Here is a 72,089-nt window from a genome sequence, read left to right as displayed (position 1 = left end):
AACCAGGGGTGTTGAATCTCTTTTAGGCCTAGGACTGCATTCAATTTCAGTAAAGGTCTCAGGGACAACATTCAAGTGGTGCGTGGGGCAGAAAGCAAAAGGGGTCAGGGTCAAAGGCAAATGGGGTGGAGTCCAAATACTAAAAGATAGTTGCATGTTTTAAAGTTTTTACTCCTAGTATCTAAGCCTTAGGAAATACATTTAGATGTTTTAGAATTCAGGGGTGCGGTGGAGGGAAAAACCATGCAAAAATTGGGAAGCCACCAAATGTTGGATAATTGGGGGGAAGGGGGCAGGGGCAGAGGAAGGGATGTAGTCATCTGGGGAACCCAGAAGGGCCAGATTGGGACCCCAGGTGTTGAACCTCAGGTCTGGCCCACAGACCTGAAGTTCAACCCCCCTGCTCTAAACTAAACAGCCAGAGTAGGAACCTCTTCTGTGAGTAAAGGTGTTGCCAGTTTATCCCTCTCCTCAAAATCAAACAGCTTTCTATTCCATTGTCCACGGGAGAATCCGTTTAAGCCATCTCCAAAGACCTCTGAAGAAATGTACACATTACTGTTCCACACAAATACCCACTTTCCCAGAAATCTATCTCTGGGTGACAAAGGTAATTGTTAGACTTGTAAAAATGTCATCACCTTTGCCAATCTCTCTCCACAATCCGGGAGAAGGACAAGGGCATCCCACCCCATTCCACATCCAGCAACTGACCAGACTGTCAGTTGAATCTTGCTTCGACACTGGTGATGGGATGGAGTCCTCTACCACACCTGAAGGCAGCAGGCTAACTTAGGGGGTGCAGGGCAGGCTGCCTGGACACACCCTTACCACTGCTCCCCACCCCTCATCTGCTGTCCTTACGGTAGCTGCCTCAATCTGCCTAATAGTAGGGCTGGCTGTGTGAGTCAGAGCATGCAAAATTCTGCCCTTGCCCACTTTATAAACGGTTTAAAAGAAACATTTTTCTGTCCAGACGATTCCGCCTCAAGTAGCTGTGCCATCTGCACTGTGCTAGTTCAATCCTAGCCCCAAGGCATCTGCTCTTGCTTAAAAACACGCTAATTCAAACGTGCTATTTTGTTGAAGCAGGGAGGCGGGAGATAAAACGTGGGCCGAGCTTCCTTAGGAGAGTTCATTACTTTGCTTTTTTGTGGTATGGAAACTTTTGCTTCAGCTAGCCCTTGTGACTGGAAAAAGAAGCCAGTTAATCACAGCAGAACAAGCAGAGCTTTTAAAAAGGCATTTTACAAGGACAGCTGGAGGGAGTGTCTCTGGACATTGGCACTTGTGAAATCTTTCTTCTTCTTCTCCTTCTCCTTCTCCTTCTTCTTTTAAAACAAGGTCTGAGACCATTGTGAAGATGGGGCTTTGGGTGGAATTTCTATTAGTCAGGGACTACATAAAAGAACTGTGCGTGAGAGAGGGGGAGGGAGAGGGAGAGAAAGGAATACAGATGAAATTCAAGTCTGTCAGAGTTGGAGACAGCTCCACAGACATGTGCAAGCAGTGAAGAGGCAAGGGAAAGGTCTTTCTGCTTAAGGTCATCTTCTTCGTAAAGGTCTGATTGAAGCCTATTTTCTAGCAAAACAAAAACAAAAAAACAGACATTTCTTGCAATGGCGGGGATGTTTCCATCTAACGGTCACCAGTGCATGAGAAACAAGAGCCTGCCATTTCAAAACAGCACATCTAGAGGGTGGAATAGATATCTATATTTCAATCCATGTTGAAGAAAAGTTAGAACAATTTCCTGCGGTTTTCAGCAGGAAAGTGGTACAGGGAAAAGTCTTGCTATACCATTCAGACACCGATTCCTGCCTTCCTCTATCTGCCTCCCCTCGATGGCACTGTCAGAAGCAGGTTGCTCCCCCCAGGTGCTTGGCAGAGCTGGCCTCACCCCTGACAGCCACAGTACAGACCCTTCTGTACTGACCCTATGTGCACACAAGCTGTACACACATAGGATTTCTCCACTTGACGTGTAACCAGGGCTGGCATCAACACCTGGCATCCTGGGGCAATTGCCATGGCCCAAGTTCCTGGACAGGGCTCACTGCCTACCCTAGGCCCCCTTAAAAAAAAGACCCCACCCCAGGTCTCTGAGCTGGCAGCTGGATCCAGCCACCATTTCAATTTCTCAGAATGCACAAGAAGACAAGGGCATTGTGGGAAATTTAAATGGCAGCTAGACCAAGGGCCCTGGTACTGCTCAGTGCATTACTGCCCACTAGGTAGGGTCACCAGGGCCCATTAGTGAGGAGGATGGTCACCAAAGGCATTTTGCTCAGGGCCCCCTGAAACCTTGAGTCTGTCCTATACCAGCCCTACCAAAATACACCATGTGCACATGAAGCTCTGCACCAAATCAATTTGTGGAGCTTGGGGGCAGGATCAGCAAGTGCATTCCCACCCCACCCCACCTGTCATACCCCCTATGGAGGACTCCTCTTTGGAGGATGACCTGGAGTCCCCCGAGCTGAACTTCTCAGAGGAGCTGCCTGTGGCGGGGACCTTGAGGCAGATCTGGGCAATCCTGGGCCTTGGGGCGAGATGGCCATTCCACCTTCCCAAGAAGGCCTACTTAGTCCCTCAGACTTGGAGGCAGATGACGAGCAGCCACCTAGGCCCAGGGAGTGCAGGTGCCTAAAGTTGCAGGCTCATTTGGCTACCAGATGCAGGAGTGCCCACTTCAGGAATAAGTAAAGCCCTCATGAGTAAAGGTTTCCTTGTGAGCAGGGCTCCCGAGTTGATAATTCATCAGCTGGCACTGCTGGCCTGCAGCTGTGCTCTGGGTGGGTTCTGAAGGCTCAGGCTTAAAAGCCTTCAGTTCTCCACACAGAGTGCTAGAATAATGTTTGTGCATCGGCTTCTGCCTTGTTTGGTGTCCGTTAACCTTACCCTTCCCTGTGTGTGGACTTTGGGCTGTCTACTGACCTGGCTAAACCTCTGGAGTTCTGCCCTGTGCCACTGTAAGCAGGACACTGCCCCTACTTTGAATCCCCCCTGATTTGATCAATTAAACAGAGCTATCAATGCATGCTAGTCTCATGGGTCCCAAACAATGAGCAGTTTTCTGTTGTCTTCCATGTGAATAGATGAATGTAATGCCAGAAACACACAGGGATATGCCTTGTTGGCTTTCAGTCTGACTTGCTTGATGTCCAAAGCAAGTCAGACTGTTTGCTTCTAGCCACTGGAATACTTTTCCTCTTAATTTTTTGATGGAGGACTCAGTTTAGAAAACTAGGCAATGGACACACCATGGATTTCAAGCTCATAATTTTGTCTGGACAGGGATGACTACACTTCATCTAGTCGTTTATTCTATCCCAGAAATTCAGCCTTTAAACATTCGGCTGTTTGGTGAGCTTGGAAAGGAGGTGCCTATAAATTATGTAACGCATTTTGTTTCGCCCGATTTTCTGTACCTATGACGCTGGGACTGCCCACACCCTAATGCATGATATAATTTGTGATCAGCCTCAAATGTTTTTAGTAGTGAGCTTAAGAACTTACCTGCAGAGAAACTGCATGAATTTGGTTCTTCTGACTCAGTGATGTTAGGCTTGTGGGATCTCCTTCATTTTTGTTTTTCTTTTACTAGAATCCCAGGATCCATCAAGTGGAATGTGGTGCGAAGGACCTAGGCTAGATCTACATTACTGCTTTATAGCAGTATTGAAGTACATTAATAACTGTTGGGGCACATTACACATTACATCTATATACCGCTATCATAGTGTTATTTCCTGCTTTTTATTCCACATTATCCAAAATACCACAACAAATGTCATTGTGTGTCCTATGAGGTATAAATGCACAAGAGGGATATAGCGTTACCATGATGGGATCATAATGATATGACACAAGGTGTAGATCATAGACTCATAGGGTTGGGCCTACAAGATCATCAAGTCCAACCCCCTGCTCAATGCAGGAAGCCTGATTCTGAGGCGGTCTCCCATCCAAGTACTAACCAGGGCTGACCCTGCTTAGCATCCATGATCAGATGAGATCAGGTGCATAGATCTGGCCCTACTCTTTGAATTACACAATGATGAGCTCAGGAATTTGTCCTGAGTACCAGAACTGAACAGAGCTCATCATCCTTCTACGCAAAAATCCAGTTATTCCAAGCTTTTTTCATTTCAGCAGTATAATTTAGCCTGTGGAGAGGGAGGGAGTCATTTGATAATGCTTTTGTTAAATAACTGGGAGTCAGAAATCCTTTCTGATCTACTGCAAATCACCCAGAGATTTACCAGTAGACCGAGATCTAGCTTCTGCTCACCCTGCTGGTGCATCCTCCCTCCCAGTCCTTCAAACAAAGCTTTAAAAACAAAATGTATGTGTGGGCCTTAAAGGTCACTGTGCCCCCCCCCCCACAGAGCCCCAGCTGTGAGAGTAAATGTGTATATCATTCAAAGGCCTTTGTCTGCATGTAAATCCACTAATGCTATTCATGGACAAAGGCCTTTTGCATTCACAAACAGTGCCCCCACAGGCTCTGTTTTTTAAAGTTCCATTGTTGCACTTGGGAGGTTGAAAATAAGACAGGGCAGGCTGTGTATGCCCCTGCTTTAAAGTTATCCTTCCAGCCTGAATGAAAAGAAGACTTGCAAAGAAGGCTTGCTCAAGACCAAACAACTAGCAGCTTTTGAAAGCAGACCTATTTTTTTCAAGCCTGGGTGCAAAATCCTAACTGCAAGGCAAGCATCCCTGAAGATATTCTGACTGTTTTCAGATGGAGCATGGAGCATTTCCCCTTCTCAGAGGACTTGCTTGATCTCATGCAAGATAGGAGTGCCATTCTTCTTGAGGAGACTTTGTAGAAACTCCTCTCACATCTTTGGATGCTTGCAGCACTTTTTGCATTGAAAATGCCTTTTGGCATTTCTGCTTGTGGTCTACCTTTGTCAGTATGAAAAGCACAGAAAGGGCACCCCCTTGGAAGGGCTGGCTTACAATGTTTTCCTGAGGCAAAGGACAAGATGGCATGGCACCCCCCGCCCTGACTGGCAGTTGAATCTTAATTCACTGCTGACTGCCTCTCTTGGACCTGAGGTCAGCAGGGTAGCTTAGGGAGTGCAGGGTAGTCTGCATGGGACACATACCGCTCTGTCCTCCGACTCATTGCTACCACTCTCCGCCCAGCAGGATCTACTGTATGAGGTGTTCATTCACTCTACCTAATGGTAGGACTGGCCCTGCAATCTGAAAGCACTAAGGAGCCCTCGTTCTGATATCTCAGGACTTGCACCATCATTTGAGGGTAGGGTGGCTACTTGTAAATTGCCAAAAAAGAGGACACTGACTTGCATAAAATTTGCATAGGCTAATTTATATGGATAGATACAAGTATAGAAATAATTATGATAATTTAAACAGAAATACAGTACATCTCAGCATAGTGTGGAAAACTGTGACCAGGTGACGTCTCAGCAAAGGGCTTGATGTGCCTGATCTCATCTGATCTTGGGAGCTATGCAGGGTCAGCCCGGGTTAGTACTTGGATGGGAGACCGCCTGGGAATCAGGCTTCCTGCACTGAGCAGGGGGTTGGACTCGATGGTCTTGTAGGCCCCTTCCAACCCAATGATTCTATGATCTGTGTGCCTGCCTATTCAGTCTGGTTTCCAGGTGCTATTAATGGGCAACTTCAAAGGCCCAGCTCTTCTTTCTGATGGTTCTTTATCTTTAAACTGGACTTGGATTGGACAGTCTTTCAAACAGAGGATGCCTTGAAAATAGAAGACAGTCCCCTGGCAGCCCTTCAAGTAGAGGATTGTCCTCTGAAAAAGGGGACATATGGCCACCCTGTTTGGGGACAATGGAAACATCTTCCCCACCAGCGCTACGGTGGTGCTAGTGTGGTCCTACAAACTATAGTGGTGTTAGTGTACAAATATAGTGCTTGTACAGGAGCAGCCATCTAGTAAATAAAAGGCCAGTTCATCTATTTGAAAGCAAAGCAAAACAAACAATAAGAGATGTACATTCTTCCGCTGGAGGGCAGGTGGGAAGAGCATCCCTTTCAAAAGGCAAAAAGAATAAACAAAGACAAGCTTCTTTAAACAGTGGGTCACCGCTGCAGAGGAAGGTAGACGTTTGCACTTTCAAAAGGCTTTAAAAAGCACTACATAAGCTCTCATCATGTAAAGTGGGTAAGCACCACCTTTAACTAAATCAAATTATGGATAAATGCATTGAAGAACATTCTCAAAGCTGCAGAGCCCTGGAGGACTTGTATCTCCTCCTCAGTGATGTCACAGGCACTTTGCAATAGATACATAGGACCGGGTGAGAAAACGTGTCCCTCTAGTCCAGTATGGCCTCCACTAATGAGCAGTGGCTCTTCAGGGTCCCAGAGGCAGAAGCCTTTCCCAGCATCTGCTACCTGATCCTTAAAAACCACACAACCAGCCTGTAGATACCAGGCATTGAACTGGGCATCTGCTGCATGGAAAGCACATATTTTACTGCTGAACTGTATCGTCTCACACCAGTTGCACAAAACAGCTCCATTGCAGGAGGGCTCGCTGCACTTCTCAGGGGAGGTTTCAGATTTTAGCATGGACCTCCCGAAGTGCCATGACCCCCTCCCGTCCCCCCTAAAACCTGGTTTACTGGTGATGGAAGTACAACCGGAAAGCAGATCTATACAAGTGCACATCACTACCTCTGAATATGCATTGTCTACATGTGCAAGCCCCAGGAAATATTTGTGCTCCTCAGCAGCTGTTTATTTCTGCCTTGAGTTTCCACTTTCTCCCTCTGTTCTCCTCATAGTGCGTCTGCATTCATGTGTCAGCAGTTTCCTTCTGCACAGCCAGCCGCTGCTACTGCCCCCAGACCCAACTTGTACAGAATATGGAAATGCTCATGGATGGTGAATGCTGCAGGCGCAAGCTGTTATACAGGAGCCCTGGAGGATGGTGGCGACAACTGACATCTTTGCGTCAGGCATGACAAGACAGAATGGGCTCAGCTCCCACCTAAAAGCCCCACCCAGAGCAGCAAAATGCCCCAGCTTTCTGAATGTCATGTCATAAATCCACAGCTTCTGCTCAGAGAGCAAATGAAGAACAGGGAGTTCACTTGATTTCACAGAGTACAATGCCTCACCCTTTTAATTAGTGGATAAATTAGGTGGGGGGCTTTGCTGGGTTCAATTATTTGGCCATAAACATCCTCCTGAAGAACACAAAAAGGCTTACACTGCAATCTTGCATGTTCACTTGGCTTAAGCCCATTCAAGTCAATGGAATTAAACATGCATAACTGTGCAGCATTGGAGCCTTACTGAAACAAGGACAACCTAGGTCAGAGGTAAGCAATGTGGTTCCCATGGGCACCGATGCACCTCTGGACACCTTTCTTGGCACCCACCAAGGTGCTCTACCCTTCACACTTAAAAAAAACAAACACATTTTCTTACTGGCAGCTGGAAATGCTGTGTTTCTGGCTGCTAGTGCTGAAAACTGGCTTCAAGATTGTTTAATGTGTTGGGACTCAGCCCCCACTTCTGCCTTGTACTCACTGTTTTGAGCAGTTTACTTCTCCTTTGCCACACCTCCCATGGCAGCCATTTTGTGGTGGTGCCCAGTACAGTTTCACAAATTGCCAAATGTGCCCACAGCCCCCAAAAGGTTGCTTGCCCCTGGCCTAGGTCGCATTACAATCTCAGTGTCTGGCTGAAGGTGGCCTTTTGACGGCATCCTCTCTTTTTATCACATGTGAATCGTGAATGCATGTTGAAAGTAGGGAGGGGAACTTTAATGTGAACTTACCGAATTGTGCACTTTTGAACCACTATGCAAACAGAAACTCAATTATCTTTCAAAATCCACACTTTTCTGAGTTTTGTAATATTTATTTTTGATTTGTATCCTGCCTTTCTACCAAAAAATGGCACTCCATAGAGTTCTCCAGTTTAAAAAATGCATACGAAAATGCATATCTTAGGGAAAATAACATTTAAAAATGCAATGTTAGGAAAAATGCTTGCAAAAAATGTGTATATTAGGCAATAATGCATACGAAAATGCATGTATTAGGAGAAAAGTGCACAAAAACGCTTACAAATTTCATGCAAACGTTTTTTTTTAAATCTCAGAGTTCAGGAGAAACTGAACATAAGACTGGAGGAATTCTCAAAATGAACTGAATTTAAGCGAGCATCATAGAGAAACCAAAATTAACAGATTTGTCCATCCATAGTAGAGAGATGTTTGCAGTAGCTACTACTCCCATCTCCCTTCTCTTTGAGGTTTGCTAGAATCTAAGCTTGACCATATTGCAGAGGACAAGTAAGACCCTGGGCATTTAGGCTGAATTCAGACAAATGTTTAAAACTTCAGTCTTTTCTGTTGTTGTTTTTCTTACCTGTGGTGCCTGACATCAGCACAGACAAGAAAAAATGTTATTTCCATCATGTGCATCACAATACAACTCTCCGCAAAAGCTCTGAGGCTGTTTTTTAGGATCCATATATGCATGTTAAGGAGCGAGGAGACCATAAAAAAGACACAGACATGACCACATACAGCAAAGAATGCACATTTTGTATGTTAACACTATTTGGTACAGATCCACCCTTAGAGGCTGGGAACAAGGAGGATAATGGGATGTTTTTAACCGATTCCAACACTGTACGATGGGTTCCTTTTGTGTGGCCTTCAGCATTTCTGCTTCCCTTTATTTGTATCTCAGCTCCCCATCTGAAAAAAATGACCACATCTGTCCTGTGCTTTGTGAAGTTAAATAGTTTTAAAATGTGACACAGGAAGAGGACTTGTATATTACAGCCCTTAGAGAAACAGCAGCAGTATACACCCCCACTCCACTTTTATCCAGAGCAGGCCTAGAATCGGGCAATTAAATATGTCATGACAATTGAGTGGTTGCTTTTTTTAACAGATCAATTCACTGAGGAAATTTCCATAAATGCACTTCCTGGGAGAGTTCAGTGTGACTGTACTGAGAGAGAGGACCAAGCAGTCTCTGGTAACGCTATTCCTAGATTTGCAGAGCAATCCTACACATCTACTAAAACGTAAGATCATTAAGTTTAGCGGGGCTTACTCACAGGTAAATCGGTGTAACACTGCAGCCTGCAGAACCTAGTTCTGCTTACGTTACTGGGCACCCTGCTATTCTAGTTGCATGATGTCAGCAGGCTTGGAAGGGATCCAGTGCAACCATTTCTTCAAGTATACATACAGAGCAATTTTGAACCTGTGTTTATAAGGGCATCGCCCTATGCGAACCTTCCCCAACCTGGTGCCCTCCAGTTGGTTTGAACTTCAACTCCCATCAGCCCCAGAAAGCATGGGCAATGATCAGGAATGCTGGGAGTTGTAGGGCACCTGGTTGGGAAGGCTGTCCTAGGCTATGGCATCATGGTTAGCATGGGAAGAAAATTGCAAAATGCGACACTGCAGCTAGCATGGAAATCCCTCCCCCATATATGCACAGCACATTTGTACTAGACAGGGAGGTACATGCAGGTATATAGGATGATATGCTGTGGAATGGTATCTATGCATTAAAAAAACTATACATTCTTTACATCCCATCGCACGCCATCATGACCATGGCACAGGATGGAGATAGGAAGAGGAAGGGGGGTCTATGCCAATAGAAACAGACCGTTCTCTGTGGTTGGGGTCACAAAGGGATAGTGACCAGGTTTAGTCCATACTTCACTTGTGTCCCCAAGTCTGTCCTTTACTTTCTCCCATAGAAGTGAATGGTTGCCATTCATTCCTATGTCTGGAATAAAAAACTGCATTTCAGGGACCCTGTTGTGGGACAGCAAAATGGGCCTTCCACCCCAACAGTGGCCCGCAGTGGACAAGGATCCTTCAGGCGCTGCAAGCTGTTTCTATACGCAGAGCACACAGAGATGCACTGCTTCTTCCAAGGATCCTTGCTGTACACAAACTCTCCCTTTGCAGGCACACATAGCCCATCGTAAGGGAAGGAAGGCATTTTGCTAGTAGCATGTAAGGAGGACTATATCATGCCAAGTTTGTGGCAGGTGGAACCAAGGGGCGGGGTCTGAAATCAGGCTATTTCACCCCCATTGTATGGCTTGGGGTGGCCATACATCCTACTTTACAGAGAATGCTCCTTTATGTGAAGACATCCTCCATGTGAAGCACTGTTTGGTTTAAAGGTATGGCACCATCGGAAGGGAGAGCAGGGCCCCCGACGCTGACCATCCACAGCTAGCACCTGGACAGCAGACCAAGCAGGCTGACCGGCCGCCTGGTCACGGTCCTCTCCACAGTAGTGTGCTGCACTATGTTTCTGTTGGAATTACACTAATTGTCTCTAACTTTGCACCTATGCATATAAATTAGCATCTGCAAACTTTATGAGCATCTGTGCCCTCTTTTGTCAGCGATGCATCAGAGGCCACCCTGGTATGGCTGCTGCCAACCCTGTCAGTGGAGCACAAAGGGTAATGTTGTCACAGCTGGATCTGACTGGGAAAGAGAACAACAGGCAGCAGAAGCTTCATGGAAGCAAAAGTGCAAGAGAGGCTTCTTGGTCCTTAGCCAGGTCTCATAGGAACAGAGTGATGCATTCACTGTTTGCATCACATTGGTGCGTGAAGCTAATAATATTGCCCTCCCAGCCCCACACATTTAACCCCGCTCCCCTTGAGGTCAGACCATAAGAAGCTCAACAGGCTCAGCAAACCTAGCAATTTTACTGCCAACAGAAAAACTGAAGTGAGCCCAATGGACTGGCTCTGAACACAACAATTAGACAAAGCATCAACTGTATTGGAGGCTCTGCTGGATATAGGCCAAGCAGTGAGATAACATGAACACCACTGATTTTGCCCACGTTGGAAACAACCCCGAGAAAAAGACTTGTAGGCGGATTTCTAAACATCAGAGAATGAAACCTCACCTCTCTCTCTCAGCAATTTAGTTCCTCTGATCTTGGCCCCGCCCTCAGCAGATTCATCTCCCAAGCATGCAGATTTAATGAAGAATGTGCTTTTGCGAGGAGTTGGCTGCATTCAAGCAAGAAACGATCTTGAAAGAGAGAAAGTGGGGATTCGACCACTTCTGTTCTGGCCGCTGCAGCTCTGCCTGCGATCTAGGCCTTCATCACACAGAGCTTTTATCCTGCAATTGAGATTGGATAAAGATATAAATATAAATATAAATAAATAAATCCTCCTTCACAGAAGTTTGCAGGCTCTTTACATGATGCGTTGACCCTGCCGTGACCCTCCTGCACTAAATGCCCTTTGTTCCATTTTTAAATAGATCGCAGATAATAAGCTATCAAATTACCCCGTTGTGTTCTGCTTCAGTTTCCTCCATGAAAAGAGTTAAAGCGGCAAGAAGAGGAGCGAGATCAATGACAGATAATGGAAGACTCAGATACCGGGAGAAGGAGGGGGGAAAGGGTGGGGGGAAAGGAAGCAGGTGAAAAAGGGAGTCAGTTGTGATCCTGCAGTCAAGAAGCAGAAAGCCCCATTTTAAATGCAGGGTTTTAGGTTGGTGTAGAAATGCCCTTACTCTGTAGCCTTGGGAAAGTCACATGTTGATACGTTTTCTAAAAGTGGTCACAGCAAGGAATCAGTGCCCAAGTACCATTTTCTCGAGCTCTGCAAACTTGTGACAGTCACAGCCCCCTTCACACACACACACACACACACACAATCCCTTGTCAGTTATGAAAATGTGAAGGACTGATTGGAGTCTTGTAGCTTCTTTTACAGTGCAATCTGATGCAGGCCAATCACAAATATGCCCCACTGAATTCAGTGAGACTTACTTCCAAGTACACATGTATAGGATTGCAGCATTAGTTCCCTTTCTGCTCCTTGCATTTGTACACCAACCACAAGATTTGGTTCAGATCCTGCTCTGGTGATTGGGGAAAGAACCCAGTTTAGCTTGGACAACTGGAGAGGTTGACTCGGAACTGGAATCTCACTTTGGGAAATTCAAAGCTTCATGATTCCCCCACTGACAATCACTGGGAAAGCAACAAATGGCCAAAATTAATAACCTCTGTGTCTTTTGACAGAATTGGATGAAATGTGCAGGCATAGTAGCCCCTCTCAAGGGGATGAATCTTGACAAATTTTGGACATGTAGGTGCAGGTAGCCTTTAAATTTAGATTTTTTTTTTCCAGACAAGCGAACTGCCAATATCTTTTAAAACTTTCTTGGCAGAATTGGATGAAATTTTCAGGCAGAGTGCTCCTGCAAAGGGGACAAAGCCTCCCCAATTTGTCAGACAGGGGCTGTGTACCAGCATTAAACCCTAGCCATCCCATGCACGTCTGGGGTGAGGAGTTTTCCAGGTGAGAAGAAGCAATTTCCATGCAGGCTTGAGCCCTGGCTCCTCTGTCGTTCATAATTGACTCTTGCACTCAAGCAATGTGAGCAGGTGAATAATTCATTCAGGGCCTGCATCAAAGGTAGGCAAGGCTGGGCACCTGCCAAGGACCCACATCCAAGCAAGGGCCCACTGACAAGAGCCCCCTGGAGTTGCTCCTCCTCTTCACTGGTGCAACCTGCTTGCTCACCTGCCTCTCGCTCTGCCCCAGAGAGAGGTGGTGGTAGGGGGAGGAGCATAGATGCCACGGCCTGCTTGCTCACTGGCTCTCTGCCTGTCAAGCAAGCAAGTGGTGGCAATGAGGAGGAGGAGGAGGAAGAGCAGCTGGTGATAATGGCTGTGAGAAGGTGGAGTCACCGAGGGAGGGGGCGCAATGGGGGTGTCTTGCCCAAGGGCCCTCAAACACCTGGCTCTGTCTCTGCATTTATTCCAGGGGTGCAGAACTTCTTTCAGCCCAAGGACCAGATGCCATTTTGGAGACGCGCTTGGGGAATGCATTCCAGTGGCGAGTGGGGCCAAGGCAGTGGGACAAATTCCCCCAATACCAGCACATTTTAGTTTAAGGCTCTTACTGCCAGGAATGAAGCCATAAGAGCGGCATCTCAGCCTTTCTGAATGAGGAAAAACTGCACAAGAGCTGGGAAACCACCAAATGATTGGCGGTTGGGGGGAAAGGGGAAGGAGGTCTGGCCCCCTGGGCACCCACGGGAGGCCATATTTGGCCCCTGGGACTGAAGTTCTGCGATTTATCCCTACGGTCCTGCTGTGCTGGCTCACAGCCTGTGTAGTCCCTCCTAACTTTACCAGCTCGATTCCTTTTGTCAGAATCAGGCCCAGGCCACCGTACAATGATGTGATCTGTATGCAAGCCCTGTTACAGCAGCAGTCATACTCTTGCAAGGAATAGCATTACCTCCATAGCATCTTTGCTGCCGGTTTTCAGAAAGGTGTGCTTTGTGTGTATACATCTGCTTGCACGCCAGCTTGCCCTTGTGTCCTTCAGGAACGGGTGTTGCAATGAGGAAACTGGTTGCTGATGTGGTTGCAGATGTCTCTAGCTCCCAGAGCAAGGGAGGGGGTAATGTTTCTCTCAGGGATGTCATTAATCACAGGTTCTCCATCCCTGCTCTCCCTGGTGATTGCCAGCAGATGGTGACAGTCATTTTGGGCAAAATTCTTTTCCCTTGCAATCACACAAGACAGAGTAAGTGCAGCCTCCTTGTTCGTTTACAGCAACGTTACCCAACCTGGTGCCTTCTGGATGTGGGGATGGTGGAAACTGTAGTCCAACACAGCCAGAGGGCTCCAGGTTGGGGATGTCTGATTTATCACCTGCCTTCTCCGATTTCCTCTCTTTGCTTCCCATCGTTGCATCTGATAGGATTAGATAAAAGATTCCACAGTCCCTGCTCTGCACGGTAAAAATCTCCATTAGCTGTTCCAGGAAAGCCCAGGGACCAAGCCCACCAGAGTTGGACTGCAGAACCTGTTATCATAGCCCAGGCTTCTGATTGCTCTTGGTCAGAGGCAGAGGTGGATGAATCTGTTAGTTTCATTTTCTCTCACATTATTTTTTACATGTATAAAAATTCAAGTTCCTGAGCCCCAGTGTGGCATAGTGGTGAGAGTGTTGGACTGGGAGTTGGGAGATCTGGGTTCTAGTCCCCACTTGGCCATGGAAGATCACTGGGTGACTTTGGGCTGGTCACAGACTCTCATCCCAACCTACCTCACAGGGTTGTTGTTGTGGATAAAATGGAGAGGAGGATTATGTACTCCTCCTTGGGTTCCTTCAGGAGGAAAAAAGCGGGATATAAAAGTAATAAATAAATAAATAAATAAGTTCCTTCCATCTTATCTATGAAGAAATCCACAGTGGTTTAAATGTGCTTATCAAAAATGAACCAACATTCTCACCCATCTGCACTGGCCAGATTCAAGAATTACATCTATGGTTCCTGTGCTGTAGCCCTTGAAGATGAGGAGCCTGTCAAAAAAAGAGAGGCGGCAACCCTACTTCAGGGCCATGAACATGGTTGAATATACAGGGATTAAATCTGGAGTTTTAAGGGCTAAGCACATAAAGCTGTCTCCCTGGATGAATGAAACTGGTCCATTTTGCTTTTTTGCACATCCGGATTTGTAAAATCTTGAGTTCTTTCTGCCCTATTTATGAATACATTTGCAAATTTTGGCAAGTCCTTATTAAGAAACTGAACTAAACAAAATACTCACCCATCCCTACTCAGAGGAAAGATCCAAAGACTCCAAAGGTGGAGACAATTGGGTCCCTGAAGCTTCCCAGGAAGCAGTCTCCAAAACAGTGACCCCCAGCAGAGGCTTCAGTGGAGGAACAGCCCCAGCAGACAGTAAAGCCTCCATCCCTGACACCAAAGGAGGTAGATGTGTCTCTCCTACATGGATTCAGGTGACTCCTCCCCTGAACTATGTACCTCCATCCCCAGAGGACTTTCCTCCTTCACCCCACCATACCCAGGAGCCACAGAAAGCATTTCAACCTCCCCAGGCAAACACCTGCATATTAGGGTGTTTGAATTAGGGATGGATTTATTTATTGGCCACCTTCACACATTGTTTTTTTTTTAGCAGGATTGCTCTTCTTCCATCACTGTTTTTTTTGTGGGAGCTTTAAACGCCGCCGCCGCCGCTGCTCTCCTGCTATCTCACAACTTCCCCTCCCACTTTCCGTGTTATCTGAGAATGGGGAAAACCTGGCATTTTCTGTGCTTCTGATTGAAATCACCATTCCCCCGCTGTGTATTTCCCCTTTAGTGCTTTGTCCTGCTTTGTGTGGGCATGTGCTAGGGGGTGTTGCTGGGTTTTGTTGAATAACATTCTCATGACAACAAATCAGTGGGAGGGTGGGGGCAGGCTTCTAGTGACCATTTCTGCCTCTCTCCCATTCTACTACCGGTGTTTGAACCAGAAAGTGGTTAACCATCTCAAATGCTTCTCCAAGATTCCCCTGAACACAGCAATGCTTACTGCTGGGTAAACTCATTGGCTGTAAGGCTTTCCTTTCCTGGGAGTAAGTGTCATTGAAATCTGTGTGGTTTACTTCTGAGTAGGCATGAATAGGAGTGCACTGTAAGTCTACTTAGAGAAGCAGTCTTAAGGTCTTCCATCCCCTTCAATGCATTTACTTGGAACTTCCCCCTCCCAGTGACTTCCCTGACTGTTTCTTCTCCCGTTTGCTCACCAGTTTGATGGGCTTTTTTCATACAGCTATTGAATGGACTTGCACTCATGCTTCTGAAATCATCCATCTGATTGGGAAGCCAGCCAGCCACTATCTCTTATTCTAGCCCACCTTACAGGGTCGTTGGGAAACCAGAATAAGGAGGGGAAAGCAACAACAGCGTGGAGGGTGGGGAGAAAGCCAGCCACTGTCTCTTCTCCTAGCCCAACTTACAGGGATGTTGGGAAGCCAGAATAAGGGGGAAGAGCAACAATAGTGCGGGGGGGGGGGAGCAAGCCAGGTCTAATGAAGAAGGTGTCCCCTGTGAAGTGGTCACCTGGGGGGTGGGGCTGCTAGGGATGGCTTGGTGCATTGACTGTATACAAGTCTGTTTGTGGATTTCTTACTTCTGTAGCTGGGAAGGGGAACCCGGAAATCGGTATACCCTTCAAACTCAGTAGTGCACGCAATATACTGCATTTCATTCCATCACACACTGACGTATTTAGTAGAGAAGGACTAGCAGCACCAGCAACCTCGGGGTAAGCCACCGAGAAGACCCTCTCTCTCCTACCACAAAGTTGGAGAAAGAAGGGGGCAGGGGACCAGCTCCCATAGCCCACTATCCCGGACACTAGAAGGGCTTCTGACTTCCTTCCTGTTGTGGAGGAGTGGAGGGATGGGTGGAGCCATCAATCATATTACAGAAACCAATGCTCCGGGGAGGGGAGGGGGCAAGGGGCTAGCAGCCCCCTTCTGTCCTGATTTTTCCATGCAGCTCCGCCCAGCCATGAAAAGGTATAGAGTGAAGGGAAGTGCTATGAGAGATGTCTGTATACAGGGCCAGTCTAAATCCTGAAAAGGATCTGGAATCAAAAGGACCAGTTTGTAGAGGGATAAAATGCCTGGTGTGAAGACAGCCTTTTAAACATGTATATCCTGCTTTTTTTTCTCTTACAAGGAACTCAAGGCAACTCACATGGTCTTCCTCCCCTCCATCTTATCCTCACAACAACCCTGTGAGGTAGGTTAGGCTGAGAGAAAGTGACTGGTCCAAAGTCACCCAGTGAGCTTCAGGCCAAAGGGGACTAGAAGCCAGATCTCCTGAGTCCCAATCCAACACCCTAAACACTATACCACAATGGATGAGCCTGTCAGTTTTAGTTTCTTCTTTTTCCAGTTGGTCAATTTCAGTTCATCTCAATTTCTCCTTTTCCCCCACCCCTTTTTCGAATCTTAAGTTTAGTTCATCTCAAATTTTCAGAATTTCTCCAGTCTTATGTTTGTTTCATCCCACACTTTAAGATTTTTTCTTTTTTTAAAGGTGACACAAAAATCCAAAGGACTATCGTGCACATTTCTCTTACTACACACATTTTTGTATGTGTATTGCCGGATATACACATTTTTGGCAAGCTGCTTTCCTAATATAATAAGTGTTGAAGGTTATTTCCCCTATTATATGCATTTTGTATGCATTTTTTGATTGGAGGACTTCATTACAAAATTCGGAGAAGTGCAAGTTTCAAAAGATAGCTGAGTATTGATTCTCAAAGTGGTTTGAAAATGCAAAATTAGGAATGCTCACATTAAAACATAATGAGGATGCAGCCACTCTAATTACACAGCTGGCTCTCTTCAGGAGGTGGGTCTGTACCCATGGCTTTCTTTTCAGGACTATATAAAACTTCAGTTATCTCTCTTGGCTCCCCACCGTCTAGTATCCAGTCTAATCCTAAATCTTGCTCCACCAGAAGCTCTTTCCCAGTTTGGACCCTCAGCTATCTGACATGCACCTTGCCATGCTTTCCTTGAACCCCCCCCCCCCCCGGGGCAGCCCAAGGTATGTTGCTGCCTGAAGTGAATGACAAGATGGTGCCCTCTCTCAATCCATGTACAAAAGCCAACTGGAAGGCAGTTGAATCTTCCTTCCACATTGGGGATGAGACAGCATCTTCCACTCCACCTGAAGGGAGCTGGCTAATTTAGGAAGCACAAAGCAGGTCTCATGGCACACAGGTCTTTCCTCTAACATCTTGCTGCCACCTTTCAGAATCTGCTGCCTGAGGCAACTGCTTCACTCTGCCTAAGGATAGGGCCAGTCCTGCCCCCACAGATCCCAGAGAGGAACAAGAAGAAAAAAACATGATTTCCCAGTACTAGAATGAGACGTGGCAAACCTCAGGCTTGCATGCCCCTCCCTGCCCTCTCCTCCCCTTTCATGCCTATAGGAAGGAGATCAAAATCTTCTGCTTCTGGTTTCACACTAGCTTCAGTTTCCTGTGACATCCAAACTTGGGGAACTGTTACTGTTTTTGAAACTACAGGTAGTGAGAATAAGCAACAATCAAACCATGATTTCAGATCCTGGCTTATTCTTAAACCATAGTTTAAACAAGGGTTAGGCAACCTGGTGCCCTCCAGAAGTATTGGACTACATCTCCCACAACCCCTGACCATTGGCCATGCTGGATGAGGCTGATGTGAGTTGTACTACAAGACATCTGGGGGCTGCCAGTTTGCCTAGCCCAGGGTTAACAGAGAATTTCCTGAGTTTAAAATCAGAAGTGAAACCTTTCAATCCCTGTGTGGGCAAAAAAAAAATGTGGAGGAATGGGGAAGGGAAAGGAGTGGGTAAGCCTGAGGTTTGTTTTCTTGGAAGGAAACTATCATTTCCTTCTTCTGGCTGGCAGCAGCATTCAAGCACATCGTAGTTGCAACGGAAGGAACCTTTGGCTCCAACAAAGATAGAAAAATGCCTTCCCCCCAACTTCTCATTGTTTTCCTTGAGAAATCTAGGGAACCTCCTTTGTGAGGTTACATTTTCCATCCAAATAAAAAATGCTGGCCTGTTGCACTCCTGGGAATCCTCGTAACTGGGTTTCATTGCTTGCCCAGTGGCATTTCTTGCATAAAGACAGAGTGACTTTTGGACTCAGTAAAATGCTCTATTGAGCCTCTTAATTAAAATGTTAATGAGTGATACGTTCACCTATGCAAATGTTGAGAGCTTGCCAGAGTGTCAGATAATCCAAAGACGTATGGGTGAACTCTTAGGAAATGAGGGACAGTGGTCTTTTACTTAAGAGGCAGCTTCCATTGTTCCCAGTGGATTCACATTCAGTTCTTTGTCTAGATTTCCAATGTCGGAAAGTGTTTAAAGCACTATTTCACCTATCCAGTATTGGAGCTTCTTTTTTCAAGCTTGAATGGGCAGATGGGTCATGTGAATCAGCCAATATTCTCCTGGCACATTGCAACTGGCATATGTGCAACGTTCTGTGTGTAGATTCACACATGCAGCTCACGCAGCTCTATTTGTTTCTTACGTAGCGGTCTGCTGTTCCCCACATCACGTGAGAAACTGCTTTTGAACTGAAGGGACTTTAAAAAGCGGTTTACAATATTTCATAGATGTTCAAAGTTTTTAAACTTTCCACTGGGTATGCCTAACCTAAAAGTAATTATTTAGATCCTACAAGTTTCAGAGTCCAGTCAAGGTGCTGGTTTTAACCTACAAAGCTTTACGTGGCTCAGAACCACAGTACCTGATGGAATATCTCTCCCAGTATGAAGTACACATACTCTGTGATCATCTCAGGCTCTCCTCTGAGTGCATCTTCCAGAGGAGGTTTAGAGGATGACAGCAAGGGACAGAGCCTTTTCAGTGATCCCCACCACCCAATTATGGAATGCTGTCCCTGGTGAGGTCCACCTGACATTGTCATCCTTGAGATGTTAATCTTTGTAAACTGCCGGAGAGTTTGAGCTATTGGGCAGTATAGAAATGTAATAAATAAAATGAAATATTTTCAATTATTTAAGTAACACTATCTTAACATCTAAGTGATACTTGATTCCTGATTTTATCAGCACTCCAGGTGTTCAGCATGAACAGGGTAGGCCAAATGTATGAGCAGGACATGGGGCTGTGCATACAGGCCTCATCCCTATGTCAGACCTTGCCGTGTTGAGCAGCAAGGTCTGAATGGGAGTTCTACTCATATTTGCTTGAACACTAGTAGACCTCTCCACTCAGTTGGTGACCCTGATAAAGCAAGGGATCCTGATAGACTACCAGATGATGTGGGGGAAGCAGGATGCTGTTTATGAAACAAAAGCCCAAAACTTCCTCGGACATGTAGAAATAGTTGCAAAATCCTTTAATCCTGCCTGTAGTTGTTATAAAGAATGTGAGCGTCACTGCATATCATATACCTATACTGAAAAACTCCCAAGATACCTAGCACAGATGAGAAAATGCAAATGTTGCAGCACATTGTGTCTTTGAAGATGACATTTTCTCATGCTGTAGGGGAGGAATGTGAAATAAAGTTGAATGCGATGTTATATGAACTGCTAGAATCAAGATTGTAAAAACATCACTATACTCTATCAGGTATTTTCAGTTCTTTAGATATAAGGTGAAGACAGATGAAACGTTTTAATGCGGGGGGGGGGGGACTGCTGTAGAAGCACTGTCACTATGTTCAGTCCAAATATACTTTTCTTCTCCAGGTAGAGCTCGGGTGGGGGGGATGGGAGAAGGTACTGTAACTTTGAAGCAGAGGCGGGCTGTTTGTGGTGCTGATTAGCTGGCTATTTGTGACATCACCAAGAAACCTCCTCCGCCATCCCTGGAGCAGATTGCATGGATGCTTTATTTGAATATGGTGATATTATAAATATTTATTTATATATATTAAATAGATAAATGCATCAGTGCTCATGCCGCACTCTTAAAAATAGAAAGGGAAGCAATCCTGCTTGAAGCAAGACTGATAGCTGAGCCAGAGTTCAACTTGCTGAGCCAGAGTTCAACTTGCTGAACCAGAGTTCAACTTGCTAGCATGCACATCTGTCACTTTCAGTTGCAAAGCTAGGAACAAGCTAGGCTTACACTATAGCTGAAGGGCCATACTAAACTGTGTGTGTGTGTGTGTGTGTGTATATATATATATCTTCATCTTTAGTTAATAAAGTGTTACAAATATATGTATATCCATCTTTAAAGTTTAAATATCTACATAGCATTGTCTATTTATAACTCAGCCTCTGACTAAGCCTAAGAGTGTCCAGCTGAAATGACCATGTATTGTTTCCCTATTGACCCTTGCTCCCACTTCTGTCCTACTCCTGTGTTGTATACCTTTGTTTGAATTTTAGACTGTGAAAGTCTCAGGGCAGGGACCTGTTCTCTTCTACTCTTAAAGCAGCCTTCCCCAACCTGACATTCTACAGAGGTGTTGGACTACAACTTCTGTCATCCCCAGCCAGAAGATCCACTGGGTGTGTTATCTGGGGATGATAAGAGTTGTAGTCCAACACCTCTGGAGAATGCCAGGTTTGGAATGGCTGATGTAAAGCCTCATTAATACTGATGGCCCTATATAAATTCATATTATTATTGTTGTTGTTGTTATTTTCTAGGATTCCTTCCCCACCGTTCTATAAAATAACCCTGGCAGCATGTCTGTGTACTCTTGTAGACTTGAATAGTACAGGAGTGATGTAATCATTCATAAATATCATGAACAAAAATACTACATCTATTTTACCTTTGTTTGCTTAATTGCATCCCTAATCCCCTAGGAGTTCTAGATTATCCCTTAGTTTCTTGTGCTTCTTGGTTGACATTATAATTACCATTCACTAGCATTCACAAATAATGCACCTAATATGCTTCACAGTAATTTTCCCCTCACCTGCATGCGGTAACAGTTTTAAAGGTTAGATGATTAAATACATCCTATCAAGAGTTCATATTCTTATGGAAATCAAGAATATCTGAATTGTAATGCGAACAGAGGCTTAAAATATCTAATTGAAAGACAGCAAAGTCACTTAAATTGCAGTCTTCAAAAGGCTTACTCCAGAGCAGTAAACATCAGTGGAATGAGTTGAGGCAGCCCAATCGACCAGTGAAAGTGGAGATACTGGTTCTAAGCCAATTTAGCTCCAGTGTGGATGAAAAGGCTGAGCTCAGGGTTGTAAATAGTTTTGAAAGACTTTATTATGAGTGCATTGCAGTCTACAACCATTAAAATCAATGAGGGATTTTCCAGTTGTGGATGACACACTAAGACTTTACAGCCTGATCTTAAAAATGTTTACTAGGATGTAAAGGGGGAGTCACCCAACCACTGGGCCTGTGGTGGCCAACTGAAAACACTTCTCATACTGGTTCTTTGCCCTTGGGCAACTGATGGTGTTCAATTGTTATCCTGAGGATGTTGTAGATGTTGTTTTTCAAACATTTGCAGCACAAATGCAGTCTTGCTTATTGGCTATACATGACCAACTGGCCATGGACAGGCAGCTCATACCTGCCCACCAGCAAATGGATATGTGAATTCACCTTTCCTTCAAGCAGTGGATTTTACACGTGGATCAGGATTGTACTTTAAACTGTACCTGGAAAATAGCAACCTGGAGAACTGGACTTTGCTATCCAGTGTGGATTCATAAATATGCCTAAAGCAGGGTTGTCATGTCATGACCGGGAGAATCAGGCTTTGACTTTAACAATGCAGTGAGAGGCTGCATGGCCACTGTGCCTTGGATGTAGTCCTTCCCTGGTCTGCCTACTCACTCACTCTCCTTCCTTGTGTGCTTAGCAGGTGGGACTTTAATACTGCCTGCTAGCAGATGACAGAGGAAGGTAAGGGAGACATGGAAAAGGAACAGGCGGGAAGAAGTATGGCTCTTGCACAGGCCCCTCCTGTGGTGTTAAAGGCAAAGCCGAGTTCTTCAGATTTCAACCTGGCAACACTGGTTTACACTCCTTTGACCATATATATCAGGTAAGGGCACCTGGTGCCCTCCAGATGTTTTAGATGACAACTCCCATAATCCTGGACCATTGGCCATGATGGCTGGGGCGTATGGGAGTTGTGGTCCAACACATCTGTAGGATACCAGGTTGCCATCTTTGATAGGCAAGCTTCTTCCGTATTCCCATAACTTTCAAGAATTTTTTGCACTGGTAACTTCATTGAGATTTTAAAAATTCAACTGATTTTGTTTCCTTTTTACGCAATGCATTCTCTCCGTCTCTCTCTTTTTCTTTTTTCTTTTTTACCCTTTAGTTGTGATGCTACCCATACAGAGAAGATCTGTTCAGAGGAGATGTTTTGGCGTCCTTTGGCCAAACAAAAATTAAAGGTGATCCTCAAGAATTGGACTTGACGCAGAATTCAAAGGCTACTCCATTTCTATTTGTACTTTAACGTTCAGTGACTGAAAGAGGAGATGGCCATTTGCAGGAAAAGTGTGGGTGAAATGGCACTTTGGTGTTCTTGGATCATACCCAAGTGATAGGTTGCTGAAAGTGTGTTTTTTTTTTAAAGCTTTGTTGTCTTGTCTGACATGAGAGGATGGACTATGGGGTGAATTGAAAGGTATATGTTAAAGACTGAAGAAAGAACTTGATGAAGGAGGAGTCAGTGCTTCCCCTGAGGTGTGTTTTCACATGTGGAGATCCCTTTTGCTACCTGGAAGTAGTGCCTCTGCTCCCTCTACTGGACTGCTATAATGCTGCATGCTGCTTTGGAATGCTTAACTCTTAAAAGCTGCTGACTTCACTTGCTCAAGAAACATAGGAAGCTCCCTTATCCCAGACAGGCCAAGTTCCTTGCTTGTCCAGTATTGTCCCCTGGCAACAGCTGGGGTCTGAGGCAGAGGTCTTTCCCACTGCCTGCAACTCAGCGTTGTAGCGGGGCCAGGGCTTGCAGGGTTGAAGTGCTGGGATTATTTTATCAGCAGGGATGGTGATATCATCTGCCACCCCCCCCTCGGATATCCCTGTGACACTTTCATATCCACATTCCATCCAGGAAACATGACGCTGAATATACTGTCTGATTGTATTTTCCCAAGTACAAAACATCATGGAACACAGGAACCCGCCTTATACTATGTCCGGCCATTGGTCCATCTAGCCCAGCATTGTCAACACCGTCTGGTTGTGGCTGTCCAGGGTTTCAGTCAGGGTCCTTTCCTTGCCCTACCTGGAGATGCCAGGGGTTGAACCTGGGACCTTCTTTATGCAAAGTGGGTGTTCTATTGCACTGGGCTATGGCCCCTCCTTAGAAAAGGAGGAGCCATGGTTTGAGTGCATGGGAAGAGGGTTTCCATCCTTTCCCCTTTTCAAAAATGGTCCAGGCTTCTATAACCTTTTACAGTATAAAGACAGTGTTATGGGTGTGCATAGCAGCTACATCCTGGCATTCAGGAATTTAGGAAGGGAATCCTTTCCCTTTCCCACAACTTATCTTCATGCCAGGAGAAGCTACATGTAGAGAAATTCTGCTAAATGTTTGAGTGTCAGAAGTACAGGGTCTGCAACGGTATGGAAGCAGGGTCTGCAAAGAAAGACAGCCTATTCAGAACATGCCATCTCCCTTCTAACAAAGTCCAGCCTTCCAGTAAAATGTGTGGGCTATGTGCTATAAACATGGAACACGTGCGCTTACTGTACAATTAACTGATTGTGCAGATAGACATCCTAGGTCAGGGGTGGGCAACTTGTGGCCCTGCAGATGTTTTGGCCCACAACTCCCATGAGCCCTAGCTAGCATAGCCAAAGATGAGGGACAATGGGAGTTGTAAGCCAAAACATGTGGAGGGCCAGAAGTTTCCCACCCCTGTCCCAGGTGAATGTCTGACAAGCTAATGAACAATCTGATTAATTGTGCACCATATATTCTATTCTCTATTGAACCTGTGACTCTGCAGATGTTGCTGGACTTCAGCTCCCATGATCATGGATGATGGGAGTTGTAGACCAGCAACATCTGCAGGACCACAGGTTCCCCGCCCTTGCTCCAGTTTGTTATGAATTAACAGTGCAATCCTATACATGTCTACTCAGAAGTAAGTGCCTTTGAATTCAGTGGCACTCACAGGGAAGTGTGTATAGGATTATACCTGAAGGCTGGAATCTTATGCACACTTACTTGGCAGCAGTGGCGGCTGGTGCACATTGGGGCTGGTGGGGCGGAGGGCTGGGTAGATACTCAATATTCTACTGAGATTGTCACAGGAGAAGATCATGCGTGGCAATCGGCAGCTGCATGCTGTACATTGGAGCAAGCGTACCTGGTTGTGGGGGGATTTCTCTGCCATAGTGGGTGAGTGAGAGGCAGAGGGTCACTGCCCCATTCACCCCAAACATAAAGCTGCCTCTGCTTGAGAGTAAATCCTGCTGAATTCAGTGGCACTAACTTCTAAGTAAAGGTACATTAGACTGGGCTGTAGCTTAAGTTCTTTCACATGGCAGCTTGTTACAGCAGCCTTCCACTTAGAAGAGCTGACAAGCTGGCTTTGATACATATTTATGAGATGCCCAGACTGGAAAGCCCCAGAGAATTTATAGAGCCTTAAGTGGCTCAGGCTTCTCCCTCCCTCCCTCCCTCCCTCCCTCCCTCATCTCTCTATCTTAAGCATTTGGGCACATACAAGGGCACTGAAGCATTTAATTACAGAATCATTCAGGATTTACAACAATATAAAGAAAATTGGGGCATTTTGGCCTCCTACCAATCCTGCACCACCTCTTTAGGTTAAGTACGTTGAGTCATCAGTATCACTGCTAAAGGGAATCTATCCCTTTTGACATGTTCACAATTTGACTTACCAATTTTAGTTCTTCTGACTTTGAAATCAAAGTACGTTCTTTTTTAGAGAGGGGTGTGTAGGTATGTGTATGTCCAGACAGAAGGCTCCTAGCACTACCAATCAAAGAGCATTGTGCACCTATTCCATCTTTGCCTCCTTAACAGCTTTTTCCTGGTAAGAAAAAAAGGTGAAAGAATGAATGGGAAAAGATGGGACGTTTACAGATGGAAGACATCATCATCTGAACCGTTTGTAGCGTTCTGTGTTTGAGGCAGGGCGACTGCAGAATAAAAGCCTTATCTGGAAGCACCTAGGGAACGGAGTTTTAGACCGAAGGTTAATTTCAGTAGAGGGTTTTCAAGGGAAATTGTACTTGTTCTGACCTGGATCAAGACCCCGTTATTATCAGTAGCTCTTTGGACCTGGACATCTCACCCCCAGATAATCGTTCCTCTTCATTTGTCCCAGAATACTAGATTGCACTTGTCACTGAGTACAATCCAGCTACATTTCTGTCCACTGATTTCAGTGATGGACATGATCCAGCCATAGTTAAGCACATTTAAGTCCCATTGAATTCAGTAGGAAGTCTTAAGCACATGGTTAAGTATCTTCTAAGCACACACTTATATCTTCCACTGAAATCAGTGTGACTTAAAAGTGCTTACCTATGGCTGGATCATGCCCGTCATTCCCAGTGGCTCTGGTCCCAGTGGCTCTGGAATTGGCTTCCATCACCAGGGCCCTTCTTTGCAGGTCTTCAAGGCTCTGAACATCCCCCTGTTTTCTCTGGCCCTTCCATAGTCCGTGGGCTGCAGGTTTTATTGGTATTATCTAAGGTGGCCATTTATGAATCACCCCCAAAGAGGAAATCTATCATAAAAAATAGGATAAAAGAGGACAGTGATTTGCATAACATTTGCATGTGCTGATTTTGATGTATAAATGCATATTTAGAAGTAATTATTATAATTTCAATAGAAACACAGTACATCTCACCATACCATGGGAGACTGTGCCCAGGTGACCTGTGTGACTGCTGTCCAGGTGCTGTTGATGGGCAACTGTTCTTATGGTTCAGCTGGAAGTGGGCAGGACAGCCCTTCAAATAGAGCAAGGGGCCCAGCCTTTTGGGACCCACGGGCAAATTTGGAGATTTGAGAAACTGCTGTAGACGCCACCACAAAACAGCTCCCATGGAGGATGTGGCAAGTCACATAATGGCGCCAATGTGCCCTCGGACACCTTCTTTGGCACCCACCAACATGCACATTACATTTCTATATCGCCCCATAGCCGGAGCTCTCTGGGCGGTTCACAGAAATTTAAACCACAAAGTACAGCATAAAAACAATATAAAATATAAAAGCTTAAACCTACAGTATAAAAATACAACCAGAATACTACCTAGCAGCGATGCAGAGATTTAAAATACAGTAACAGATTTAAAACAGCAAACCTAAAAGTCTATCTATCATCTATCTATTGATTGATCTGTCTATCTATCTATCTATCTATCTTCATCATCATCATCATCATCATCATCATCTATCTTTCTATTTTTATTACATTTCTATACTGCCCCAAAGCTGAAGCTCTCTAGGATGCTAGAGACTAGGATGCTAAAATGCTGAGAAAACAAAAAGATCTTTACCTGGGTGAAAGAGCACGCTGTAGTCACCGGGCGAACCTCTCTAGGGAGCTCATTCCACAGCCAGGGTGCCACAGGAGAAAAGGCCCTCTTCCTGGTGGCTGCCTGCCTTGCTTCCTTTAGACTACTTCAAAAACAAAAACAAACACATTTTCTTACCAGCAGCTGAGATGACTGCAAAACATATTTCTGTTGGTACGGAGAACTATGGGATGTTTAGTATGTTGGGGGTCAGATCCCACCTCTGCCTTGTGCTCAGTCTTTCGGGCAGGGTACCTGTCCTTTTCCACACCTCCCATGCCAGCCATTTTGTGGTGGTGCCCAAGACTGTTTCTGAAATTGCAAAATGTATCCACGAGCCCAAAAAGGTTGCCTACCCCTATTTTATTACATTTTAAATTGAATATTTATTGATTGATTTTCAATTCTATTTGTTTTGCATGCTTTAGTATTGTTTGCATCTTGTACGCTGCCTTGAGAAGGTTCCACTTTAAAGGCAGCCTAAAAATAATTTTAAATTAAATAAATAAATTCTAACTATGGCTGGATCATGTCCATCATATCTAGTGGCTCTGCTTTAATGGCTGGAGGAGGACTGAGAGCTGATTACTCCCTCTGGTTGTTGCTCTGAACTTCAGTGGCTAGTGGGCACTGCCTCTGATGCTGCTATTTATTTATTTATTTATTTATTTATTTATTTCATTTATATCCCACCTTTTTTCCTCCTAAGGAACCCAAGGAGGCATACATAATCCTCCACCTCTCCATTTTATCCTCACAACAAGAACCCTGTGAGGTAGGTTGGACTGAGAGTCTGTGACTGGCCCAAAGTCACCCAGTGAGGTTCCATGGCCGAGTGGGGACTAGAACCCGGATCTCCTGATTCCCAGTCCAACACTCTAGCCACTACCCCACACTGGCTCTCTATTTAGTATGGTGGGGGCGTGGGGCCCTCTCTATTTGTGGGAAGAAGCAGTTAAAAAAGACCTGCTAGGGAGGGACCTCACACTAGTCTTTTTTCTACACAAGTAAGTTAAGCAGCAGCCCCCCGCCCCCCCACCAAGCATTAAAGAAACTTAAAAGGCTCGGTAGGCCTATGCCTGTGTTGTATTCATTTATTTCCAGAAAGTGGTGGCTTTGGCTTGTAGGGGAAGTTGGAACACTGGTGGGTTGTTTGAGTCAGATGTTCTAAGGTTTTGCCACAGCGAGCTCTTGGAGGCAAGAAAACAAGTCTTTCAGACTTCTCAAGTGTAGCTGAGACAGAACATAAGACAGATGGGTTGCCTGGCAGTGCCCACTCTTGTCCTCAAGCTGGGGACAAATGGATGAACGGAAAAGCGAGGGGATTCAGGCACGTGGGCAACAGCATGTTTTAAGATTTCAGTGAGAGTGTCATGTGATATAGTGATTAGAGCAGCCTTCCCCACCAGGCACCCTCCAGATGTGTTAGATTGCAACTCCCATAATTCCCAGCTCAAATCTTCACTCAACCATAGAGCTCACTGGGTGGCTTTTAGCTAGTCACTGTCTCTCAGCCTGACCTACCTCACAGGGCTGTTGTGAGGGCAAAATGTGGAGTGGGAGAACCATGTTGCTGCCCTGAGCTCATTGAAGGAAGGGCAGGCTAAAAATACATAATAATAATTTGAAATGTTTATATACTACCTTTAAGGGCCATACAGCCACAACAGTATAGTTATATTAAAATAATATAAACATATCATTATATAATATAAAAGCATTATTAAAACCACAATGTTATCTAAAACAAACAGTAAAACAAGCAGCAACAATTTTAAGATAATCATTTAAAAACCTGAGCCAGTTTCAAATTAATCTGTCAAAGCATGTTATTATGTAGCATGTTATTATGTAAGCAATAAATAAAATGGAAGGGAACAAAAAAGCTGCTGCTTCCTCTTCCTCAAAATGATTTACTTGTTGGTATCCCTTGCTCAGACAAGAGGCAACCCCATCTTCTGACTTTTACTTCTCTTTGTCTCTTCTTTTCCATCCTTTCCCTTCTCTTTGTGTCTCACCGCTATTACAAATTAGATTGTACGCTCCTGAGTGCAGGGACCTGTCTTTTGCTTATGTTATGTCACTCTGTAAAGTGCATTGATAATAACCACAGCCACAACAACCAATGAGGTGTCTTGGTATTACATTGACTGGAACTGGGGTCATTTTCTGGCTCTTCGCCAGGGAGTCTCACCTCCTACTTTGTGAACTCCTGATCTGAGGTTCCAAAAGGTGAGGGAAAGCAAAGGTCTGTGGAGTGTTCCCCCCCCCATGTCTACTGCTGCATAGCTCGCCTAAAATGGATCTTCAGCTCCTGACAGATGTGGAAATAGACATTTATTATGAAGAAGATGGAGCTGCCCTTCAGGAAATGCATAGGCAATTTCTGTGTGCATTTTTTTTCTTTCTTTCCCTAGGTTAGTGCTCAATTTGGAGCTTCCATGAAGTGCTTTCTATAAACAACTGGGGGCATTCCTTGGAGAAGTTGTATATCCCAAATCAATGCCTCCATGTCAAGTCATATTTCTCCATTTCAGCACCCAGGCTGTCACATAGGGTTTTGTGAGATGGTGTTTTGTGAGATGGTGCTTTTTAACTTCCTTAGAGCTCATTTTGGAATTGTTACTCTTGGCTCTCTATTGATTTCAGGGAGGGGGTGGGGAGAGAAAGTCGATTTGATAGAATCCAGAGAAAGAAAAGGCAGAGATGATCAGAAGAAAACAAACTCCACTTGCTTCTCCCTGTTGCAGTGTCTCTTCAAAAGCCCTGAGGGGTGCCTCTCAGCATTTGAAAATGCACATGGTAGATCAATGCTATTCAGTATGATCTAGAGCAGCTTTGCCTAAATCGGCACTTTCCAGATAGGTTAAACTATAGTTCACATCATCCCCAGCCACCATGGCTGGGGATAGTGAGAGAGAGAGCTGCAGCCCAACCCATCTGGAAGGTGCTGGGTTGAGGAAGCCTGGTCCAAAGGTTCCTTCCTGCCTCTTATCATGCTTAACCCAATGTTGAAAACAGGGACAACTATAAAACTAGCTCAGATAATTAAACACTTGCATTCAAAATCAAGACATATTCCTGAATTAGTATTTTTAAAAAAACAAAAACCAAGCACAGTGCCCAATTTTTTGATCTAGTCATTTTCAACCATTTGTTGTGAGGAGAGGTAGAAAGAAATTGCCCCTGAAAATTGTGGGAAGGGGTGAAGAAATCTGGAGAAATTCTTCAGGGCACAGGGCTTCCGTGCTTACCTTACTGCAGGGAGGTGGCTGAGGGCTTTGCGTGCACTTTCTTTTACAGTGTTTTCCTGTTCTGTGTCCTTGCAGCCTCCCTGGCTGCTGGGTGAGGCATGTTTGGTTTGGTTGTTGTTAAGAGTCCTTTTAACAAGAAGGAGAAGGAGAACTCACTCAGCTTTCAGGAGCTCAGGAAGCAGCAGCACTGGAACGCCTCAAAGGAGGAAGCCCAACTGAAGTCCTCCAAGGGTGCAATCCTATGGCGGCTAGACTCGGCTCCCAGAGAACCGCCTCCCCAACCCCTCCCCCACCGCCTCGTAGGCAGTGTGGATCGTCCCCTCACTCCACGCTCAGAAGAGCAGCATGGGGCGGGGGAAAGGGGGCGTTCCTGGGGGCGGGGCAGGGAGTGTGGAAGTGCCAGTACGACACTTCCTATGTGTCATCCGGCCTCCCCAGCCTGCGCTCCAAGGTCCCGTGGCAGCTGAAATCGGCTGTCTAGCTGTGAATACAGGGCAGCTGGGGGGCAGAGGAGATGATCCCCTCTGCGCTCCTCCCAGCCTGCATTGGATAGGCAGTTGCCTCTGAATTCAGAGGCGGCCGTCTATCCCCCTAGGATTGCTCCCTAAGGGGCTTTTCAGAAAGCTCAAGCAGCTGGAGAGGCTGCAAGGATGGAACAGGATAAAGATGGTAGAATAAAGAGCGTACACGCCACCATCTACCCTCAACCCTCAGCCACCTCCTTATAGTAAGCACTGGAGTTCTGCACTCTGAGAAACCTTTGCCTCTTTCTCCGGGAAATGAAGAGGTTGCAAAAGGGCAGGTGGGGTTTCGGCACAGCACTAACTCCTCCTCCCCTCAAAACCACTAAAAGCTTCAGACCTTATAGATTCTCTTGTGCCAGGGTTGCCATTTGAATAACAATATTTCTGTCCTTGTAATTATTAAGTCTGCAGTCCTATACTGACTTACCTGGGAGTGAGCCCAACTGAACTCAATGAGATTGATTCCTAAGTAGGCATGTGTAGGATTGTGCTATAAAATAGTACTAACTTGAAAAGGAACACTACATTTGAATACTAAATAAGGAACCATACGTTAAAAGAAGAATCAGGTGGCAAGCCTACTTGGGTGTGAGTCGCTGGGAAGTTCTCCTGTGCAAACCCATTTGAAATGAACGGAGTTATATGCAAGAAGTAATTGTTACTGTCTAAACTGCACCAGTCAGACTGCATCTGGAGTACTGTGGCTAATTCCAGGAACCACATTTTAAGACACTGAAAAATTGGAGCATGTCCAGAAGAGGGTGATCAGGATGGTAAGTCAAATATGGACTTGAGCACACTCCGGGAGAGAGCGCAAGACAGGAAGGCCTGGCATGCTATGGTCCATGGGGTCACGAAGAGTCGGACACGACTGAACGACTGAACAACAACATCATTCCCCACTTACAGTTGTTTACAGGTTCTTTAGATGATGTCGTGACCCTCCAGTTTTGCTGGAGTTTTTTTAGAGCAGGGAAAATTTGGCATTATTTATCGAAAGTGGAAGAAAACGCTATTTCAATTTGTATTATTCTGCTATACCACAGTGCCACCTGGAGGTTATGTAGCAGAAAAGCAGGAAAGGAAATGCTCTTCATGTAGTGCTCGGATCTTAATTCTGCAATGAAACTGAAAGTACATACAGCAGATTAACAGATTTTCTCTTGAAGAAAAGCTCTTCATCTGATTCAAATATAAAGAAAGGGAGCAGATTTGTTCTCTATTGCTAAAGAGGGCAGGACTTGAATGAATGGGGGGAATGGTAAGGAAACAGAAATCAGCAAAATATTAGGAGAAAAATTCTGATGATAAGAGCTGTTCGACAGTGGAAGGTGGTGGGAGTTGGAGTCGTTTAAGCAGAGACTGGATGACCATCTTTCATGGATGCTGTAGTTGTATTGTAGATCTTGAATTGAGCAGGGGGTTGGACTAGATGACCTCTAAGCTCTCTTCAAAATTACAGATGGGTCAATGGGGGCTGGTGGCTCCAATTTTGGTGGGGCTGTGATCCGCTCTGGGTTTTAGTCAGAAGCAGCCAGAACTCTAAAGCAACTATCCAAGGTGCTGAAATCCATCCCCCAAATCAGTCCAGCACCTTGGATAGCTCCTTGAGAGTTCTGGCTGGTCCTCTCTGAAACCCAGAATGAATTCACAGCCCTACTGGGATAGGTGGACGACCGATGTTCAAGATTGCCAGGATACTCTGAATATTGTCTCGCTGCTCATCTCTTGCCTGATTCCTATCCTCCTTTGCGACCGCTGCTTGATCTACGTGAATGAGAAACATGCACAGATAGAGCAATGCAAATTTGCCCAGATTTGCACAAATGTCCTCCATAGATTAAAGTGGAGCTGATTCAGTCTATGGAGCAAATTGGCACAAATTAGGGGATTTGCTCAAATCAAACTGGGAATTGGGAATGAGACGAACATGAGCATGTGTTCAACAGTTTATGAATATTTTTGGTGGACACATACTCGTGTTCAGGGCTTCGTATGGGGCATGTGTCCAGGTCTGGTGAGCAAAAACGAAATTCTCATACATCCCTATACAAAATACCATGATTCTATGCATAGGTGGTGCCAGAGGGATAGAGGTGGGGGAGTGTAGTACCAGTGAAGATAAGTAACTTGCCCCCCACCCCAAATGCTAAACCCCTGCAGTTACTTGAAGGAAAGTACGTGCTTTGCCCCTTCTGTGTGACCTCCCCAATATTTCCTTCTGGTGCTGTCACTGGAGATATGCAAGAGAACAACAGCCTTGTGCAGCTCCCATTCCTTTCAATGAAGCTTGCACAGGAGAATTCCCCACTGGAATATACACTCTTTAGCTGAAGTGACACAAACCATGGTTTCCCCACAGAGATTGCAAAGAACAGCTCCCTGAAATGCGGACATTTTGCAGGTTAAGATTCTTCTACAACTTGTCATCATGCCAAGGATTGTTCCCATGTATTGGCCTGCTGCAAGGGGCATAAGAGCCAGTCAAAAGGTGGCAGCAACCCTCATTGCAACACAAATCACTGTTGTGGAGGAAGGGAATATTTCCATTTCCTTTCACATCATAGAATCATATCATAGAATAGTAGGGTTGGAAGGGGCCTACAAGGCCATCGAGTCCAACCCCCTGCTCAATGCAGGAATCCAAGTCAGAGCATCCCTGACAGATGGCTGTCCAGCCTTGTCTTGAATGCCTGCAGTGTGGGAGAGCCCACCACCTCCCTAGGTAATTGTTTCCATTGTCATATTGCTCTAACAGTCAGGAAGTTTTTCCTGATGTTCAGCCAGAATCTGACTTCCTGTAACTTGAGCCCATTATTCCGTGTCCTGCACTCTGGGAGGATCAAGAAGAGATCCTGGCCTTCTTCTCTGTGACAACCTTTCAAGTACTTGAAGAGTGCTATCATACCTCCCCTCAGTCTTCTCTTCTCAAGGCTAAACATGCCCAGTTCTTTCAGTCTCTCTTCACAGGACTTTGTTTCCAGTGCCCTGATAATCTTTGTTGCCCTCCTTTGAACCCTCTCCAGTTTGTCTGCATCCTTCTTAAAGTGTGGTGCCCAGAACTGGACACAGTACTCCAGATGAGGCCTAACCAGTGCTGAGTAGAGGGGAACTAGTACTTCCCGGGATTTGGAAGCTATGCTTCTATTAATGCAGCCCAAAAGAGCATTTGCCTTTTTTGCAGCCACATCACATTGTTGGCTCATATTCAGCTTGTGATCGACAACAATTCCAAGATCTTTCTTGCTTGTAGTGTTGTTGAGCCATGTATCCCCCATCTTGTAACTGTGCATTTGGTTTCTTTTTCCTAGGTGCAGAACTTGGCATTTATCCCTATTAAATGTCATCTGTTGTTTTCTGCCCAGCGCTCTAGTCTATCCAGATCACTTTGAAGTTTGTTTCTGTCTTCCAAAGTATTAGCTATAGGGATGTACGAAAGTCCCCTTACCTGGCTCCGCTGGGTTCTGCTGTGGGCGGGGAGGCGCCCCGTCCCTCCCCCTGGAATCCTGGCCGGCCGGCTCCTCTCTGCGGGGATTCCACGGAGCCACTGGCCGGCTCCGCCAGCAGCCGGACATCCGGCCGCTGGCTAGCAGGGACGCAAACTTCTCAAACTGGGGAGAGGTAATGAGTGGGGTACCGCAGGGCTCAGTCCTGGGCCCAGTGCTCTTCAACATTTTTAGTAATGGCTTGGAGGAGGTGCAGGGAATGCTGATCAAATTTGCAGATGACACAAAATTGGGCGGGATAGCTAATTAGTGATGGCAGAGAATTCCGCCATGGATCTTGGTGAGGCCGAATGCCAGTGCATTCGGGCCCCCGGAATCTGTGGCAGAATGGCCTACCACACCCCCGCCCCCCCGCGGATCCCCCCGGGATGAGACGTACCTGGGGCGGATCTTCAGGGCGGCGGCGGCTCTGGCGGCAGTGGCAGCGGCTGCGGCGGCTGGTCTTCCAACCGGCTGCCGCCGCCGCCATTTGCAGTCTTGTCGCTTTGTTTGTTTGTTTTTTTTACAAGACGTGATAGGCTATGTGAAAACTTACGTAGCCTATCACGTCTGGCTTAAAACAAAAACAAAAATGTGCATTTGCGTTCCTTATTTTTGGCCGTCTTAGTCTACATAAATATTTACGTAGACTAAGACGGCCAAAAATAAGGAACGTAAATGGCGGCGGCCGTATCCGCCGCCATTTGCGTACGCATTTGTTTGGGTTTTTTTTAAGCCAGACGTGATAGGCTACGTAAGTCTTTATGTAGCCTATCACGTCTTGTAAAAAAAAAACACACACAAAGCGACAAGACTGCAAATGGCGGCAGTGGCAGCCGGTCGGAAGACCAGCTGCCGCCGCCACCGTAGCCACCGCCGCCCTGAAGATCTGCCCCAGGTAAGTCTCGTCCCGGGGGGGATCCGTGGGGGGGGGGGGTAGCAGGCCGTTCTGCCACAGATTTCGGGTGGCCGAATGCACTGGCATTCGACCTCACCGAGATCCATGGCGGAATTCTCTGCCATCCCTAATTAGCTATCCCGCCCAATTTTGTGTCATCTGCAAATTTGATCAGCATTCCCTGCACCTCCTCCTCCAAGTCATTAATAACAATGTTGAAGAGCACTGGGCCCAGGACTGAGCCCTGCGGTACCCCGCTCGTTACCTCTCCCCAGTTTGAGAAGGTCCCATTGATAAGCACCCTTTGAGTCCGATTCTGTAGCCAACTGTGGATCCACAGGATCGTTGTTTCATCTAGCCCACTTTGAGCTAGTTTGCTCATCAGGATATCATGTGGCATTTTGTCGAAAGCTTTACTGAAGTTGAGGTATATTATGTCTACAGCATTCCCACGGTCCACAAGGGAGGTGACTTGATCAAAAAATGAGATCAGATTCATCTGGCAGGACTTGTTTTTGACAAATCCATGTTGGCTTCGAGTAATCACTGCATTGTTGTCAAGGTGCTTCCAGACTGATTGCTTTATCATCTGCACCAGAATTTTCCCAGGGATCGATGTCTGACTGACTGGTCTGTAGTTCCCAGGTTCCTCCTTTTTACCCTGTTTGAAGATAGGGACAACACTAGCCCTCCTCCAGTCATCTGGCACTTCCCCCGTCCTCTATGATTTCTCAAAGAGAATAGACAGCAGTTCTGAGAGTTCTTCTGCCACTTACTTTATTACTCTAGGATGCAGTTCATCTGGCCCTGGAGATTTGAACTCATTCAAAGTAATTAGGTGTTCCTTGACCATATGCCGATCGATCTCAAGCTGCAATCCTGCTCCTTCAGCCTGTACTTTGCCTTTGCCAGGGGGGTCATAGACCCTCTTTTGGGAGAAGACTGAGCCAAAGTAGGAATGGAGCACTTCTGCCTTTTCTTTGTCATCTGTTATCGTTTTGCCATCCTTATTTAATAGCTGAACAATCATTTCTTTCCTCTGCCTTTTACTATGCACGTAGCTGAAGAAAGCCTTTTGTTGTTTTTAGCATCCCTTGCTAACCTCAGCTCGTTTTCAGCTTTAGCCTTCCTGACGCCATCCCTGCAATCCTGTGCTACCTGCCTGTACTCTTCCTTTGTTACTTGGCCTTCTTTCCACTTCCTATATGTGTCCTTTTTTGTTTTCAGGTCATCCCTAAGCTTTTTGTGAAGCCACATTGGCTTCTTCTGTTGTCTTCCACCTTTTCTTCTTGTTGGAATTGTCTGTGATTGTGCCTTGCGAATTTCCTTTTTTAAAAGCTCCCACCCATCTTGGACTCCTTTTCTCGTTAGTGTCGCTTGCCATGGGACCTTACTGATAATTGTTCTGAGTTTATTAAAATCAGCTTTCCTAAAATCCAGGGTACGCATTTGACTACACTCGGCTTTTGCTTCCCTTAGAACCAAGAACTCAAGTACAACATGGTCGCTTTCCCCCAGAGTTCCTGTAACTGCTACTTTATGCACTAAGTCATCTCTGTTGGTTAGGATCAAGTGAAGGATAGCCGATCCTCTAGTTCCTTCCTCTACTTTCTGTAGGAGGAAGTTATCTGCCACACAAGTCAGGAATTTCCTGGAGGGGCCATGTTTTGCAGAATTTGTCTCCCAACAAATATTGGGGAAATTGAAGTCCCCCATTACTACTACATCATGCTTCCTTAAAACATTGGCTGTTTGCTTTTCAAAAGTTTCATCCTTGTCTTCTCCTTGGTTGGGTGGCTGGTAGTAGACTCTGACCACCAGGTTCCTTTTATTCTTTGCTCCATTTATTTTGATCCAGATGCTCTCGATGGAGCTACCAAGCTCATCCTCCTGTATTTCTGTGCAGAGATATGTATTTTTCACATACAGTGCAACCCCACCTCCCTTTCTGCTCCTCCTGTTCTTTTTGAACAAGTTATATCCTTCAATTGCTGTATTCCAGTCATCCCAAGTCTCAGTTATCCCTATCAAGTCATAATTTCCCTCTTGTATTAAGAGTTCAAGTTGGTTCTGTTTGTTACCCATACCCTGGGCATTAGTATATAGACATTGAAGACCATGTGCTTCATAGTCTGGCTTTCTTCCTACATGTGTCTGAAGACTATTATTGGGTGCTATCAGAGCTGTTCTCTCCGTTGCAGTGCATGCGCCTTCGTCCATTGTTACCCCTAACATTACATCTCCCTTCCCCGTAGGATTCAGTTTAAAGCCCTCCTGATGAAGTTCTTCATGCTGTGGCCAAATACATTCTTCCCAGGCTTTGTGAGGTGCAACCCGTCCCTTGCCAACAGCCCATCTTGCAGGAAGTATAGCCCGTGGTCCCAGAATCCAAATCTCTCTCGTCAGCACCACCTTTGTAGCCAGTCATTCACCCGGAGTATTTTTTTCTTCCCTTTCTATCCCTCTTCTAACTACTGGAAGGATGGATGAGAAAACTATCTGGGCCCCAAAGTTCTTGAGTTTTCTTCCCAAAGCTTCAAAGTCTGACGTGATTTCTTCGTAGCTCTGCTTGGTGGTATCATTTGTTCCCACATGGATGAGAAGAAAGGGATACCTGTCAGTGGGCTTTATGAGTGCAGGCAACCTTTCAGTCACGTCTATAATTCGTCCTCCCAGGAGACAACATACCTGGCGAGTCCACGGGTCTTCGCGACATACTTGGGTCTCGATCCCATGCAGCAAGGAGTCTCCCACTACTACCACTCTTCTCTTCTTCTTGTTGTAGGCCTGAGTTTCATCGCCTCTGTTTGACTGACCTTCAGCCTCTTGCTCACTCTCATGTAGGTTCCCCTGTGATTCTTCCTCTGCAGGCTGTCCTCCAGTCTCATCCTCAAGTACCTGAAAATGGTTCCATAATTCCACTGCTTCCACTGGTGCAGAGTGGCTTCTAGTTCTTCTGCTCCTGTCACCCTTTTCCAAGGAGTATCCTTTACTTCATTTTTCATCACCTCAGCATTTTCCTCTTCTACCTCAGCTTGCTGTTGCTGTTCTAGCTTCTGTACTTCATGTGAGAGTCGACAGTTGCTGCTCCAGTCCACTTACTTTTTCTTCCAGCAGCGTGATCAACTTGCACTTGTTGCAGGTGTAGGCCATGTTGTTCTCAGGCAAGAAAACAAACATTGCACACACCTTGCAGGTCACCAGCACTGGAGAGTCTTGTCCTTCCATTGCCTCTTTTCCCTTTTTGTGTCTAGCTTTGTGATTGTCCTAGACTAGCCTGTGCCTGCTCCTCTACTCAGTAGATGTTAAAAGCAGAGTCCCACTGGTGTGGAAGTGTGTGTTACAAGACAAATAAATGGAAAAAAGTTAGTTAAAAAATAAAATAAAATAATATATGAAAAAAAAGTTAGGGGCCTCCCCCTTGACCTCCCCTGCCAAACTCCCCTGGCCAACTCCTGTTTGCTCCCCCTGTCCGCTCCCTCTGGTCCCTCGCTCTCTGGGAGCTTGCTTGCTTCTGTAGTCCCTGGACCAGCTGGAGCAGCTTGCCCTGCTCTGCTCTGCTCAGCTGGGAGGCGGGAAACAGACTGAAGCTTCCCGCCCACTCTTCTTTACGAGGATGTGTAAAGTTCCAGATTAAGTCTCCAGCTGAAAAGATCTTAGGCTGGGAAAGAACCCAACCTGAGACCCAACCTTGGATTCCTGCACTGAGCAGGGGGTTGTAGGCCCCTTCCAACCCTACTTGTAGGCCCCTTCCAACCCTACTATTCTATGATTCTATGACCCAGGAGAACAATTGCCAGTCAAGAGTGTGCAATGCTGGCCCAGGCCCCAGATACACAAATGGTCTGACTTGGATAAGGCTTTCAATGGCTACTAGTCCTGATGGCTATATGCTACCTCTAGTATCAAAGTCATTAAGCCCATGTACACCAGTTGCTGGGGAACATGAGCAGGAGGATACTATTCCACTCATGTCCTACTTGTGGGTTTCCCATAAGCAGCTGGTTGGCCACTGAATGGAATGCTGGACAAGATGGACCCTTGGTTTGATCTCTTCTTATGTTCTTAGTACAAGGAAGCTGGGATTCTGCATGCATGTGGAGATAATCAACAACTACGTTAGATAATATACAAAAGAGAACTCATCAGTTAGATAATATTAATATACAAAAGAGAACTCAGATGACTCATCTCATGGCTCTCTCCATGTTGTTGCAAGATAGCTTTGGTGCGCCAGTATTTCATTGATCGCAGCAAGCTCCCTCTGTGATCTATGATCAGAGTCTGTTCCCTCTTGATTATCTATCTAACCCTCTATATATTGGTTGTCACGCTCTGCTCCAAACCTAAGAAATGAGCAGTTCATCATAAGCATGATTAACCCTCCAAAGAAATGTATTAATTTCCCTCCAACCTTTTGTGTGTGCAAAACCTAGTCCTAGAAGAACACTCAGGTTAATAAACAGAATAAATCTATCCTTTTGCATATTTTATACTGTTGTGCTGACTACTGTTGAGGTTTTTAGAATGATCGTTTTAAAGACCTTTGGCTTTTTGCCACAGATTTATGCTAAGATCCATGGACTGCAGCAGCTGAGTGGTTGTTCTGAGTGAAATGTCCATTCCACACTGCCCAGTCTCCAGACCGAAGCCAGGCTAGATCTAGCAGCCCTGGAGAAGAGAAGTCTACTGCGGTCACTGGATACCTCACAGGGTCCCAAATGTGACCACAGTGGCTTCATAAGGCTCTAAGTAATGCATCTGGTCTTAGATAGGCTTGCACTCTCCCTGAAGGACCCAGTGTGCGGTGTGCAGCGGTGGCCAGGAGTGGTTTTTCCCAGCTTAGGCTGGTATGCCAACTGCGACCCTATCTGGAGAGGAGGATCTTGCCTCAGTTATTCTTGCTGTGGTGGCATCCTGGCTAGACTACTGTAATGCGCTCTACATGGAGCTTCCTTTAAAGACAGTTCAGAAACTTCATCTGGTGCAGAATAAAGCCACTAGACATTGGTGGGTGCTGTACAGTCTGCTCATGTGACACCAGTACTTGGCCGGTTGCATTGGCTGCCAGTATGTTTCCAAGTTTAATTTAAAGTGCAGTTTTTAACCCCTAGGGCGCAATCCTATGGCTGCTAGACAGCAGCTAGGCAGCCGTAGGATTGTTCCGTTTCCGGACACTGATCATGGAGCCTGCACTCCAAGGTCGATTCCCAGAGAACTGCCTCCCCATCCCCTCCCCTGCCGCCTCATAGGTGGCACAAAGCATCCCCACACTCTGCGCTCGTAAAAGCAGCATGGAGCGGGGCAAAAGGGGGTGTTCCTGGGGGTGGGGCAGGGAGTGTGGAAATGCCAGTATGACACTTCCTATATGTCGTCTGGCCTCCCCACCCTGCACTCCGATGTCCTGAGGCTAGACAGCTGAAATTGGTCATCTAGCTGCGAATGCAGGGTGGCTGGAGAGCAGAGAAGACGATCCCTTCTGCGTTCCTCCCGCCGTGCATTGGACAGACGGTCACCTCCGAGTTGGGAGGCGGTTGCCTATCCCCATAGGATTTCTCTCTTAAAGCCTTAAATGAATTGGGTCCAAGTTACTTGAAGGACCTCCTTCACCCATGCCAGCCTGCCTGCCCTCTGAGGTCATCAGCAGAGGCCCTTCTCACCCAATTGCTGCCAAGGGCAGTTAGGTTGGTGAGTACAAGGGATAGGGCCTTTTCAGTGGTGGCCCTGCACTTCTGGAATCGGCTTCCATCAGGGGTTCATCAGGCCCCTTCTTTGCAGATCTCCAGGAAGGCTCTGGAGACCCATTTGTTTTTTCTAGCATTTCCATAGTATATGGGCTTCAGGTTTTATTATCTGTTTTTATAACATTTTTATTTAATATTTATTCATTTGTTTTCTATTGTAGTTGTTTTGCATAGTTTTTATCTTGTATGCCACCTGGAGAAGGTTCTTCCCTTAAAGGCACACTGAACACCAGTTTAAATAAATAAATAAAAATAAGTAAAACACTTTTTTGATGCAGCTACCAAAGCACAGAAATGGAAGTGGGGGAAAGAAAAACAAAATGGAGGCAGGAATGACTGGATGGGGGCAGCAACAGTGAAAGACGAGAAAGAACCATTATTAATTGGGGAACCACTTTGTCCCTCGCCCTGGAGAAAATATGGTCTGGAGAGGCATGCACCCACTCACCCCTGCTCATTGATTTCTATGGCTGCATATTTTTCACTTTTTCTCCATACAGGTCAAATAGAATTATTTGTTCCATTGTTTTTTAGAAAGAAAGGGGAAGGATTTGCAATGACATAGGAGCCTAGGAAGCTGCCTTATACCGAGTCAGACCACTGGTCCGTCTAGCCCAGTATTGTCGACACTGACTGGCAGTGGCTCTCCAGGGTTTCAGGCAGGCATTTTTCTAGCCCTACCTGGAGATGCTGGGGATTGAACCTAGGATCTTCTGCAGTCAAAGCAGGTGTCCTTCCACTGAGCCACAGCTCCTCCCCTCAAATTACTGATTTACTGATTGAGAGATGTATCTGTGATCCAGTTGAAGGCATACCAATTGCCTTATAGCAAGTCTGGCTCCACTTCTTTAGTTCAAGAGACTCGTGCTGTGTAACCCTGATCTCACCATCCTGGAAGCAAGTTCTTCTGAAACCAGTGGTGCTTACTTCCATGTTAGTAGGGATGTCAGATAATTTCTCCACTAATCTCGGGGAGGCTGAATGCCAGCGCATTCGGCCCCCCGAAATCGGTGGCGAAACGGTCTGCCCCCCCGCCCCCCCCGGGACGGGACTTACCTTGGGCGAATCTTCCTGGCGGCGGCGGCGGCTGCAGCGGCGGTTCGGCGGCGGTTCGGCGGCGGCAGTTGCGTCGTCCGGTCGTCCGACTGGCTGCTGCCACCACCATTTCCAGGAAAAAACAAAACAAAACAAAAAAAGTGATAGGCTATATAAACATTTACGTAGCCTATCATGGCTAGATTTTTAAAAAATACCGTGATAGGCTACGTAAATGTTTACGTAGCCTATCACGGCTGATTTAAAAAACAAACAAATGCGTGTACGCAAATGGCGGCACCCATGGGTGCCGCCATTTGCATTCCTTATTTTGACACATCTTAGTCTGTACGTAAACATTTATGTAGACTAAGACGGCGAAAATAAGGGGAATGCAAATAGCGTAGACGCTACGCTATTTGCGTTCCCCTTATTTTCACCGTCTTAGTCTACGTAAATGTTTACGTAGACTAAGACATGTCAAAATAAGGAACGCAAATGGCGGCGGCCATGGGCGCCACCATTTGCGTACACGCGTGTGTTTTTTCTTTTAAATTAGCCGTGATAGGCTACGTAAACATTTACGTAGCCTATCACGGCTGACTGCAGGGACACAAACGGCGGTGGCTATGGCCGCTGCCATTTGTGGACCCGGCCAGCCAGGATTTGGGGGGGGGGAGGGACGGAGCGCCTCCCCCCCCGGCCAGAATTGTGGGGGGGAGGGACGGAGCGCCTCCCCCCTGGCCAGAATTTCGTGGGGGAGGGACGGAGCGCCTCCCCCCTGGCCAGAATTTCGTGTGGGAGGGACGGAGCGCCTCCCCCCCTGGCCTTAATTTCGGGGGGAGGGACGGAGCACCTCCCCCCCACCTCGAATCAATTTCGTAAAAAGGTAAGTGACTTTCGTACCTGCTTAGCAATGGAATATGAGTCATAAGACACTGGAAAGTGTTTTTCCCCATTCTTTTTAGGATTATTATTATTATTTGGCCCTGAGCACTTCAGTCTGAAAAAGAATGAATAGTTTGAAAGCTTACTTCTGGTGTTTTTTTTCCAATTTAAAAACAAGTTGGTCAAATAGACATACTGTTTCACTTGTTTTTCATTTATCATTGGAAAACTGAATATTCTTCTTAACTTTTAGAAGTTTGCTGGGAAAGGAATCCTTTTAAATTTCCTGGCTTCCACAACCTACTTCCACCATGGTACAAAAATCTGCTATGTGCTGTTTGCAAAATGTCATGCGTATTCCACTTTGTCACTTTTAAATTTGCCTGAAAATCCAAGGTTTCTTGCTTTATGCACCATGGAACATAACTAGAGCTGTTCCAAGACATTTTACTGCTACGTGTGGAACAGCAAATGCCCTCCCCGCCCCACCCCAACTGCAAGACAAGTTGAATAGTATCCAAGACTGGTCAAGTTATTTTGGCAATATTAAATTTAATGATAATAAATTAATCAACTAATGATTTGCTGTCCTTTCAGGAGACCCAAAATCAGCTACTTGAGGCTTCCACCTCATTCTGCCTAATGGTAGGGCTGGCCCCGAATTACTGTATATGAAAGATACCTGCCCCTCCCCATCCTTCCTCCACCCCCAGAAATTCATACTGAGTTTCTCTTTATCCATAGAATGTTCCTTAAGTTTGTACTGTTGATCTATCTATAAAAAACAAACCTTTGAATCTAGAAGAAGGAGACATATGGGCATCGTGGGTGGTCTTAACCCACCAACCTTTTCTTGAATTCTCCTCCATGAGGGGCTTACCTTGCAGTTTGATGGTGGGAAGCTTGCCCAGTGAAACACTGTCTTCTGGAGGTGAGGAAGCAACTAGACTGCAAGCTCTGTGTGTGTATGTGTAAGTCTCTCTCTCACTCTCTCTCTCTCTCTCTCTCTCTCTCTCACACACACACACACAACAAGAGTGAGAGAGAGAGAGAGAGAGAGTTATGTTTCCTAAAACCAATCCCATCCCAGAGGTAAAAACACTTCCATTTAATAGCCCATTCTCCTTTCCCAACCCTGCATTTTATTTTTATTTAAGGAAAGGTTCTATATTTTTCCACCTTCAGTGCCTCTTCATTGCCCATTTAATGCCGATAGCCTGGTGCTCTGAGAGCCAGCTCTGTAATCTAGGGCCCTGAAATCTGCTGAAAACAAAGTGAATAGATGGAGTGTGTGAACTGCAAATCAATGTGGCCAGAATTAAATATCGATTTATTTTTTGGGGGCAGCTACTAGTCCATGTAGTCTACATCCCAACTTCCATAATCCTGATAACAATGTCTTTTTAAAAGCTAATCTGCAGAGGAGGAATTCCTCCATTCTCCAACCAAGGTCCCTCATTTCTCTGTGTTTAAATGTCCTTGGTGTGTATTAACTTTGTTGTTGTTGTTGTTCAGTCGTTCAGTCGTGTCTGACTCTTCGTGACCCCATGGACCATAGCACGCCAGGCCTTCCTGTCCTGCACTCTCTCCCGGAGTGTGCTCAAGTTCATATTCATTGCATCGGTGATGCTATCTAGCCATCTCATCCTCTGCCGTCCCCTTCTCCTTTTGCCTTCAGTCTTTCCCAGCATCAGGGTCTTTTCCAGAGAGTTTTCTCTTCGCATTAGGTGGCCAAAATATTTCAGCTTCAGCTTCAGTATCTGTCCTTCCAATGAGCACTCAGGGTTGATTTCCTTTAGAATTGACTGATTTGACCTCCTTGCAGTCCAGGGGACTCGTAAGAGTCTTCTCCAGCACCACAGTTTGAAAGCATCAATTCTTCGGCGCTCAGCCTTCCTTATAGTCCAGCTCTCACAGCCATACATTACTACTGGGAAAACCATAGCTTTGATTAGACGGACCTTTGTTGGCAAGGTGATGTCTCTGCTTCTTACTATGCTGTCTAGGTTGGCCATAGCTTTCCTCCCAAGGAGCAAGCGTCTTTTAATTTCATGGCTACAGTCACCGTCTGCGGTGATCTTGGAGCCCAAGAAAATAAAATCTGTCACTGCTTCCATTTCTTCCCCTTCTATATGCCAGGAAGTGATGGGGCCAGATGCCATGATCTTCGTTTTTTTAATGTTGAGTTTCAAACCAGCTTTTGCACTCTCCTCTTTCACCCTCAACAAGAGGCTCTTGAGATCCTCTTCGCTTTCTGCCATTAGGGTGGTATCGTCTGCATATCGGAGGTTGTTGATAATTCTCCCAGCAATCTTAATTCCGACCTCTGATTCATCCAACCTGGCATTTCTCATGATGTACTCTGCATATAAGTTAAATAAGCAGGGTGACAATATGGAGCATTGTCATACTCCTTTCCCAATTTTGAACCACTGAGTTGTTCCATGTCTGGTTCTTACTGTTGCTTCTTGACCCCCGTACAGGTTTCTCAGGAGACAGGTAAGGTGGTCTGGTACTCCCATCACTTTAAGAATTTGTCACAGTTTGTTGTGATCCACACAATCAAAGGCTTTAGTGTAGTCAATGAAGCAGAAATAGACGTTTTTCTGGAATTCTCTTGCTTTCTCCATGATCCAGCAAATGTTGGCGATTTGATCTCTAGTTCCTCTGCCTCTTCGAAACCCAGCTTGTACTTCTGGTAGTTCTCGGTTTGCATACTGCTGAAGCCTAGCTTGTAGGATTTTGAGCATCACCTTGCTGGCATGTGAAATGAGCGCAATTGTGCGGTAGTTTGAACACTCTTTGGCGTTGCCCTTCTTTGGAATTGGAATGTAAACTGACCTTTTCCAGTCTTGCGGCCATTGGTGAGTGTTCCACATTTGTTGGCATATTGAGTGCAGCACTTTAACAGCATCATCTTGTAGGATTTTAAATAGCTCAGCTGGAAGACTGTCATCTCCACTAGCTTTGTTGTTAGTAATGCTTCCTAAGGCCCACTTGACTTCACTCTCTAGGATGTCCGGCTCAAGTTCAGTGACCGCACTATCATGGCTATCAGGGACATTCAGATCTTTCCTGTAGAGTTCTTCTGTGTATTCTTTCCACCTCTTCTTGATCTCATCTGCATCTGTTAGGTCCCTGCCTTCTTTGTCCTTTATCATGCCCGTCTTTGCACAAAACGTTCCCTTGAGATCTCCCATTTTCTTGAAGAGATCTCTAGTCTTTCCCATTCTGTTGTTTTCCTTGATTTCTTTGCATTGTTCATTTAAGAAGGCCTTCTTGTCTCTCCTTGCTATTCTCTGGAACTCTGCATTCAGTTGGATATATCTTCCCCTTTCTCCCTTGCTTTTCGCTTCCCTTCTTTCCTCAGCTACTTGTAAAGCCTCATCAGACAGCCCCTTTGCTTTCTTGCATTTCTTTTTCTTTGGGATGGATTTCGTTGCTGCCTCCTGAACAATGTTACGGACCTCCGTCCATAGTTCCTCAGGTACTCTGTCTATCAGGTCTAATTCCTGAAATCTATTCCTCACCTCCACTGTATATTCATAAGGGATATGATTTAGGTCATACCTGAATGGTTTCGTGGTTTTCCCTACGTTCTTCAATTTAAGCCGAAATTTTGCAAGAAGCAGCTCATGATCTGAGCCACAGTCAGCTCCAGGTCTTGTTTTGACTGACTGTATAGAGCTTCTCCATCTTTGGCTGCAAAGGACATAATCAATGGTTGGGGCATAGACTTGAATTATTGTGATGTTGAATGGTTTGCCTTGGATTCGTACTGAGATCATTCTATCGTTTTTAAGATTGTACCCCAGTACTGCTTTTCCCACCCTTTTGTTGACTATGAATGCTACTCCATTTCTTTTAAGGGATTCTTGCCCACAATAGTAGATATGATGGTCACCTGAATTAAATTCGCCCATGCCTGTCCATTTTAGTTCACTGATTCCCAAGATGTCGATGTTCAGTCTTGCCATCTCATGTTTGACCACCTCCAACTTACCTTGATTAATTGATCTGACATTCCAGGTTCCTAAACAAAATTGTTCTTTATAGCATCGGGAAAGGGTTCTTTCTGGATGCATCAAAATTGCTGGTCCTTGAACTTGCTGTACAGAAGGGCAGTGAGATATCAATCTAATATATTTCCAGGGGTGGTTTAGTAATGCTTTAAGGCCAAATTTCAAATCCAGGCCACAGCAATGAAATCAGCCAGCAAGCCGAAACTAATTTAGCTAGCCTAAAACCAATGGTAGCAGCCAGTGCTCAATTAGAGCAAGGTCTTGCTTTGTTTTTGCGCTGGATGCCAGGGTCCAGGAGTGGAACTAGGGATGTGCGAATCTGCCAAGTGTCCACTGTCCAGTCTGGGGGATGTCCATCGTGGGGAGATCCAGCCCTCTTGGGGCTCAACGGATCTCCCCAGAGCCCCCAGCATGGCTTGCAGATTTTGGTATAATTTTTTCTCTGTAAAAATGGCTGCAATTTGAGTATCTTGGGCAAATTGCGGCCATAATTAGCATATTTTATGCAATTTGCGGCCGTAAAGTGCCTAGTTATGCATTAATTGCAGCTGCGACTTGCTTATCTTGCTGTTTTTAGAGAGAAAAAATTACACTGAAATTCACAAGCCACACCAGCAAGAACTGGTCCGCTGCAGATGTCACATGTTGGATTTTCAGGAATCTGACGTCATTCAGGTCCATCAAGGATTTCTCCAGCATCCCTAACTGGAACATCCATTTAGTCACTTGAATTTTTGAGCTGATCTTTTCCCCAGAGGCTAAGGTTAGGTAACAACCCAAAGCACAACATCAACATACTCAAATATCTTTACTTTTCAAATGGCTACTAAAATACCGCCTAAAACACTGAACTACATACGAAAACACACCACAAACAAACAAACAAATAAAAACATACATCATCACTCTAAGTGTGAGTGTCAACAGAAATGAAGCCAAATTAGGGCCACTGAGAAAGAAGAGGAAGATATTAGCATGGTCAGGGGAACCCCAAGGTTTGCAGAAGTAAAATTGCAGGAGGAATTCGTGGGGCTGTGCAGCAGCAGTGAGTGAGTGGGCTGCTTCTTGCATGTTTGTCGTTTCTGCTTTCAAGTGTAACCAGCAAACCAGGAGTGCCGTTTCCTGTGCTGTTAATTGTGATGTCCGAACCCAGAAGTTTAACCCAACAACAAACCATGGGTGATTGTTGAGGTAAACTCTGGGTTTTTTAACTCCTAAACAACCCAATGTTCCAAGTTCAGATGTTATGATAACAACCCTGGAATGGGGTGTTTTGGGGTTGCTGGTCACAATTCACTGAAAGCGGAAGCGACAGGCACACGAAAGGTAGCATGCTCACTTGCTGCCATGCAGCCCCACCAACTCCTGGGTTAAACAACCCAGGAATTGGTGTGATACGCAAACCAGCCTGCTACCATCTAAAGACCACCATCCCATAAGACCATTAAGTCTAGAGTCTAAAATTACCTGACTATGTCACTGCCACCCATTGATCACATCTCCATGCAGTTTGGAGCCTGCCCTGATCTTTTAACCAGACCAGAGCAGAAAGACAGGTCCACATATTCACACGAGACATAGCCAGTCAAGAGCCTTCATGCTGCTAGTTAATCAAAAAGGCTCATCTCCATTCCTTTCTGTGCCTAAAGAGGGTTCTGAGACCTGAGCACACACAGCCCTTGGTAGCTCACTAGGCCCGGTCCTTGGGACCTCTGACAATATTTGCAGGAGAAGATGTGGGCTTGCAGGCCCCTTATCTGATAGCACACTGGAAGGGGTGCCTTATTGTGTCTATGAGTGCCTGCTTCTGTGCTACCCACAGGAGGTCCCAGCTGCTTGTTTCTCTAAGTCCCAAGGCATGGTCTGAAGGCACATGAGGCAGCCACGTTGCTGAAGCTAAGCAGGTCTGGGTCTGGTCAGTGCTTGGAGAGGAGACCACCTGGGAACCACATGTAGCCACCTTAAGTTCCACAGTGGAAGAAAGGTAGGATATAAATGTAATAAAAATAAATAAATAGATAGATAGATAGATAGATAGTCTCTATTTGGCAGTCTGGTAGTTTGTGAGCTGCCTATACTTTCTGTGGGAGTGTTTGGCCGCATGGATTGAACATTGTGTGTGTGGTTAGTTGGCTGCGTGGGCATAGGATGTACGAATGCAAACTGTATTCTAGAGCATTTGCTGCAGATGTAGCTGCATGTGAACTGTGCATGCTTGCACATCATGAGTTGTGACTTGGCCCTCTGAGTTCCCTTGTGCATTTACGAGTGTCAGAGATTGTGCAGGAGAGGGAACCGATCTTTTTCCATCTTTCTATATGTCACACTGTTTCTGTTCCGTTCCATTGCAAAGAGGGGGAGAGGAGACAACGCTCCGATGTGGAAGCTGATCGAAGCCGATTAATATAATTACGATATTACCAGCCTTGCTCTCACTCTCCCCACTCGTTACCCTAATGGTGATTATTATACTTATTATGTTCTCAGCCTCCAATGCTTATTGATTCACTCCACTGCAGTGTTTTTAATCAGGCATCTGAAACATGCTATTATTAGTTCCAGGAGGGGGGTCACCATTGAGCAAATAAGGGTGGGAGCAAATGAACAATAAAAGGATCAAAAAATAAAATGCCAGCAGGAAAACCAAGCTATGGAAGGAGCCACTTATTCTGCAGCCTGCTGTGAGACGGAACTATCCTCAGTGCTAAGTGAAGGGCAGGAACTGGAGCCGAAGACAAAGTCATCTATACTGCTGTTTGAAATGTAACCCTCTGGAACCATTGGCTTTATAATTTATTTTTCAGGCTTTATGGCTCTTTGCTTGGAAGCCAGAAAGAACCCAAGAAGGAAAATAAAGAGACAGCAGCCTGGAACCCTCTCTAAGCAGGAAGATCACAATTACATCTTTTGACCCAACAAGGACCTGCATTCTGTTTTTCCTTCTTTCTTGGTTTCTGCTGTCATTGATTTCACACCGAGTGCCAAAAAGCTTTCCTCAGATCTGGTGGATGAGTGGTTCATCTCGTTCCTGTATCCACTGATTTTATTATTAAATAAAATCTACTATGGCAGCATGGATTAGCTAACATGGATTCAGTAGAGGTAATTTTGTTTGGCTTGAGACAAAAACAACTTACCTAGTTTCATGTGTAGAGCATCTTTCTTTTTCTTTTTCTTTTTTTGATGATTTTGGGCACTTTCTTGAAAGATATGCAAACTACTTGGATACGTTCCTTGCCTTTTGTTCCCTCAGCTGTGGCAGCTTTGCAACATCAATTTTCTTCTAGTTTGCAATCACTTTCTTTGGTCTCATTTGTCATCACTGCTGTCCAGTTTAGGCACTCCATGCGATTTCATTGAGGATGTCACAATGCTAGACCTGATTTTATGACATCATGGATGGCAAATGTGGTTCTCTTTCTCCATGGCCAATCAGATAAAAATGGTGATGAAGGCAAATGAGGTTGAGGGCAGTGAAGGCAAAGAAGAAGATAGCGACAAAAGGGCATTGAGAAACAGCAGTTACTAGCAGAACAAATTAATGTTGTGCGGCATTGAAACAATGTGAATGTTCAGGGAGGTGAGCATTCCCCCCAATAATTAACTGAATTGCTGATTTCGAAGCAAAGATCAAACTCGTCAATATTTGGTGTAGCCCAATTAGTTATGTCAAATACTGATTAATAAGCAACAACTTTCACACATTTCTGCAGGAAACAGGCACCTGCTTCTTTAGCCTGGTCCATCAGCTAGCCATATTAAGACAATGTTTTGTCTTAATATGTCCTACAACTCCCATACTGGCTGGGGCATGCTGGGAGTCATAGGCCTTTTTTTTCTTCTAAACATGCATAGGATTGCACCCTTGGTTTTTAAAAGTTATTCACGCAACTGCTAATTAATTAATTAATTAATTAATGCTCATTGCATGAATGGTGTCTCTCTAGTTTGGCTCTTAGTGATGGGGTACAAGCTGTGGAATGCTCTCTGAGCAGAAAACATTGGCACCTACTTGATGAACTTTTAGATGCCACATGATCTGAAGTCAATTGTATTCTCCCAAGCATTCAGTGGATGTTTTAGTACTGCTCTTGCTGTTTTATTATTTATTAGTGGCGTGCCGAAAATTTCTCCCACATTTTTTTGACCTTCTCATTCAATATGGTAGAAAAGAAATTGCTTTCGAAAAGAAATTCAATGGTGAAGAAATTTCGGAGAAATTATCACGAGTTGGGTTTGCATTTCTGGGGCTTTCCTTACTTAGGATGTGGCTGAGGAGTGTGTACAAGTGTCCTTTCATTGTACAATCATCTCTCGGGCAGCCTGTAGCCTCCTTGGCTTCCCACACTTCAATTAAGGCCCAGGGAAAGGTATCATGAGGTAATTCCTCCCATGGAGCCTTTTCAGACCAGGAAGCACAGGCAGCCTGAGAGGCTAGCAGTGATGAGGTAAGCTCAAACCACCACAAAAATAAATTATAAAACACCCTGACAATGAGGCAGAACAATGGAAGCCTCTTTCATGGGGAATGAAAACTTAAAGGAAACTGGAGAACAGAATTTGGCTCAGCAGTAGCTTCACCTCTTCCTTGGAGCTAGAACACAACACAGCACCCCTCGCACACCCGCACTGCGGTGGACGCAAAATGGGGGGGGGGTCAGCCTGCCAGCATTGTTGATGCTGTGGCAGCATTAACCCCCCCACCCCTTTTGAAAGAAAGAACGAAAGAAAGAAGCTGTGCTACAACCCCTGCCAATGATGAGCCTACCTCTGAGAAACTGTTGAGAATTTCTCCTCCCCTTGGAGAAATTCGGTGAAATTGTCTCCCCAAATTCTCTGCCCACAAATAGGGTGGAGAATGTCAAGAGGTCTCTTGCACACAGCTCTATTATTTATTGCTACTGTTTTTTTTAATGGCTGGTCTGCTTTATATTTATTTTTAGGTGTTGTGTTTTTATTGTTTTTAACTATTCGATGAGGTTAGGCTTTAATTTGTATGCTAGTTTTCCAGAAGGCAAATTATATTTAAAGTGGCTACTGTTAGACACAACAAAAAGAGCAAGAACAACCAAACTTAACATAACATCAATGTCACTAAGTATTTAAGTAACATATGAATAACAATTCTAGTCCCCACTCGGCCATGGAAGCCCACTGGGTGACTTTGGGCCGGTCACAGACTCTCAGCCCAACCTACCTCACAGGGTTGTTGTTGTGAGGATAAAATGGAGAGGAGGAGGAGAACGTAAGCTGCCTTAGTTTCCTTGCAAGAGGAAAAAAGGCGGGATATAAATGCAATAAATAAATAAATAAATAAATATTTGAATCAAGACATAATATGAGGATGTCAATAATATTTCAATAAGAATGTACAGGGGGAAATGTAATATAACATTTGAAAAAAAAGCAAAAGCTATGTTTGCATCATTGTAGAGACAAAGATAGTTGCTAGGTGCTTTGGGAGTTTTTGTTTTGTTTTGTTTTTAAAGCAGGATAGGAATGTTTTAAAATAAGAAATGCATAACAATTCCAGGATTTATTGTTCTAGACTAGAGTGTGGATTGGCTAATGTTAATCCCTTTCCTGGGGGACTATCTAATTTCTCAGGGATTCTCTGAAATGTATATCAGCAAGGGCATCATTGGTGCTGGATTTTTCTCCACCATTTGGTGATAACAGAAGACCTGTTCAGGTGTGATGTCTGAACAGGGAATTGTACTGTGTGCAAGGGGCATGGGGCTGTACATGCCAGCCTCAACCCCAACATCTCTGGCCCTACCCACTCTACCTCTAACCTTCCCGCATTGAACAGGAAGGTCTGAAGGGGGGTTCTACATGTGTTTCACTGTATTCATGTAGAAGCCTCTATGCAGTTGGGAACCCTGCTTTTTCAGGGTTCCTGATCATGCAGAGGCTTCTACTCGCATTCTCAGAGGCTCCAGCAGAGACTTCTTCTCAGACGCTCTTCTCATAGCCTCTTAATTCCGAGAGCCTCAGTGGAGCTCAGTGGAGCCTCTTAGCTCTGCCCATTGCAGGCAGCTCTTCTCAGAGGCTCTTCTCAGGAACTCCTGCGGAGGCTTGTACTCGCATTCAAGCAGCCATCAATGCTCAATGTGGAAAGGCTGGGGGATGGAGAGGTGGGGTCATCACATATGTCCCCACATCCTCTACATGCATTGCAATACCCTGCCTGGAAAGGACTAGTCTCCCTCTGTTTTCAGGCACAGCAGGAATGGCAGCAGCACTAAGTGTAGACACAGCCTAATGTAGATCTGTAGGCTCAAACCAGGAGTGTAGAACCTCAGACGTGGGATCCCAGTCTGGTCCTCTGGGGTTCCCCGGATGGCTACGCTCCTGTTATGTATTCGGGGGGGGGGGTGTTCCCTGTGGGTTAGTTATTCTTTTGAAACTTGGCAGCTCCTGTAGAGTTGGGAGTAGCAGCAGTGGGAGGAGCTTCTGCTAAGTTCTGACGTTCTGTGTGTGATAAATAAAGGACGGTTGTGTTGAGGCCTGCTGAGCGATTTCCTCTGTCATCCCATACAACAGAGTCATTTCCTCTGTCATCCCATACAACAGCCCCCTTCCCCTGCTCTCTTTTTGCCGACCACCAATCGTTCTGTGGTTTCCCAGCTTTTGTGCAGTTCCCCCCCCCATTCTAAAAGGTTGAAATGTCTCAGTTAAGGGTTAGTTACCTGCAGTAAGAGGTTTAGACTAAAATATGCTGGTATTTTTGGTATTTTGGCCTGCTCCTTTTGCCTTTGGCTCTGCCCACCCCTGGAATGTGGCCCCCAAGAGCTTCTCCAAAATGGAATTTGGTCCTTGCGCTGAAAGAGGTTCAATACCCCCGCTAAAGCCCTCCCCTCCTAGCATCCCATGTGCTCCGGAATAAATCATAGCCCTACTCAGTGGAGGCTGACACTTCCACGGCCAAGGTGAGTGTGTGCCTTGAAGCACAAAGCCCCTGTCAGGAAGCACCGGAAGTGAATGCTGGGCTGTTACACACCTCCATCTTAGGGCTCCTTCACACCAAGCTTTTATCCTGCGATTGAGATTGCTCCTTCATGGAAGGGTGCGGGCTCTTTACATGATGCCGTGACCCTCCAGGGCTAAATGCCCTTTGTTCCGCTTTTAAATAGATCGCAGATAATGAGCTATCAAATTACTCCATTGTGTTCCACTTCAGTTTCCTCCCTGAAAAGGGTTAAAGTGGCAAGAAGAGGCAGGAGATCAATGACAGATAATGGAAGACTCAGATATGTGGAGAAGGGGGGGGGGGAGGAAGAGCATGTAAAGGGAGTCAGTGGTGATCCTGCATTTAAAATGGAAGCGGAAAGTCCCGTTTTAAATGCGGGATTTTAGGCTGGTGTAGAGATGCCCTTAGAGAGGCAACGCTTTCCTGCTTTTACTCCCCCCCCTTCCCTGTTTTTCCATCTCTCCATTTACCACTGAGTCACCAAGAGGCTATTATGCAATCGTAGGAAACATTCTAATTGCAGAGATAATACAGGGAGAATGACACATGCCAGTTCTGAAAGTGACTGCATTCAGTCAGAATTACCCATATGCATATTTATAGCCCATACCCCTGATTGAAAAAGCCTTCTCCAGCAGCAGGGATGCAACCTGCAGGCAAAGAACAATCAGAGAGCAATAATATACCATCCTGTTCAAGAAGGAGGTGGAGGAGGAGGCCACCTTCCCCCCTTTCCCCACACACACAGTTTTAGCCCATTTGTCAGCTACAGCCATCAGAGGGAAAGCAGCCCTAATTGTGAATGCAAAGATGGGGACGAATGTTTGTTGCATGATGTTGCCTCAGCTCCTGCTGCGCCCCCACTGCTAATGCTCATTATAAATACAGCATGTGCGCAGTTTGGCCAGGATTGATCCTCTGAGCAATCATTAATTCATAGCGCAATAATGGATATGTGTGTGCATGCGCATGTTCTCATGTATGTTTTATTGATGTGGCTGTAGACGGCTGCAATTGGCTGGGGAGCTGTAGCCTTGTAGTTTGGGGCTGCTGCTGCTCTTAGCAGCTCGCCCTATGAGCAACCAGCTCAGAACACAGCTCAGAACCCTGACAAAATCTGGAACTCACTTGTGTGCTTTTTGAAAGAGGGATTTTATTTATTTATTTATTATTAAATTTATTAATCGCCCATCTAGCTGGTCACCCAGCCACTCTGGGCGATGTACAACATACAATAAAAACAGTTTAAAACAACAAAATTCTACAATAAAAACATTTTCTAAAATACCCTAACCCACCCCAAATGCCTGCCGGAACAACCACGTTTTTAATGCACGACGGAAGCTCATTAAAGAGGGGGCATGACGGAGTTCCCTAGGGAGGGAGTTCCACAGAGTGGGGGCCACCACAAAAAAGGCCCTCTCCCTCGTCCCCACCAGTCTAGCTGTCCTGGCTGATGGGACAGAGAGAAGGCCATCCGAGGCCGATCTTGTTAAGCAGCCTGTCTGGTGCTGCTGGAGGCGCTCCTTAAGATAGGATTGGCTTGAATGATGCACTTGCCTAGGCTGACCATTATAACTAGGCTTTTCCTTCCTTCCAGGTCACTCAAGGAGCTCTCTGGGTTTGCATGAGCCTCAATTTTTCACCCAACGTCTAAAGCCAAATGCTATGATGGAATAAATTATGCAAATCAAGCACATTTGAATACACGAATCAGTTGTGCAAGAGAATATGGGGGCAGCATTTTGAGAAAGGAGAAGAGTGGAGGAAAAGAGGATTGGACTTGGGACAGGACACCAGGACTGCTGAGGCTAAAAGAGGGAAGAGCTGGCTCAGGCTGTGTACTACAGACAATTATTTTCCTGGGGCAATGGGAACACTGTCTCCCTATTGCTTCCATTGCACTACCATGACTGAGCCAGCATCAGTCGCTTGAAAACTAATGTCATCAAGGAAGGAGAATCCGTCTGGTAGTACAGAAAAGGCTGCACTCAGTTTCCCTAATTCCTAATTGCAGCTGCTCCCATGGTACAACCTATGCAAAGAAGAATGTGTGTTATCATGGGTAATGACAGGCCTACAATATTTCCTTCAGGCCCCTGAGAAGCTGTCATCTGTGCACAGCCATAGCTGATTTGTAGCCTTGGAAAGAGCCCCACCTCTCTGACAGCATCTGCCTTCTGATGGCAGCCTATGGTGAAGTAACAGAATAGGGGGGCAGCATTGTCAGAAACAAGAAGAATGGACTTGGAATGGGATTCTGGGGGCACTATCTGTTGCACAGCCGCCAAATGTCTGGACAGCCAGGGGGTAGTGAGTGTGAGAGAGAGGGTAGCACCAAATACAAAAGAGAAAGAAAAAGAAAGAAAGAAAGAAAGAAAGAAAGAACGAAAGGCAGGCAGGCAAGCCTCATAATGGTACTGGGAAAAGAAAAGAAAAATGTAGGAAATTTTATTAAAACAATAAATTGGTCCACATGTTTGGTAAAAACCTTCCTCAAGGGTATTGAAAACAATATAATTCAAATGACAATATAAACATATTCATACTGAAAATGGTATATACATAATATACCATGTAAATTATATATGCCATTTGTATTATGAATATTTGTATACACAACCACTAATTAAAAAAGCATGTTTTAGAAGGTTTTTTTTTTTAACCTTCTGGTAGATGCACAGGATACCTTTTCTGGTGAACTTCGTTCAGGACTTCCAGATAGACAGGCAGGAGCTCCCCTTATCATATTTTATCAATTTAGCATATTTATCAATGGTGCTAGGAGAGGAAATGCTGAATACTGCAAACCCACACAGAAAGGGGTGGGGGAGATTTTGCATATGTGTCATAATGTCTATAAAAACAATTTGCTGATGTAAGTCGGGGCTTTTGGCTCTTTGGAAGTGATTCCAGCCTTAAACCCGCGCGTTAAATAAAGAACTCTTTTTCCTTCACTCCGTGGTCTCTCTGACTCTGAGTTCTGCAACAAACAAACAAACAAACAAACTATATTTTCTGTATTTACTGTACTAATATTTTCAGGTTGGAATCAAGGCCAACTACCATTTGTCAATTCTGCGTTGTAGGAATAGTGTATGACTCAGGTAGGTCCAGTGAGGTTCATCACACAAAAAGTTAGAAAGGATAGGTATGGAGTAGTTATCAGGTCCTTTAATGTCCTGATCGGCCTGGATCCGGATACTTTCCCCTATATAAATTAGGATCAGCTAAGATCAGCTAAATTAAGACCCTGCTTCAGGTGCCACCACTATCTGCAGCAGGATCTCTCATTCCAAAGTTCTTCCATAACCTGGGAATTCCAACTGTGAAAGCAATCTGAATATCTCTGTTTCGGCACTTTACTCCCTCCATCTGTTATACAGATGTATATGTACTCTCATCTCAGCAATATGCTTCCCAGCCAAATCTATAGCCCCATGGCTATTTCACATCAAAGAATATGTTGGCAAGTAGTTATATGCAGCTAGAAATTACTATGATTCTGTAAAGTCAGCAGTTATACTGGTGTGCAACAGAATAATTCATTTATCGTCATTAATATTATCATGCTGGAGAGGGGCCATAGCTCAGAAGTAAAGTGCATGCTTTGCATACAGAAGGTTCCAGGTTCAATTAGGGATTGGGGATAAATGTGTTTGGTTCGCATTATAATACCAGCGTATCTAATTTTGCAATGCAAGTTCTTCAAACAAAACATGCATACAAAAATGCATATGTTAGGAGAAAGGGCACACATAAATGCATGTATTACTGAGAATCACATTAAAATGCATTATAGTAGGAGAAACTGCTTACAAAAAATGTATATATAATTATAATCATTATGTTTATATCTGGTCTTTTTTCTCTTGCAAGGAACTCAAAGTGGCTTTGCTCCTCCTCCTCCTCCATTTTATCTTCACAGCAACCCTGTGAGGTAGGTTAGCCTGAGAGTCCCAGTCCTACACTGCAACGACTATACCATATTGGCTCTGTTAGGCAAAAGTACATCCAAAAATATACGCATTAGGAGAAATGTGCAAAAAAAAGTGCATGAATTTTCATGCGGATTTTTTTTTTTTTTTAAACCAAACTCAAACTGATGTGGAAATGAAATGAACCAAACTTAAGATGGGAAAAAGGAGAAATGGAGAGAAGCCAAAACTGACAGATTTATCCTCCCCTTCGGTTCAGTCCTCCCAGGTTCAGTCCCTCTTCTCCAGTTTAAAAGGGGGCGGGGAGAGGGACTCAAACACCAGCTGATGGAAAAACCTTCACCTGAGACTCTGAAAAGTCTGATGTGTGCATGCAAAAAGGCCAATCAGAGTAAACAATACTGGACAAATATAGAGTGACCTGATTATAAGGCAGTGTCATATGTTCCTAGATGTAATTTCCCCTGTCATTTCTCTGTAGCTACAACAGAATCTTATAACCTGTTCTCTTATATTCTGTTCGCTTCCTAGTCCTAGTGCCATATATACTCGCCTGCGACAGAGATGGGCATAAACATCTGTTACATTATCCTCTCCTCACCTTCCCTCTTCAGCGCTGTTTTTCAGTATTGGATGATGGGGTGTTACATAAATATACCTGTAATGACTCTCCTGGTTCTTTCTTGGGTCTTATCATGGAATTAAATGGAATTTATAAATGCATCCACCTCTGCTCATGTAAAACTGTCCCTTTATGCCTGCCTGCAATGACAGGTTCTCTTTCATTGAAGTCCACATGCTGAAATATGGATGCAGAGCTTGCTTCTGCTCTCTTGGGAGCCATTTTTCTCCCTTCTTACGTGGTCCACATAGGTGTTTATCATTTGTTCCATCTGCAGCCCTTCTCTGTCAGTCTGTCTCCCCTGGGTGTTTCCAAATACAATGAGCCCGTTGCTGGGATGAGCTTTTCATTCCCAGCCATCTATCCATCTTGGGGTGGAGTGGGGGGTGGAGAAACCTTCTGGCAGGCCTAGGATGGAGGGCACTGCTATGACTCCCCTGAGGACACCTTCGATGTGAGTCCTTTGCATTTAGTGCGGACTCTAGCAAGGCTCTGCATAAAGCATGTTCCATTTGGCAGGCATTCACAGGCCTTTGTGTTAGCCTGAAACTCCCTTCTACACAGGCAGGAACCATTTGCTGCTGGGAAGGGGAATTGTGAAGGACGGGGGAGGGGGGAGGGGGATCACTTATGGACTGACAAAAAAGAAGACAAAAGAGGATCTGTGTAATTTTCACATGCTAATTTATATGTATAGATGCAAGTTTATCGTTTAAATCAGCGATGGGGAACCTCCAGTCCATTGGCTTAATCCACCCCACAGAGGCTCCCTACCTGGCCTGCAGAGCCCCCAAGAGCTCCAAGCCCCCCCCCTTCCAGAGGAAGCCCCGCTGTTATTTTCAGTTGCTGATTGTAGATAACAGCGGGGATTTGGCTTGGCTGGGCATAATGCGTGGTGCACGATCCCAGTGGGCAGCAAGCAGCACATGAAAAGACTCGGTGGGTGATTGTTGTCCCAGGTGGAATACTGACTGATGCGCAGAGAAGGCAGCTTGGCTAGTGCTTGGAGGAGTCACTCCTCCGAACACTGGCCAGGCCTTTTCATGCACTGCTTGCTGTCCCAGTTGGGATGATGAGCTTCAAACAAAGCCTGGAACTCTGCCAGCACTGGGAGGGGCTGTTCCTCCAAGCACCAGCCAAGCCCTTTTCTCCATGTTGACTCTACATTGTAGAGAGAGGCATTGTAGAGAGAGGCACATTGTAGAGAGAGGCACAATTAGTTTGACACCTCTAATTTAGATAGAGTTACAAGACACCCAAGGAAGGGTGTGACCAGATTTCCGGTGTTGCTGCTCACACTGCTGTACAGGTGCCAACTGTGAGTGGGCTTCTTAGTGTCCTTTATCTTTCAAGCAGACTTGGACTCAACAGCCCTCCTAATAGAGGATGCCTTCAAATAAAGGACCATCCTGACCTCTGTCAGCTTTTCAAATAGACTGCCCTCTGAAAAGTAGGACACATGGCCACTTAGGGTTGGCTGCAGAGAAAGAGAGAGTCAGTTTGATGTGTGCTGCAGACAGAAGATATCTCAGCCCCAAGGAGGTTGGCAAACACCTGTCATAAACCTAAACGCCAGGGAATCAAACAAAACTCACCTTTTTATTCTGGGCTCAGGAATAGAGAGAGAAATGGAGGGTACAGAGAGGGGCTCAGATGAATTTTAGAAAACCACATTTGAATACTCATTTACTTGGCCAAATACACAGATCTACTTTTGGTTCACTATGAATATTCATTTCAGGCGTAAGAAAGTGCAAGGGGGGGGGAGAGGAAGTAGTCACAAGCCGTTTGGTGTGTGCACCGATTACTAATGTGCCGGGTAGCCTCGGCAGCTCTTTGAGGAAGCGCTAGCACAATGTAGAGAAAAGCTGTCCGTGGCCTTCTGCATAAAACCCTTGATTACCGTCTGCAATAACCAAGGATGGGGAGGAGTATGAGACAAAGCACTCCTGCCCTTCCTCTGTGCCGACTTAACTGCAGAGCTACAATCAAAGGGGGGACACGTAATTCACAGTAATGGGTTAGAGTCCTTGAAAATCCTTGGCAAATATTCAAGAAGAGCTCCCTTTGATAGCAGCTGATTCGCCTGGAATTTTTGAGAATCCATGGTAAGCAGTAGCAGAAATGCCTAAGAACTTTGGGCTGTGTGCAGGGGACCCTTGCACTGGGCTCCACAAAATCATAAGTCCCCCTTCCCCTACCCTGGTTTTAAATTAAACTTTAAGAAGAACTTTCAAACTATTTCCAGGTGTGGAACAAGTTGCCCAGGAAGGCTGTTGGCTTTCCTTCTGAAGAGGGATGCCAGAGAAAGGAGGATGAGCTTATATCAGAGATGCTTTATTTACTTACTAACATTTATATACTGCCTTATCCGCTGAAAAGCCATCAAAGTAGGGTACGACATTTAAAAACAATAAAACCTTACAACAATAAAAATAAGAAAATTAAAAACAGTAAAAATGTTCGAACATTTAGTCGAAGGACATCCTGTTCTGGGACTGTGGCTAATCTGGGGGACTGGACTGCAACAGTGGTGGTTAATCTTTTGACATTACGGCTCCTGTACGTGTGTAGAACAGGGCATTTTGGTCTGAGCAGCTTGCCACTTCACAGTGCTGCTGCTGGGGGCTGAAAAGTGGCACCTGCTAATGTTTTGTTTAAAGCCAGACACGCCCAAGCCATAGCTCAATGGTAAAGTACATTCTCTCCATGCAGAAAAGCTCTGGTTCAATCCCTGACATCCAGACAAGGCTGGGAAAAACTCCTGCATTAAACCCTGGAGAGCCGCTGGTGGTCAGAGTAGACCAGGTGTGCAGAACCTCTTTTTGAGCCCGAGAGCCGAATTCAATTTTGGAGAAGCTCTGGGGGTGGGGGTCTATTCCAGCATATACCAGGATATTTTAGCTTAAAGATCTTCCTGCCAGTAACTAATACTCAGGAGAGGCCTTTCAGCCATTTAGAATGGAGAAAAAACTGCAAGAAGCTGGGGAACCACCAAACAATAGGTGGTTGGGGGAAAGGGGTGGGGCAAAGGGGGAGTGGGGCTCCCCAGATGGGGAGCCAGAGCCCTCTGGCCCTCTGGCCCAGAACCCTCTGGGGCTCCCCAGATGGCCGCATTTGGTCCCCAGGCCTGTAGTTCATCACCCCTGTTGTAGGTAATAGTATGCTAGATGGACAATGGTCTGACTCCGTATAAGGCAGCTTCCTACAGCAGGCCATCAGTGCCCCACGCATTCCATGCAGGTGGCTGGAAGATTTTCAAAGTTCTGGCAGACCTCTAGATTTCTGCCTCTGTCTGCATCCATGAAGGTCAATGCTTGAGCGACGACAGAGCAGAAACCATAACTCAATCTGCTGCTGTGAAAACTAGGAATAATTCATCTGGGAGGAAATGGTGAACTCATTTTTAGTTCTTGGTACTGCCAGAAACTCATGTAATTCACTTGCTTATTGAAAGGAGGCAAAGATATTCTCTGCCTGATATGAATGCAGGGAGGTGTGAATCAGTAAAACTCGAGCTTGTCAAGGTGCTCTGTGTTCCGCCTCAAAGCTCGTTCCAACTTGTGTCCAAATGAGATTAAAAGCTTTATTTTTGTCACATCAACATTCGTGCTCATTTCCCCCAATTGTGCGCATTTTTGAAATGAACATATTTTTCTTCCACTGACTGAAGCATGTTTGTGCCCCATTTATCAAAAGTATGCGTTTTCACATGCATTTTTTTACGCATTTTGTTTGCTTGCTCCACAAGTCACACTGCAAGCTGAAAAATGTGCGAACTTCAACTGTAGATTGTGTTTGGGTCCATATTCCGTCCCAGGAGAACTGGCTAAATTCCAGTCAAAAATTAACTGAAATGCATATGAAGATTTGGATAGCGGTTACTTGTGAAAAAGAGGGGGTCTGATCTCCACTATGGAGAGAGGATGATGGGGGGAAAGTAATGAATATTGGCAGCCAGGGATCTGCTCTCTCTCCCAGGCCTCCCATTCATTATAGCAATGGAAGGCTTTCAATATTTTAAGTGGAATTTTGTGAAATTTTATGCCATGCAATGGCTCTCAAGAATTAGAACGATATGTCCCAACACCCTCCTTATAAATTACCTCATCCCCATAGAAATGCGAGCATCTCTGGGGCAGAAGAGAGCCATTATTTAATGCTGATTTGAATAAGTGATGCAAAATATGCTGTCTTCAGTTGACAGCACCTGGGGAATGTTAGGTAGATGGAAGGTAATTTCACAAATTGGAATTTGGGATAATTATTCACAGCCTACATATTGCCCCACCTTTGGGGAACCTTTTTCATAAAATTCTTATCAACTAGATTGAGCCCTTGAGAACACAGGGCCAGTCTCCTTAATTGTAGACCAAAAAAAGAGAGAAAATGATCAAGAAGACTTGCTCTGTTTCTGTCCCACCTTTCCAGGGGTATAATGGAAGCTGTGTCGTGTTAGTGAGTGAGGGTGTGTAGTGAAAATTATTTGAAACGTGTGGTTGTTGCAGACTAGTGACCACTGGAATCCATGAGTGTGGGGAAACAAATATATTTAGCCTGATTTGCTCAGAAGATGTAGTAGTCATAAGAACATAAGAAGAGCCATGCTGGATCAGACCAAGGGTCCAGCTAGTCTAGCATTCTGTTCACACAGTGGCCAATCAGCTGTTGACTAGGAGCCCACAAGCAGGGCATGAGCGCAACAGCGCCCTCCCACCCATGTTCCCCAGCAACTGATGTACATAGGCTCACTGCCTCTGGTACTGGAGGTAGAATAGAACGATCAGGACAAGTAGCCATTGATAGACTTCTCCTTCCGGAAATTCATCTATCCCCCTTTTAAAGTCACCCTAATTGGTGGCCATCACTACATCTTGTGGTAGCAAATTCCATAGTTTAACTACGTGCTGTGTGAAGAAGTACTTCCTTTTATCTGTCTTGAATCTCCCACCAGTCAGCTTCATGGGATGACCCAGGGTTCTAGTGTTGTGGGAGAGGGAGAAAAATGTCTCCCTATCCACATTCTCCACACCATGCGTAATTTTGTACACCTCTATCATGTCTCCCCTTACCCTCCTTTATTCCCAAGCTAAACAATCCCAGCTGTTGTAACCTTCCCTCATAGGGGAGATGCTCCAGCCCCTTGATAATTTTTGCTGCCCTTTCAGCACTTTTTCCAGCTCTACAGTAACTTTTTTTAGGTGTGGTGACCAGAACTGTACACTTTGGTTTCCTCAAAGTTGCTACAGCTTGGAGTGGAAAACAAGTTGATGTACACGCATGGTAGATTTTAATTAAGTATCATCATCATCATCAATCATCATCATTTACAATATCATCCCATCTGTATAGCTCTTTCGAGGTTAAAATGCTTCACGTACATCGGGTTGGGTTCCTTGAGAGGAAGAGCTCCACGCATGGAAGGTCTCTTTTCCCCGATTTTTGGGGATCACCTCCCCCATACACGCAACAGTTCACCTCCTTCTGCAGGTCCCCTTACTCTGTGATACATATTCAGGGGGAGGGGCTGCTGTGGGAAGGAGGAAGCAGGGAAGCCCTGCTTCTGCCTGCACAGTTGTCCCAATCTAACTCTGGATCCAGCCTGCAATCTAATTCATTTCATTCATTTATTGTATTTCTATACTGCCCCATAGCCAAAGCTCTCTGGGTGGTTCACAAAAATTAAAACTATTAAAAGGCATTATATAAAATATAAAACCATTAACCTAATAACATAGAATAAATGATACAACAACAACATATATCTAAAACAAAAACAATCAGCCATAGACAATCAAGAAACTCATTATATACTGCCAAATGCCTGAGAGAAAAGAGAAGGTTTAACCTGGCGCCGAAAAGATGACAATGTTGGTGCCGGGTGGGCCTCGTCAGGGAGATTATTCCATAAACAGGGAATCGCCATTGAGAAGGCCCTCTCCCTTGTTGCTGCTACATGACAATCTAGTTGCCATCCTTACAATAGCTCTATAAGATAAGTCAGTATTATTATCACCCAGATTGCAGATGTGGCGGGGGGATGAAGCTGGGAGAGAGTGGCTTAGCTAAGGCCAGAGAAGTGAATAGTTCAAAGGGGGATTTTAAGGCTTTAGGGACCAATGGGCAAGTCCAGAGACATTGCCAAGCCTCAATGGGGAAAAAGGGCCATGTGTGCTCATAATTTGTCTAACCCATGTCTCGCCATAAGAAAACATCAAGAGCATCAAGAAAACATAGACTAGGGCAGCCTTCCCAACCTGCTGCCCTCCAGATGTTTTGGATTACAACTTCAGAATTCCTGGCCATTGGCCATACTGATTGGGGCTGAGGGGTGCTGAAGTCCAAAACATCTGGACGGCACCTGGTTACGGAAGGCTGGGCTAGGGGGACAGCTAGCAGACCTTGTAAGAAAAGTATTTGCTTACATCAGGGATGGGAAACCCCTTTCAGCCCAAGGGCTAAATTCAATTTCAGAGAAGTTCTCTAAGGCTGCATTCCAGTGGTGGGTGGGGCCAAAGGCAGAGGGGGTGGGACCAAAGGCAAAAGTGGCAGGGCCCCAAATACCAGCATGTGGTAGCTTAAACCTCTTACAGCTGGTAACTGAGCCCTAGGAGAGGCATTTTCAATCTTTTAGAATAGAGGGAAAACTGACCCAAAGCCGGAAAACCACCAAATGATCAGTGGTTGAGGGGGAAGCAGTAGTGGCGGGGAAAGGTGCGTGGCCATCTTGGGACCCCAGGAGGGCTGGATGTGGCTCCCAGACCTGAGGTTCCCCACCACTGGCTTACATCACGGTCTGGCTTTGGAAGCAACTCACAACTTGGTTGGACAGAATTCTGGGCCTGGGTGCAATGTTTCCCCTGAAACTTTGGAAACATAGAATCATAGAATAGTGTAGGGTTGGAAGGGGCCTACAAGACTGTCGAGTCCAACCCCCTGCTCAGTGCAGGAATCCAAGTCAGAGCATCCCTGACAGATGGCTGTCCAGCCTCATCTTTAATGCCTCCAGTGTGGGAGAGCCCACTACCTCCCTAAGTAGTTGATTCCATTGTCGTATTGCTCTAATGGTCAGGAAGTTTTTCCTGATGTTCAGCCGGAATATGGCTTCCTGTAACTTGAGCCCATTATTCCGTGTCCTGCACTCTGGGGTGATCGAGAAGAGGTTCTGGCCTTCCTCTCTGTGACAACCTTTCAAGTACTTGAAGAGTGCTATCATATCTCCCCTCAGTTTTCTCTTCTCAAGGCTAAACATGCCCAGCTCTTTCAGTCTCTCTTCATAGGGCTTTGTTTCCAGTCCCCTGATCATCTTTGTTGCCCTCCTCTGAAGCCTCTCCAGCTTGTCTGCATCCTTCTTAAAGTGCGGTGCCCAGAACTGGACACAGTACTACAGATGAGACCTAACTAGTGCTGAGTAGAGGGGAACTAGTACTTCCCGGGATTTGGAAGCTATGCTTCTATTAATGCAGCCCAAAAGAGCATTTGCCTTTTTTGCAGCCACATCACATTGTTGGCTCATATTCAGCTGGTGATCTACAACAATTCCAAGATCCTTCTCACTTGTAGTGTTGTTGAGCCACGTATTCCCCATCTTGTAACTGCATTTGGTTTCTTTTTCCTAGGTGCAGAACTTGGATTTATCCCTATTAAATGTCATTCTGTTGTTTTCTGCCCAGTGCTCCAGTCTATCAAGATCACTTTGAATTTTGTTTCTGTCTTCCAAGGTATTAGCTATCCCACTCAATTTTGTGTCATCTACAAATGTGATCATCATTCCCTGCACCTCCTCATCCAAGTCAATAATAAAAATGTTGAAGAGCACTGGGCCCAGGACTGAGCCCTGCAGTACGCCACTCGTTACCTTTCCCCAGTTTGAGAAGTTCCCATTGATAACCACTCTTTGAGTCCGATTCTGTAGCCAACTGTGAATCCACCGGATCATTGTTCCATCTAGCCCACTTTGACCTAGTTTGCTCATCAGGATATGATGGGGCACTTTGTCGAAAGCTTTGCTGAAGTCGAGGTATATTATGTCCACAGCATTCCCACAGTCCACAAGGGAGGTTACCTCATCAAAAAATGAGATCAGATTCATCTGGCAGGATTTGTTCTTGACAAATCCATGTTGGCTTCAAGTAATCACTGCATTGTTTTCAAGGCGCGTACAGATGGATTGCTTTATCATCTGCTCCAGAATTTTCCCAGGGATTGATGTCACACTGACTGGTCTGTAGTTCCCAGGTTCCTCCTTTTTACCCTTTTAGAAGATAGGGACAACATTAGCCCTCTTCCAGTCATCTGGCACTTCATCCATCCTCCATGATTGCTCAAAGATAATAAACAGTGGTTCTGAGAGTTCTTCTGCCAGTTCCTTTATTACTCTAGGATGCAGTTTATCTGGCCCTGGAGATTTGAATTCATTCAAAGTAATTAAGGGTTCCTTGACCATATGCCTGTCGATCTCAAGCTGCAATCCTGCCCCTTCAGCCTGTACTTTGCCTTTGCCAGGCGGGTCATAGACCCTCTTTTGGGAGAAGACTGAGCCAAAGTAGGAATGGAGCACTTCTGCCTTTTCTTTGTCATCTGTTATCATTTTGCCATCCTTATTTAATAGCTGAACCACCATTTCTTTCCGCTGTGTTTTACTATGCATGTAGCTGAAGAAAGCCTTTTTGTTGCTTTTAGCATCCCTTGCTAACCTGAGCTCATTCTCAGCTTTAGCCTTCCTGACGCCATCCCTGCAATTCTGTGCTCCCTGCCTGTACTCTTCCTTTGGCTTGGCCTTAAGTATCCCTCTTGGGGATGTGTTTGCTTTGCTCTGTGTGAGCAGCTGTTGGTGTCCAAGAATTCATGTAAAAACAGACACATTTTTAAGCCATTTGAATATAGTGCTGCCAACATTACAGATTGATTCAAAACATTTTTTTGGTGGGGGACCAATTTTACCCTTCCCCATGAGAGTTCTTTAAAAACACTCATAATTGTTAAACCATTTCAAAATCCAACTCAGGGCAATTTGCCCATCACAAATGCAGATGAGGTTATTATTATAGGATAAAAATCCTCAGATAATAGCATTTGAATCTTGATTGCCTATGGGTGCAATGCTATGCATGTTTAGACTGGCTGGGGCATGCTGAGAGTTGTAGGCCATTTTTCTGTCTAAATGTGCATAGGTTGTTGTTGTTGTTCAGTCGTTAAGTCGTGTCCGACTCTTCATGACCCCATGGACCATAGCACGCCAGGCCTTCCTGTCCTCCGCTCTCTCCCGGAGTGTGTTCAAGTCCATATTCATTGCATCGGTGATGCTATCTAGCCATCTCATCCTCTGCCGTCCCCTTCTCCTTTTGTCTTCAGTCTTTCCCAGCATCAGGGTCTTTTCCAGTGAGTTTTCTCTTCGCATTAGGTGGCCAAAATATTTCAGCTTCAGCTTCAGTATCTGTCCTTCCAATGAGCAGTCAGGGTTGATTTCCTTTAGGATGGACTGATTTGACCTCCTTGCAGTCCAGGGGACTCGTAAGAGTCTTCTCCAGCACCACAGTTCGAAGGCATCAATTCTTCGGCGCTCAGCCTTCCTTATAGTCCAGCTCTCACAGCCATACATTACTACTGGGAAAACCATAGCTTTGATTATACGGACCTTTGTCGGCAAGGTGATGTCTCTGCTTCTTACTATGCCGTCTAGGTTTTCCATAGCTTTCCTCCCAAGGAGCAAGCGTCTTTTAATTTCATGGCTACAGTCACCGTCTGCGGTGATCTTGGAGCCCAAGAAAATAAAATCTGTCACAGCTTCCATTTCTTCTCCTTCTATATGCCAGGAAGTGATGGGGCCAGATGCCATGATCTTCGTTTTTTTAATGTTGAGTTTCAAACCAGCTTTTGCACTCTCCTCTTTCACCCTCAACAAGAGGCTCTTTAGATCCTCTTTGCTTTCTGCCATTAGGGTGGTATCGTGTGCGTATCTGAGGTTGTTGATAATTCTCCCGGCAATCTTAATTCTGACCTGTGATTCATCCAACCCGGCGTTTCTCATGATGTACTCTGCATATAAGTTAAATAAGCAGGGCGACAATATACAGCCTTGTCGTACTCCTTTCCCAATGTTGAACCAATTGGTTGTTCCATGCATAGGATTGCCCCTTAAATATCCTAAGGAAGTTTACACTTTTCACAAGTTTGGCTTTGCAGACTTTTCTTGTCCATGGAATCTGCCAGCTTTTCCATGGTCGCCTGGCCCAGTGGCCAAGTAGCAAGTTTCTAGTGATTTTATTTGATGGACATATTAGGCAAAACATACATGCAGTATTCCACCCCACTTTTCAGTAAAAAGTAAATGTTCTTCTTCTACCTTCCAGTGTTATGGCCAATAAGTGCCATGGCACTGAGATGACTGTCAAAGACTTAAACATTTGGCGGTACTGTGATTTAGGTTTTTGATGTTTTACGTTGACTTCTGGTAGCTCTCCAGTGTTCTCTTAGACCCCACCCACCGGCAATATCCTGGCTATTGTTCTGATTTCACAATGGCAAGAATGCAGCATTGAGATACTTTGTCTGATCATTTTGGAAAGTTCTTAGATTAATGAACTCAGCGGAAGTCTTGAAGAGCACATATGATTAGAGAGGCGACTTATGCATCAGCCAAAAAGAGGAAATGCATCATCAAAAAAGGACACAGATTTGCATTATATTTGCATATGCTAATTTACATGAATACACTTCTTTCTTTGTTAGATTTATATCCTGCTGTTCTATTTATTTATTTCATTGCATTTATATCCTACTTTTTTTCCTCTTGGAAGGAACCCAAGACATCTTACATGATCTTCCTCCTCTCCATTTTATCCTCACATCAACCCTGTAAGGTAAGTTAGCCTGAGAATCTGTGACTGGGCCAAAGTCACCCAATGAGCTTCATGGGTGAGTGAGTGGGGACTAGAACCCTGATCTCCCAAGCCCCAGTCCAACACTCTAGCCACTATATTAACTGGCTCTACCAAAAATGGTGATCGTAACCATGATAAAATCATGATTAAAACCAAGAATTAAAACATAACCTAAAAACAAATGTTAAAAGCACAATTAAAAATATCAATAATGGAAATAAACAGCACCCAACCAAACAGATGCAAGTTTAGAAATAACTGCTATGATTTCAATAGAAATATAGCACATTTTACCATAGTGAGGAAAACAGTGGCCGGCTGACTTCTGAACCTGCTCAGTCTACTGTTCAGGTGCTAAGTGTGGATGGGCAACTTTGAGGTCCCATCCTGCTTTTCCAGCTTCTTACGGTTCTTTATCTTTAAGCCAGATTTGGACTGGATAGCCCTTCAAAGAGAAGACACTTTCCAATAGAGCTCTGACAGCTTTTCAAAGAGAGAACTTGTTGTTGTTGTTGTTGTTGTTGTTGTTGTTGTTCAGTCGTTCAGTCGTGTCCGACTCTTCGTGACCCCATGGACCATAGCACGCCAGGCCTTCCTGTCCTCCGCTCTCTCCCGGAGTGTGTTCAAGTCCATATTCATTGCATCGGTGATGCTATCTAGCCATCTCATCCTCTGCCGTCCCCTTCTCCTTTTGCCTTCAGTCTTTCCCAGCATCAGGGTCTTTTCCAGAGAGTTTTCTCTTCGCATTAGGTGGCCAAAATATTTCAGCTTCAGCTTCAGTATCTGTCCTTCCAATGAGCAGTCAGGGTTGATTTCCTTTAGGATGGACTGATTTGACCTCCTTGCAGTCCAGGGGACTCGTAAGAGTCTTCTTCAGCACCACAGTTCGAAAGCATCAGTTCTTCGGCGCTCAGACTTCCTTATAGTCCAGCTCTCACAGCCATACATTACTACTGGGAAATCCATAGCTTTGATTAGATGGACCTTTGTCGGCAAGGTGATGTCTCTGCTTCTTACTATGCTGTCTAGGTTTGCCATAGCTTTCCTCCCAAGGAGCAAGCGTCTTTTAATTGCATGGCTACAGTCACTGTCTGCGGTGATCTTGTAGCCCAAGAAAATAAAATCTGTCACAGCTTCCATTTCTTCCCCTTCTATATGCCAGGAAGTGATGGGGCCAGATGCCATGATCTTCGTTTTTTTAATGTTGAGTTTCAAACCAGCTTTTGCACTCTCCTCTTTCACCCTCAACAAGAGGCTCTTGAGATCCTCTTCGCTTTCTGCCATTAGGGTGGTATTGTCTGCATATCAGAGGTTGTTGATATTTCTCCCAGCAATCTTAATTCCGACCTCTGATTCATCCAACCCGGCGTTTCTCATGATGTACTCTGCATATAAGTTAAATAAGCAGGGCGACAATATGCAGCCTTGTCGTACTCCTTTCCCAATTTTGAACCAATCGGTTGTTCCATGTCTGGTTTTTACTGTTGCTTCTTGACCCTCGTACAGGTTTCTCAGGAGACAGGTAAGGTGGTCTGATACTCCCATCACTTTAAGAATTTGCCACAGTTTGTTGTGATCCACACAATCAAAGGCTTTAGCGTAGTCAATGAAGCAGAAATAGACATTTTTCTGGAATTCTCTTGCTTTCTCCATGATGCAGCGAATGTTGGCGATTTGATCTCTAGTTCCTCTGCCTCTTTGAAACCCAGCTTGTACTTCTGGTAGTTCTTGGTTCGCATACTGCTGAAGCCTAGCTTGTAGGATTTTGAGCATCACCTTGCTGGCATGTGAAATGAGCGCAATTGTGCAGTAGTTTGAACACTTTTTGGCATTGCCCTTCTTTGGAATTGGAATGTAAACTGACCTTTCCAGTCTTGCGGCCACTATTGAGTGTTCCACATTTGTTGGCATATTGAGTGCAGCACTTTAACAGCATCATCTTTTAGGATTTTAAATAGCTCAGCTGGAAGACTGTCATCTCCGCTAGTTTTGTTGTTACCAATGCTTCCTAAGGCCCACTTGACTTCACTCTCTAGGATGTCCGGCTCAAGTTCAGTGACCGCACTATCATGGCTATCAGGGACATTAAGATCTTTCCTGTATAGTTCTTCTGTGTATTCTTTCCACCTCTTCTTAATCTCATCTGCTTCTCTTAGGTCCCTGCCTTCTTTGTCCTTTATCATGCCTGTCTTTGCACAAAACGTTCCCTTGAGATCTCCGATTTTCTTGAAGAGATCTCTAGTCTTTCCCATTCTGTTGTTTTCCTTGATTTCTTTGCATTGTTCATTTAAGAAGGCCTTCTTGTCTCTCCTTGCTATTCTCTGGAACTCTGCATTCAGTTGGATATATCTTCCCCTTTCTCCCTTGCTTTTCGCTTCCCTTCTTTCCTCAGCTACTTGTAAAGCCTCATCAGACAGCCACTTGGCTTTCTTGCATTTCTTTTTCTTTGGGATGAATTGAGTTGCTGCCTCCTGAACAATGTTACGGACCTCCGTCCATAGTTCCTCAGGTACTCTGTCTATCAGGTCTAATTCCTGAAATCTATTGCTCACCTCCACTATATATTCATAAGGGATATGATTGAGGTCATACCTGAATGGTTTAGTGGTTTTCCCTACGTTCTTCAATTTAAGCCGAAATTTTGCAACAAGAAGCTCATGATCTGAGCCACAGTCAGCTCCAGGACTTGTTTTTACTGACTGTATAGAGCTTCCCCATCTTTGGCTGCAAAGCACATAATCAATCTGATTTCGATATTGACCATCTGGTGATGTCCATGTGTAGAGTCGTCTCTTGTGCTGTTGGAAAAGAGTGTTTGCTATGATCAGCATGTTCTCTTGTTCTGCTTCATTTTGTACACCAAGGCCATGCCTGCCTGTTATCCTGGTGATTTTTTTACTTCCTACTTTAGCATTCCAATCCCCTGTGATGAAGAGGACATCTTTTTTTGGTGTTAG

This window comes from Heloderma suspectum, chromosome 4 (assembly GCF_057233095.1).
Source record: "Heloderma suspectum isolate Gila_16-S chromosome 4, 16-S_ref, whole genome shotgun sequence".
Classification (NCBI taxonomy): domain Eukaryota; kingdom Metazoa; phylum Chordata; class Lepidosauria; order Squamata; family Helodermatidae; genus Heloderma; species Heloderma suspectum.
This window is presented reverse-complemented; position numbering follows the sequence as displayed.